The sequence below is a fragment of the Coptis chinensis genome, chromosome 3 (genome assembly GCF_015680905.1).
Source record: "Coptis chinensis isolate HL-2020 chromosome 3, ASM1568090v1, whole genome shotgun sequence".
NCBI lineage: Eukaryota > Viridiplantae > Streptophyta > Magnoliopsida > Ranunculales > Ranunculaceae > Coptis > Coptis chinensis.
The window spans coordinates 83,379,824-83,451,912 of record NC_141458.1 but is presented as its reverse complement, the minus strand read 5'-3'; the positions used below and the strand labels follow the sequence as shown (position 1 = coordinate 83,451,912).

At 34.6% G+C, this 72,089-nt stretch overlaps 3 protein-coding genes and 2 long non-coding RNA genes across 15 annotated transcripts; 4 read left to right on the top strand and 1 right to left on the bottom strand.

The window, feature by feature from the left end:
- Positions 1–2,645: 2,645 nt before the first annotated feature.
- Positions 2,646–10,270, bottom strand: LOC147511165 (ATP binding microtubule motor family protein). 4 transcript variants are annotated; one of them, XM_086602939.1, is made up of 12 exons: positions 9,932–10,270; positions 9,646–9,843; positions 9,199–9,393; positions 8,643–8,750; positions 6,509–6,586; positions 6,339–6,420; positions 5,217–5,376; positions 4,830–5,132; positions 3,992–4,210; positions 3,432–3,849; positions 3,295–3,360; positions 2,646–3,209 (listed from the first exon to the last, which is right to left on the bottom strand). In XM_086602939.1, the coding sequence occupies exons 1-12, from the start codon at positions 10,073–10,075 to the stop codon at positions 3,033–3,035; spliced, it is 2,148 nt and encodes a 715-aa protein (XP_086459065.1). In that variant the 5' UTR covers positions 10,076–10,270; the 3' UTR covers positions 2,646–3,032. The 4 variants fall into 4 exon arrangements, with proteins under 4 accessions (XP_086459065.1, XP_086459062.1, XP_086459063.1 ...); XM_086602936.1 differs by having other exon boundaries at positions 5,217–5,372; positions 6,335–6,420; positions 9,628–9,843; positions 9,932–10,226; XM_086602937.1 differs by having other exon boundaries at positions 9,628–9,843; positions 9,932–10,226.
- An 11,731-nt stretch (positions 10,271–22,001) lies between these two features.
- LOC147511164 (pyridoxal 5'-phosphate synthase-like subunit PDX1.2) lies at positions 22,002–24,048 on the top strand. The gene is made up of 2 exons (XM_086602930.1): positions 22,002–23,083; positions 23,774–24,048. Exon 1 carries the CDS (start codon positions 22,109–22,111, stop codon positions 23,036–23,038), a length of 930 nt encoding a protein of 309 aa, XP_086459056.1. The 5' UTR covers positions 22,002–22,108; the 3' UTR covers positions 23,039–23,083; positions 23,774–24,048.
- A 185-nt stretch (positions 24,049–24,233) lies between these two features.
- Positions 24,234–33,146, top strand: LOC147511163 (phosphoacetylglucosamine mutase-like). 8 transcript variants are annotated; one of them, XR_015219220.1, is made up of 10 exons: positions 24,234–25,064; positions 25,179–25,812; positions 26,928–27,055; positions 27,160–27,279; positions 27,388–30,630; positions 30,789–30,849; positions 31,897–31,974; positions 32,626–32,673; positions 32,753–32,815; positions 32,955–33,146. XR_015219220.1 is itself a non-coding variant. In XM_086602934.1 (9 exons), exons 1-3 carry the CDS (start codon positions 26,918–26,920, stop codon positions 30,330–30,332), a joined length of 273 nt encoding a protein of 90 aa, XP_086459060.1. In that variant the 3' UTR covers positions 30,333–30,377; positions 30,486–30,630; positions 30,789–30,849; positions 31,897–31,974; positions 32,626–32,673; positions 32,753–32,815; positions 32,955–33,146. The 8 variants fall into 8 exon arrangements, 4 of the variants coding, with proteins under 4 accessions (XP_086459060.1, XP_086459057.1, XP_086459059.1 ...); XR_015219222.1 differs by having other exon boundaries at positions 24,235–24,929; positions 25,179–25,271; XR_015219223.1 differs by having other exon boundaries at positions 24,235–25,064; positions 25,186–25,271.
- A 323-nt stretch (positions 33,147–33,469) lies between these two features.
- Positions 33,470–35,102, top strand: LOC147511162 (uncharacterized). The gene is made up of 3 exons (XR_015216950.1): positions 33,470–34,230; positions 34,357–34,423; positions 34,493–35,102. It is a non-coding gene; the product is annotated as an uncharacterized LOC147511162 (long non-coding RNA).
- A 3,128-nt stretch (positions 35,103–38,230) lies between these two features.
- LOC147511161 (uncharacterized) lies at positions 38,231–39,180 on the top strand. Its single transcript, XR_015216949.1, has 3 exons — positions 38,231–38,683; positions 38,913–38,991; positions 39,083–39,180. It is a non-coding gene; the product is annotated as an uncharacterized LOC147511161 (long non-coding RNA).
- Positions 39,181–72,089: the final 32,909 nt, after the last annotated feature.

The following is a 72,089-nucleotide window of genomic DNA, read 5'->3' as shown; positions in this document are numbered from 1 at the left end:
AGCATGATTCATGTCGAAGTTATTTGCAATGGTTAGATGAAGTTGTTTCTTATCAACTTTCTAGATCAAGCTCATCAACAAACGAATGCTTTAAGTGTGGCCAGCCAGGCCATTGGATGAACAAGTGCCCTTGGGTAAACTGTGAATGCAATGCAAAAGACTATAAGGGGAGGAGGACTGTTAAGACTACCAAGTATGGATTAAATATTGGAGAAAGGTATTTGAAATGCAAGAGCTGCCAGGGATTTCAATGGCTTCGTGATGCAGTGAAGATGGCATCAAGAAAGAAAACAACCACTTTGACTGCGGAACCCATTGTTATTCTGAAAATGACTCTGTCTGAATTCTCAAACCTAAAAATAAATTGAAAAATGTAATGTGTAATGCAAAGTTCAACTTTGAACTTCTGCACAGTTATAGCATCGTAAGATGGCTCCTTGTAAGATGTATTCTAAATTTTTCTCTCTTTTTCTGATTGCAAGTTTTAACTTGGTAAGATGTAACCTGACATTTTTATGATTGCAACTCTATAATGCTCACGATGTATGTATCAGAAGCACTCGAAAAGCGCTTGACAACTATTTTAAACTGAAGCACTTATCTGTGTCTTTTTGCTCATTTTGCTGTAACGTTTTCGGTAATAGCCCATTTTGTTATGTATGTTCAGCCATGCTAGCAGTTAAGATACAATCTGATGTAACACGTTTGCACTATAAACACATAACAAGTATGAAAATAACCTGTCAGAACTCCATAACTCTCTTTTTAACATAAATCTTCTTTACTATTTGGAATCCATAATGTAATGGCATACAAAACAAAGTTGCACTAACTAGACGCAATCTCAGGTAGTATGCCGACTTTTTAGGAAAAATAGTTTGAGATACAATGGTTTTATCATATGATTAAACACAAACTTTTATCATATGATTAAACGCAATCTCAACACTAGTTTTGTAGCACTTAAATGTATATCAAACTCAGAGTATCATACTATTGAATTATATGTAACTTGTAGTATCATATTATGGAAAATGTGACTAAGTGTAGCATATTATTGAAGTATTATGCGATTGATAGCATCATATTTCTAAAATATATGAAACTACTAGTATCATAGTATTGAATATGGGATTAATAGTATCATACTATTGAAGTATATGTAACTTAAAGTATCATATTATTGAATTTGTGACTAAGAGTATCATATTATTGAAGTATTATGGGCTTTATAGTATCATATTCCTAAAATATATGTAATGAATAATATCATATTATGGAATATGTGATTTAGAGTATCATACTATTGAAGTATATGTAACTTTGAGTACCATATTATTGATTATGTGAATAAAAGTATAATATTACTAAAGTACCTAATCTTGGGTTTATATAGGACATGGTTTGAGTGCCACAAGCAAGTAACGGGGTTTCCTAATACTTTGTACGAAAGTTTTGTTTCTATAGAGGAAGGACAACGAGCATGGACTCTCTACAATAGTCAACACAGTGCTTCATGTTAAAGTTATCCCTCACATGAGGAGAGGAGAGAAATTCATTTTCAGCTTGTGTGGAGAAGACAGAGTGCGCCCCGCACCCTCCACAAGTCATTCTGAAGCGCACCCTGCGCTCAAGAGCCTGGACATCGTCCAAGGCATGACCCCACGCCCTGCATAGGCAAATCTGGAGTGCACCCAGCACTCAAGCGCCTGGACATCGTCCAAGGCAAGAGCGCACCCTACACCGTTGTAGTACAATTCTGAGCGCGCCACGTGCCCATGCCTATTTTGGCAAGATTCTATTTTTGCAGAACGGCGAGTTTTGCATCATAAGTTTGGGTTTTTGGCAAAACCAAACACAAGAGAGACAGCACAAAAGTCAGAGAAAACCCAATCTTGAAAGCTATCAAGATTGAGAGATAACTTTTATAGAGAGATAACCCGATAAAAAGATAAGAGTGATCTAGTAAGGTGAGAGACTGAAATGAGAGATTGTAATATTTCTTCCCACTTTATAAAAGGACTAGCTCTTATGGAAGCAGACATCATTGGCCGAACCACGGTATATCTTTGTGTTGTGGTATGCATTTAATTTTGTTTGACATTATTATATGTTGTTAATAGTTGTTTAGTGAGCTGGGCATGTTAGCGTAGGTTATAGTTGATATTTAGATATTTGTCTGGAGTTGAATTGTATTCAAATACATGTGTAGTAGGGAAATCGATTGGTATTGGTATAAACCCCAACACTTCACCGCACCCTTCAAAAAACCACATGCAACTATGTCTTGAGCTAATAGGTCACAGGTGCTTCCTGAAGCTCCAATTGTCCCACCGAATTTTCCATCAACACTATCTCTTCTTCCAGCTGTGCCTAATCTCGTTCACTATATTCAATATGTCATTTATTATTCGATACTAACGTATATACTATATGTAGTAGTTTAACTAAATTGAAATTTCTTCACCCGGTTATTCCGATTTTACCCTTCAAAATATGTTGCTGAAAATCCTGCGCATGCGAAATTTGGGTGCACCCGACGCACCCTAGACGTCCTCTTGAAGTAAATAACGAATTGTGGCACAATTATTACAAATCATGGAAGATTAGTAAGATGGCCAAACATAACACACGAGCTTAGCGTATTTGAGGAATAAATATGCTTCTAGCAATCTATTACACTACATCTGAGCTTCATAAAATCAACGCATTTGAGCATGTACATATTACACTTTCTGTAACTCACAATATAATAGGGTTGAAAACATGAATGGTGACAAAGAGGAACATGGTTCCATTACAGAAACCCCTTGAAACCACAGAAACTACTCTTCCTTCAGTAAAGGAATGCTCAGTAAGAACCATCACGCCAACTGCACAACGGATACTGCATTTCACAGCTAATGAATGCTATGACTGCCACTGTGAACAGCATGAACTGCATGCGTAATGCGTAATTCTGGCACGAATCGTGAGCTACAACATATCAACTTCGCATCCACACTGCCTTTAAGAATTATTCTTACATTACATCAATGACCAGAAGATACTAAAACATTATGCTCATTCAAGCGCCTCTGGAAATGAGCCAGGCGGTTTTGCAGTTGCAAGATTCCTGCAGCTTTCTGCGATAGAAGGGTACTCAGTCTAGAGAGATAGTCATCCAGCTGATTCCCTGGTTGATCTGCTTCAACTAATAGCTTCATTTCCTGCAAAAACAAGTGCATACATCAAGCATGATATGATAGCCAACCCCGAAGCACTGGACGAAACTAATAAAGAACGCTCACTGACCTCCCTAACAATATCTATTGTCTCTTCCACTTCTTTCCGATGGGCATTAACAAGATCATCCTCTTCCTGACATCACAGAACCAATTTAACAAGACAGAGTAATATAATTAAAAATCCAACGCTGTCAATTCTCTCACCTTCAATAGTTCATTCAAATCATCATCGGCACTCGAGTTGTTATCATAGTCCTGGAGGTCCTTCCAATTCGTTTGAGAATCCGATTTCCTTCTCTTTTCCTCCAATGGGGGAATGCGGAAAGTGTCTTGCTTACTGTTCTTCCCTGATGGTTTCTCTGGCTCAAACTCTTCGGAAAAGTCAAAGTCCTCCTCCCTTCCACTGGAGACACGATCCACATGATTTGAAATGCCATCTCTTTCAACTTGCTTGGACCACCCAAATCTGTTCTGTTCATTCTGAACATCATTAAAGTTACTGTCAAAGGTGGATCCCGTTGGTAAGACAGAGAACAAAGGCAAAGTAGTTGACTCTCTTATGTTCAAAGTTGATAATAGAGGATCCTTCTTGGAAGTGTTTCCCTTTGAGAGGCTCTTCACCCTGCAAAAAACCTATATATTAGTGACACCAAAACAGTTACAAAAACTGATTAAGGAAAACAAAATTTAGTAAGATTGGAATAAATAAAGTAGAAGGCATATATCAACATCCATGATTGTAACAAGTACAAAACTTGCATCACCTGTCAGCATATCGCAACGTGTTGAGAGTATGTTCGCATGATCCTGAGTTCGGCGAAATGCATGATATCATGACAGTGCGCGAATCTCCAACAAATGAATCCCTAAGCACTTCAGTCAATTTACTCCCCCGGAAAGGAATGTGCCCTTGGTCGCTGTCAAGTGCCCTAATGCATTCCTTCAATGCGAGCAAGCTTTTATTAATCTCAGCGCCTTCCATTCTGCATTATTGTTTCAGAAGTAGCTAAATGAAGGAACAATGATGTCAAAAGTACATGATGTACAGATTGCATGAATATCCTAAAATCAAAAGTGGAGTTCTCTAAAATTGGGGGGTTCAGAGGCACTGAGCAGACATTCAGTAGACTCACTAACGTTAACTCTCTGTCACACTGACAAACATTTCAGTGAATTTTTTCCATACTTGTCAAACAGTCCAGGATACGCTAGAATAGAACACCCTGTCAGGTCAACTTCTGGACAAGGAGATAAATATCACTTTTGACTCCATGAGAATTAGAGTGGAATCGAGAGTCAGGTACCATGTTCTAGAGACATGCTTGAAGTGCTGACACCAATTTTAGAACAGATGTTAATATGTTATGTTTTGACAATGACTGCCATGTAAATGAATGTGCCACAAAAGAATGTGGTAGCATGCTATATGAGAGATGGGTGCTACAAGTGTATCCATGTGTGTTTCTGAATCATACCAACACATGTTTGTCTATGTTAATTAAATGGATGCTATGCCTGTAGTGTATATCAATAATACTACGTAATCCATCTGTACTTTATGGACAAGTAGAGATTTCTAAGAGTAACACACCTCAATCTTACCGTGTTTGTTTATCATTATCAGTAGTATCTGCACCACGTTCACTCCCAGCAAGATCTATGAAAGACAGCTTTCCAACAACTCGAGGGGGCTTTGATTCATTGCCATCAACTGACTTCTTGATTACAAGCTGTAGAATAGCATGCGAGCGGGAGGATTCCTCATTTGCACCGGTTGTGCCTGTACTTCTAGTAGCATTTCCCTTTTCAATTAGCTCCCTGATTGTATCCACATTTGATACTTTATATTCTTGCAATCCCACGATGCAGACTTGCTGTTTACCATCCTCTCTCATGCAAAGCTTTCTGTAAAGAGGGAGTTGTAAGTTTAATGAAATGAATTTTCTAGATGTTACAAAAGTTGCAAGCTCAAAGTAATTTAAAACTGACCTCCGCTCGTTAAGGAGATCATAAAGTTTCCCTCCGTATATTTCAAAGAAACTGACATACAAATGAAAACCTTGATTCCGATATGTGTGGTGCATTAATTTAAGTATGTCATGTGATGCTTTAATGGGCAGTGGCTGCATGGTATAAGTTTTTCCACTTCCTGAATAAGCCAAAACAAGAACCCATCACGAAACTATTCATGAAAAAAGTTTAAAATTACATCAAGATATTTAGTAAACATCAAACTATATTGGTTGATTAACTTGATTTTATGACTTTTAGGCTACCATAGTACCATCTATAGTAAGAACAAAGCAATGGTTCCCAAGTTCGTTAGAGCAGACAAAAGTTGGACCCCAAATACTTGTAAATGGTCATGAAGAATCCCAATGACAGATACTAATACCAACACGTGGAATTTATTTATCTAGCAAACTGACAATGGAAACAACAAACAATATCATGAATTTTAATTATAGATGTTTGAGAAAAGGGTTCAATTACAAAGTCCTACAAAATTGGTTGATGTTACTAATCTTTTTACCATTTTCTTACAACCTCGGGTCTCCTAAAAATAAAAGTTAAAATTGAACTCTTATACGTGAGTACAACCCTTTATTTATTAGAGAAACAAATAAAAGAAATGCAAGAAACTTTCTATAGCACTAGTAATGGTGTAGTACTTCACAAAATGTAAAGGTCTGATTCTAATCATAACCGTTCTCTATATATTGAGTGTTACAGGGTATCGGAATTAATCAAAGAACACAGCCACACAGGCCCGTTACAATTTTGTGTCTGACAATGACTTTAACCAGGAATTAAGGGGGCAGTGGTGGAAGTAACAATACTTACCGAGTACATTAGAAAATAAGGTGAATTTTAACATAGTTCCAAACGAAAGAAAGAAAACAAATCTCCTCAAATAGAGATGAAAACATATCCAAGTACGTAAACAACAAAACATTCGTTTACAACTCTCCCAATGTTAATGTAAATGGCATATCAAGACATACGTGGTTAGGACAAAAATATTTCTGACAAAATGGTTCTGTTAAGTGTTTAATGTTCAAGTTAGTCAAGTGTCAAACATCATGTTTGATTAGGCACTCCAGCACTTGCCTGTCTGCCCATATGCAAAGCAAGTCGCTTTAGTTCGTTGAAAAATTGTTGGAACAATTGGCTCCACAGTTTCACGGTACACCTACAATAAATATACAAACCACAATTAGCACAAAGGTAACAGTATGACCAGTAGATACAAGTATATTAGTACAGTACTCCATACTCACTTCATCATTTGAAACACCCTCACTCAGCACTGCATCGAAAACAAATTCGTGTTTTTCCACATACTCTGTCAAGTCCACCTGCAAGCAAGAAAACATAAGACTGGAAAGAGTAAAATACGATTTGTGTCAATCTATTCCATGTACTACGAATCCATACAAGGACTTCTGAACCATGGAAATCATTATAATTTAAGTACAAAAGAATTCAGAAGCTGATAAATCAACCAATGAGTTGAATTCGGTAAAATAATGAATCCCAAGTACAAAGAGTGGCGCCTGCTGATAATGAAGATTCCTGTAGTAATTTATGAAGTGGGTTTACTATTTCAGGAAGGAGGCGTGGAGAGAGAGAGGGAAGTGTCTAGGGAGGTCTTTTATATAAAAGATTGTCCGCCCTCAATCCACTAATACAGTTAAATACTTCTGGCAACCCGAATTTTTCTTTGTTTCACGTGTTTATTCTTTAAAGTCTGGAGGCCTATTCTGACACAGTATAACCTCAGACTATTACAGGCAGGAATGCAGGATGATAAACAAAATAGATGGGAAGAGGTTAGGCTGCTTCCTTTTGAGATTGCTAATCATGTTCCTTTTGAGACTATTACAATCTCATGTTCCTTTTGAGATTGTAAACCAGTGCTTCATAAAACTGAGAAAGGTAAAGGTTCATTGCTTTTTGATTCATTAAAACCTGAAGTGTTTCTCCATCTTGCCACTTTTACATTTGATGACAATTGTCCTTGAACTCTTAAACTCAACTGTACATTGACATGAATCGATGATACACTCCTCCTGCATACATGGAGGACTCCTTTCATTTTCTTATGCATCGACAAAGTATAATTTTATATATTTGTCTAGAGAGTGAGGAAAAGGTGTTGGGGCATCTTGACAAATCCAAATGGAGAAGACCCGCTTCTAATAGAAACTAGTGTATGACTTCGATTCTTTTATTGGTAAATAATCAAGAATGCATATTGACAGATACTAAGCTATGGGGTCGTAGGGAAGACAACACTAAAGAACTCACTGTAGAAGGCTACGAAACCTGGACCGTTCAACACCCATCTTATTCATATCCACAAGAAACGATAACAACAGCACATACTCACTAATTTCCTAATTTCTTAACAATACTTAATTTCTCATATAGTGACAAAAAAAAAAAAAAAAGAAAAGGACACCGCAACAAACTTTATTGCACTACTGAATGTTACATGACATGAATGTGATTTTTGCCACATAGGACATTAATACTTGGATAAAGAAAACTGAAAACTGAATTCCTAAGATCAATGTAGAAATGATACTAGTATACACTTCTAAACTATAATGAATGAAGAGATGTACGCCTGTTTCAGATGCAATCACAACTGCATAAAGCGAAAATTCCACAAATGTTCCTATAAATTTGACCCTCAATTTGATAAAACTCTCCTGAATTTTTATTACAAATGGGTCTATTTATGGAACTACATAAAGAGACTCGATATGGGGAATTAAGCAAACTAATCCAACTTAAATTTATACTTCCTAGTTCTAATAAAATACTTTATAATTAAGGAAACAAGATCCAAGAAAATCCTAAATGAAATTTTATTAATTGTTGCATCCAAGCGCCTGTATCAATCTCCAATACCAATATCAATACCCCCGAATGTATCTCTGGTTATTTCTGCTCAAGAATATTTTCTCCTAATAACTACGTCATAATTTGTTCTCCATGTCAACAACAGTAACTAACAAAACAAGGATCCCGACTCCAGGAATGCAGTTACCTCATGGTCAGACCTATGTTGATAAGCCGAGCATTATGAATTTTCTATCGCAGAAACAGTTAATTCTGGTTATAGACAGTGTCCATCCGATTTTGGGGATGCACTTCCATTTTCATTCAATGTAATTCCCACCAAGTTTATGAGGTTTCTTGAACAAAATTATTTTATACTGAGTGCATAGAGTTCAACAGAAAACTTCAGCAAAAATCCACAAATTATGCAAATAAAGTCTATCATGAGAAAGTATAAATAGAAAGTATGAAATAAACTATGGGAGACCATATAAATAGCATCACAAATATAGATGATAATTTTAAGCATAAAACAGAAAGCAATTTCATATTCACGACACTAACCTTGAGTTTAGTCTCATGCACTGTTAGGTAGTTCGAGTTTGATTCTATTGTTACGATGTCCTCCTCTTTCCTTGAAATTTCCTTTTTATTAAGTGGTCGCTTGCGCACCTACAATTAAATCGATATACACAGTCACAGAAAAGAGAAACGAAGATATTTCCTCAGTGCTCCCTATGCACCAAGAAGGCAGATCACATGATGAATTCATACACAAACTGAGAGCAGGCACTTGATGGCGTCCTTTGTAACAAGGACACACCACTCTCTAGAAAAACTTCATGACATAGTATACCCGTGATAAACAAAAACCACATACTTAAGTGGGACATGTCTATATATATGTCAACCAGATACTTAATCACCCATTTTGGTACAAATATACCGTGTGTGTTCTATTGTTTCATACTTGCATACTCTCAAACTACAAGCAAGGTCAAGCAACTGAAGTGATGAGCGAGTCAACCACGTTCAACTTATGTAACACATACATTTTAAAACCCACTCACTAAATATTCTAAAAAGGGTCAAATACGACAATATAGAAGCCGGAACATACCACAACTTTGATTTTAGCAACAGAACCCGACTTCTCTTTATCCGCAACAAAGCTCTTCATAAGATTATTGTCTGGCAAGCCACGAGCTCTGCTTGTCTGTTTATTACCAGCAATGTATGGCTCAGAGTCATCAAAACTTCTTCCTCGCATGGAATGGTAATGTGACGTACCATCATACAGCCCAGGTACTGGCATCTACACCATAATACAAAAAAAAAAAAAAAACATCAGCATTTTCAGTAAAACCAGAATCCAATTTTTCCAAACTGCATAGCTATATGCAGCAAATTCTCAAACAAAATACATCACAGACAGCAACACACTAACACACACATATACCATAGATCAAATCCAACATTGTCGAAATCCAATAAATCTGAAAGCCTAAACTGGATTCCAATAACCAGATCAAGCCAGTTACAAACTTACACCAAAGCAATAACTCACATCAGGTATTAACTCAGTATCAAGAGAATGCAGATCCAAAATCCCAGGACTGAGTTGAGTTGGAGACACTAGTTCATCTCCATTTCTCCTCTGAGGAGTTATTGGTTCCATAAAAAAATCATTTCCAACATTATTCCTTTGCATATTCCTATACATTTTCGACCCTGCAATTCCTCCTCCACCATAATAACCATAGTCCTGCATAAAAAAACATAAAGTATTAACTTTAAACTAATCGATTCCATACAAATATTAAAAAAGAAATGATATCAATCAAGAAACTCACTTGTAGAGAAGGAAGAGTCGGGTTTGAGGATTGAGAAAGCCACTTAGAAGAAGAAGAAGAAGAAGAAGATGTGTCTAACAAGAAATTATCTGATGAGTATTGCCGCTGGTGATTACCAGATCTCTGTCTTCCAACTGCATTCATTTTTGCCGGCCAAACAGTGAAGATTTGAACGGATCCAAAGAATGAAATGACTACTTTTTTTTTTCTTCTCTCTTTTGTGAACGTGAAGAAGAAATGGATTTAGAGGAGAGAGAAAAATTAATAGAGTAATAAGATTGCTTTGTTTAAGACTTGGAGTGTTGAGTTTTGGACTTCCAAGTTTGAAACAGCAATACGTTGTAAAAAATAACATAGTACAAAATATCAGGATATAACTATTTATCGATATTTAATTTCTAAATATGTATCGTGAATATATTTTTTTTTAGAATTATTTGATATTGTTTTACATGCAAATATTATAGATATATCTAAAATATTGACAAATATCGTGTATATTGTGGATATTTTTTGATATATTATGATATATTATTTATATTTATTTGAAATATAATGATAAATATTAAATAAAATAGTTATATACATAAAATATCGCTAAATATCTCTAAATATCCCAAAATATCTTCAAATATCACAAATATCATTGAAATATCACCAATATTTGCAGTCGTATATATTTCTGGACATATCGTGATATTTATATATATTTCTTTAAAAACTGGATAGATATCCCCAAATATCACGATATATCGAAATATTTTGTACTATAATACAAACTACAAATACGTGTCCAACATAAATACATACGTGTCTATCTATGTATTTATATTTTGGCGACATCTTATATGCCTGGAATTTATGTGACCGACATTCAAAATTGCTAGAGAAATGTTGGTGTCACCCAAGTACCAACACTATTAGCGTTTCTTAAGCTAATAGTAGGGGATTACAATTTAATCCCTGATGTGGGTTCCGCTGGTTTTTAATAGAAATATTTTGTATTCTCACTTGGTGGGGACAAAAGTTAAATTTAAAATGGGTGGATAGACTACATGATGACTCGCACACTCGCTCGCCCCGCCCTTGGCCTATTTGGTTCATTCAAATTTTGGTGGTGCAGTTGAATAGTTGACGACGACACGTTGCCTGTTGTTGTTGACTCTTGTGACGTGAGCCCATATCAATGTTCCCTATACTGCTGTACTTCAAATTAAATCTCGTGTTGGGCCGGACCTTCATGAGATTAGTACAATGACGTTTTGGGTTGGCACTGGCAAACACTACCAACAGAGAACGGGCCCATACCAATACGCAAATTTTTTTGATTCTTCTTACTTCTTACTGTATGTATGTATACATCGAATCGATTTATCTACTAAAATTTCATTAGCATCAATTTGTTCCTTGCAAAATTTCTAGCTGGCGTTTTGAATGATATCAAAGACTCCGTGCACTGACCAATGATGTAGTTGAAGTGGTTCTGCATCCAAAGTCCAAACTACTCGGAGAACTATCCAAACTATTGCGGTTGGGCCAATATTGTACATGCCCACATTTATAGCCTTTTCAGAGGGAATAAAAATGAAGGGTCCTGTATTTGGCGCCACCAAAATTGGATTGGGCAGCCTCCAACCCAAGCCTAAGCCCAAATCGCGAAGCCCAACAAAAAGCCTAATACACCCCAAAACCTCTATTGCGAAACTGGAGAAACCTACTCTAACCGGTCATCTCTCTCACGCACTACCCTTCGAACCCTAATGAAAAAAACTCATATCCAAACCTTTAAAAATCGTTTTAATTCGAGTTTTTCTTTCCTTAATTGATTCAAATCCGACCTTTTGTGAAGAGAGTCATCGAGTTTTTCTTCCTGAATCAAGTTTCATATCCAATTTGAAGGTAAGAATCATGTTGGCTTGGTTCTATTTCATATCTCTCACTTTTAATGGTTCTATTTCTTGTTGGCTTGGTTTAACTACTTGTTTAACTAATTCTACTTGAAAAGTTGTATTTAGTTTTATGTAAAGTGCATCTTCATAGGTTTCCTAATAGTTTGAAATCTTTAGTACAAATTGTTTCCAAGATTCCAGTATCTGCATTGGAGTTTTATGATAATTTAGGGAGTTATACTCATTTAACAAATTTATGCTATAAGATATTGAGTGGAGTGTTCAACACCTGAACATGGTAATGAGACTGATATAGCTGTTCAAGTGTTGAAGGCGTTAACGTATTCCATTCATTTGTTGAAATCACAATCTAGGACGTGTGCGTTAAGGTTTGTAAGGGAATAGATGATTGTTATATAGATGTGCCTAAGGGCATATCGGTTGAAGTAGATTCTTTTTGATCAATCAAAACCGCGTCCCCATCTCCCTGGAACTCACAAACAAAAAAGAAAAAGAAAGACTTTCTTCTGTGAAAAAAAATTCCGTTCTTTTTCTGGTCTTTCTACTCATGAGCAGAGAGAACTCTTGTGTAGCCTTCGCTACTCATGGCCTCATCTTTCCCACTTAGTTATGACTTATAGTCCGTAGGTTTGTCTATAGCTTGTGGCTTATAAACTAACACAAGTTTGTAATTGCCATATCTATTTATTTTGTTTATTAGTTTATGTAGATGTATTTTCTATACAGATTTACTTTATGAACTTACTCATTGCCATATATGGCAAATTCTTCAGACAAAAAATACAGTATAAGCATAGTTGTTGACAAGGGACTAAAGAAACCGCTTTACACTTCTGCACGATTGAAGAAAGGAGAGGTTCTATACCTAGAAACACATTCAAACAGGTTATTATTTCCTTAGATGAATGTCAACTCCATGATACATATATGTTTGTTATTGAGTTATTTACCAGTTGTTTACTACTCTGCTATAGTTATTGGAGATGTTTAAAACATTGAATTTGTGGACATACACAAGCTGATTGGTCCACCTATTCCACCTATAATACTTTGTGTGAACCACAAAGTCGACTTGATAAGTAATCTTGATGTGGTCGAATCAGCTTGTTCTGTTTACTTTGTCCACAAGGTGCATGTCTGCAAATTTAGTCTCAATATTTAAGATGTGTTCACTCAAAGGTGATAATAATAGTATGATAGGATAGTATGATAGGATGGTTATTTCTCAACAGCTTTGTCTTTCTAGCTCCTTTTGGATTGTTTTTTTGGTCATTCTATTATGTGTTTAGACTAGTTATGATATTGCATATTGAGGTTTTCATATCCTTGTAACAACAACACTCTCGATGTAACATTCTTTTTTATTTATAATATATCCTTGTGTGCAAAAAAAGAGGTTTTCATATAGGATTCTTCACTATTGGTATATTGCAATTTATGGACAAGGCATCTTACATAAGCTTGTTTGCTAATCTCATGACTCATACTTCTCTCTTAGTTTAGGATAGACCATTATGTTACGAATGGAATTATTATTCCATTTGAATCTACTTTTAATTTACAGTTTGATTATCTAAATAATCTCAGATACTATCATATTCTTTGGCTTTTCCCTCCTTCCAGTGAAATGGGTATAAATACTAAGAAATGGATCTGAAAGTTGAATTGGAGTGAAAAGGAAATTCAACTTAATAAATGAGAACTAAAGTATTCATCTTATTAGTAGTTTTTTTTTTCGCCATTTGTTGCGATAATTTTGAGAATCCTAGGGTCTTTCAACATTTTATTATGAAAAAATGCTATGAACTCGTTAGTCATTACAGAATGAAAATACAGAGAACACATAACTGCTTTTCTTCCTTGATAGATACAAGTATACAACATACAGAAACGCAATTCATGGCCATGAATTAAATGTAACAGACTGCTACATGATACTAGTGCTTAGAAGAAGCAATGTATCTTGCTGAAAATTAGGAGCTTTATTTATTGCTGTTTATTTAATTCTAGATGTATCAGTTTACTTCTATGTATTATAAATAGTAAATTAGTATTGTTTTTAACAAACTTTTTCTTGAATTCTTTGAGGTTGTTAGACTGTGTTCTTAGCAAATCTCGAGTACGTTACTAGTGTTAAAGATACATGTTAGAAGGCATTAGTTGGGGTTATCAAAGACCACCGTAAATAAATCTAAGTGTACCTTAAACTGAACCAAAGTGTAAATTAAACTTATTATAGTTACTAATACTTTTTTTTTTCTTTATAGCAATGCTTGATCAAAGAATGTCAAGAATGTAGTGAAAACTACATTCAATGGTGTAAAGAAGTTGTTTAGTGGTAGCGGTTCCTCTTCGGGTCGCGGTGACGCACCTGAGCCTGAGAAGAAGAGATAAAAGGGGTTGAAAACAATGGCTCCAGTCCGTAGAGGTGATAGAAAAGTAGATGATGATCCTACGAATGTAGGTGATGTAGAAAGAGAGAAGAAGAGAAAAAAGAGTGCGGGCACCTCGACCTCAGTGCATAGAGGGGACCACAATGAGGTTGTTCCGAGTAATGTAGAGAGTGAGACTGAGACTGAGAGTGAAACTGAGAATATAGATAAAGATTTAGATGTAGATGTAAATGTAGCAATGGATCATGGGAAGAGTATAGTTAATGATGATGGGGATGATGATGGTGAGGATGGAGATGATGATGGTGATAAAGAGGGTGATGAAGAGGAGGAGGAGGATGATTTGGAAGAAGAAGAATTGATGGAAGTTGAAGCACCAGTTGAAGTCCAAGCACCTCCAGTGGTAGACTATGTGAGAAAATCCAAGGATGATTTAAAGTACACACGAGGTGTATATGGTGGTGGTCCTACTGAGTCTCAGCTTCTGTATGACTATTCGGTGCATGTGGCTCTTGATGTTTTGGAACATAAGGTATTATCATAGACTTAGTATCTTGATTTTCTTTTGTCTTTACAAAACTTTTTGCTTCTCCTCATTGAGTCTTTATTGTTTCAGGCAGAGCGCGGAGTGTTGAAGTGTATTCCGCATCTAGCCAAGTTAAGCCAGTGGGATCTCAAGAAGGAGTTCAAAAGATCTCTTAAATTTGAAAATCAGCTTAGGAGGGCTGGGTTTTATGGTCTGGTATTTGGGTGTTACAAACATTAAGATCCGGTGTTGATCTCTGTGTTTGTGGAGAGGTGGCATCCAGAGACCAACACCTTCCATATGCCATTTGGGGAGATGACTGTGACTTTGGATGATGTCTCCCAAATCCTAGGCGTCGCAATTAGAGGCAGAGCAGTGAGAGGGAACACGGACTTGACCCGTGAACAATCGGAGAGTCTTCTACAGTGTGCTCTGGGTGTCTCGGAGCCTGTGATTAAAAAAAAGATGAACGCGGCCCAGTTCATTTCAAAGGTAAGGCTGGAATTCCTGCGGAGCTAGTTTGTTGGGATGGTCTGTGATAAAGGGCAAGGTGTAACGGGGAAGTTGTCAACTTTGACGGAGGTACAGAGGGATGTAAGAGCTTATCTACTATTTTTCTTTGGATGTAACGTCTTCCCCAACAAGTCTGGGACCGGAGTGCCTGTTTATTATTTGACCAAGTTGCTGAAATTCAAAGAGATCGGCGAGTATGCTTGGGGTGCAGCAATTTTGGCCTTTTTGTATAAAACACTTGGGACTGACAAGTATTCTTGATGGAATCCAAAATTTGTTTAGGCTTTATTCCACACTTACTCATCTCTGACAAGTACTCGAACTCTGGAACGATCAGACGAGTAGCAAATGCATGTCCTTCAAGGGTCTTCGCCAATACATGGTTGTGAATACCATTTCTAACTTCTATTTTCCAATTATCGACAGTGCCGTGTTGGAAAACACCTTTTAACTTAAATGGACATCCTGATTTCTTGGTTCGCGACCTTCTCTTATTAACCCTCCCTTCGCCTTTCTTCTTGTGTGACCGATACACACCCGAGCACTCGCAAACCAAATTCAATCTTGCTACTCGGTTTCCCTTGGCACACTTCAACTTTTCAATGACCACAACAACATTAACTTGTTTTCCTCTAGCAGTTTCCCAACCGATTGCCTCGCTACGTGTATAAAAGACATAAACACATAAAAAACAACTATTATTAATACACTAATAAAATTACATCTAGAAAATTTTAAAAAAAAAAAAAAATCAATGCCTACTCAATCATACCTCTTCCGTAGTAAAAATTTATGTTGTATCACTTAAAATCGGTTGACAATCATCTACGTCATTTGAGTTTGCAGAGGATCGGTTCCCGGATAGCGGTAAAGAATCCTACATATAGAAGAATAAAATAAGAGTCTCAAATAATTTGCATTTAGGTAATGAGGGATTTCAAAGTCACAAAAAAAATGAGCTTCTAACTAAATTTAGTCCAAACAACCCAGCCATGTAGTTCCATATAGGGTCCAAACGACCCAGCCATGTCATTCTAATGTGTCTCCAAATGACCCAGCCATGTCGTTCCATAGTGTCCCCAAACGACCCAGCCATGTCGTTTGGCCTAGGGTTTTGCATTCATTCAAGTATTTTGCATCCATTCATTCATTCATTCAATCAAGTGTTTTGTATTTATTCTAATCAAGTGTTACCTCATTATTTAGGTTTGCACTTTGTCGTCGACGATTTCTCGGCATCTCATTTGCTCGACTAGTCGCATCTTCAAATTCTTCACCTTCACTGTAACGCCCGTATTTAAAATACGTATTTATTTATTTATTTATTAATTAATTTAATTATTTATTTAAAAATCAGCTGGATTGGATTTGGGATACGCGGGCCTGATTTTTGGGCCCGAGTCTGTGTTGGGCTTGGGTTTCAGACCCAAGTATATAATCACATTGTTCTAGAGAATATGGTTCTTGGAGAATAAAAAAATAATAAAAATGGAGGCAGAGCTAGAAGCTTGTTTGCTCGAGCGTTGGAGCGCGACGACTCGGATTAGGAAAGATTCGTCAAGTTGTTACGTAAGGTGAGTATATTAGTTTTCTATTTCACGAAATATGTTAATTATTCTGGCATTAATATTCGTCCTGTCATTGGTAAAACTTTCGTTATTAAAACTGATTAAAATCTGTTGAAACTCCGAAAATTGAGATTGAACTGTCCAAGCTTTATGGGCGTTAAGGGCAGTTAAAGCCCAATCTATAGAAATCGTCATTTTTTCCTTGTTTTCTCTGTTTGCACTCTTTTTGACTTAATGTGGTTTGGAATTTTGTTGATGGATGTCGGGGGTGTGGTATTTGAAGTAGGTTGTTGAGTGGATTGGGTGCTGTCGAGATTGACATTGGTGGTGTGGTGTTGGGGTTGTCGAAGCTTTGCATCCAACACTAAGGGCGTCGCCTGTTGTTTGGTTTTTTTGATTTGTCGACTTGAATTGGGTTGTTGTTGAAGTGGGATAGTGTAGAGTGTATGAGGCTGTAAATGGGTGCTGGCTAAGCTTGAAGAAGATGCGTTAATGGCGGCCCAAATAAAAATCGCCAGTCTATGATTTGGAAAGGTATTAGTTGGATCTTGATGTTGTATGTTGGGTTTTTGTTTTTTTGATTTGGTTAGTGGTGTTTTTCGATGGGTGGTAAGGTGCTGCAAAAAGCTTGGAGGCGTTAATGGCGCCGGTGGTTGGGCTGATTTTGGGTTTAATTAGAGATTGGGGATGATGTTTGGTGGTTGAGGTTTGATTGAAGGGATGAGGGCTGTGGGGCTCGAACAGTTGGCAATGGCGGTCGAGATCTGTTGGAGAGTGATCTCGACCATTGCCAAAATCGGTGTTGGTAGGAGTTAAAGTCGTGGGGGGTTTTCCAAGGATCAAAATCGATGGGGAATGAGTGGAGGAGGAGGAGAACCCGGTGGTGGCTGCTGGTGGAGGCTGCTGGTGCTGGAGCAGTTGAGGAAGATGACTGTTGGTCGGTTTGGGCTTGGGCCTGGGTCGGTTTCGGTTTTGGGCCTTAGCTTTAAATTGTTGGGCCGACCATGTTTAAGTTTTGTTTGGGCCCGATTTAATTTAGTTTTGGGACCAGTTTAATTAGTTTTCTTTGGGCCAGTTTCATTTGTTGTTGGGCCCGATTCTATTTTGTTTTGATTGGGTCGGTTTCAGTTTAATTCGTTGGGCCGAACCCATTTGTATTTTGGACCAGTTTAATTAGTTTTCTTTGGGCCGGTTACTAATTTTATGTGGGTTGGTCCTTATGACCCCAATTGGGTCAGGTTGAATAATAAGTTGGTTTTAGACTTTCGGGTTCTAAGGCTTGGGCTTGGCCAGTTGGGTCCAAACCATTACTTTAGTCATGAGCCCATGAGCCATGCACATTGACCTTAGCCATGAACCATGGCTATGACCCTGAACCTGTTGAACATGGACAATGACGTGTTGACTTTGACTGTTGACCCTTGACCGTTGATTGACCGTTGACTTTGACCATTGATTGTTGACTTTTTGACTTTGACCTTTGACCATTGACTGTTGACTTTTTTTTTCTAGTTTTTCATATATTTAAGACTATGGACAAATATAGTAATAAAATATTGTCGAAAATTATATAACGTTGTTTGTCATTATCTAATTAAGATTTGACGTGAGTAGTGTGTAAAGCATATATATATTGGGCTTTGATTGTGGATTGTGGACTATTTAATTGTGCTGCATTTTATGTTGTAAATTGTATGGACAAATCAAATGCTAAAATGTTGTGGAAGCTTGTATAAATTTGGTGGTCATTATCTAATTAAGATTTGGCGTTGATATTGTGACATTATATAATATGTTGGGATATATATATAATGCAATATGTTTGGGAGAAATAAATGTATAAACACTCCATTATTATATATGTGAGATACTACTATGAGGTAGTATAGGATTGGTGAATATTTGCCCACGGGATGGTGGCTTAGTGCAATAATATATTGGCACGTGAAAGAATGAAAATGGTTATGAGATATATTCGAGATATTTCTAAATATTGTGGCTTAGTGCAATAAGGTAATTGACCTGCACGTGATATAGTGAAATGTTTATGAGTCATAAATGTATGACACCTGAATAAATTATGTAACGAAAATCCTAGAACCTGACTACCACAACTCATGTGATTGGCCCTTCTGGCGTTTCAGTGAATCTGAATGGCCTTCGGGCGTAAGTAATGTGATTGGCCCTTCTGGCGTTTCAGTGAATCTGAATGGCCTTCGGGAGTAAATAATGTGATTGGCCCTTCTGGCGTTTCAGTGAATCTGAATGACCCTTCTGGCATAGCCGAATAGTGGCTTGATTATTCCGTTCGCAAAATAGAACGAGACGCGCGATATTTTATGCCGAATAGTGGCAATACTTACATAATGGCTTCCATGTGAGGGTTACCTGGTGTGCGGCATCCCGCTCAGGGTAGTTACGCACGGAGTGGTACATTATGTAAGGGGAGGCATGTGGATGTACATGTTCGGCGTTGGGTAGCGATTGTAGTAGCCAGGGAAACTAGGTAAAACATAGATATGACGTGATTTTAGGGACACGCAAAGAAAGTCTTAATTAATATAATTATGGTAATATGTTGGTTAATGCTATATATTTAGATAGATGATCGTATATGTTTGGCTGGTTAGTAGTTTAGTTATAATCTAAGGCGCCTCGTGGAGGAACTAAATGCCTTTTTATTATGCGTATGGTATATTGTATTAGTTGTTAGAAGTTAAGGCGCCTCAGTGGAGGAACTACCTGCCTTACCTATTGTAGTTAAGAATGTCGTATTAGTCGTTGAAAGTTAAGGCGCCTCGGTGGAGGAACTACCTTATAGATTGTGTAAATATATGTATAAATATATGTTGTATTTTAGAGCTACTCACACCAGCATTTTTATAATGCTGACCCGATTTGCATGTTCGTTTATTGGGAATGTTCATTAAATGAACACAGTTGATAAGTCTTGACAGGTTTAGTGTTGAAGAAGATTGGTTGCTGCTTGTGGTTTGCGTTAGCGTCGCATTTTAAGATAGGCTTTGTTTTCCTTTGAGGTGATATAGATTTTCAGTTAAGATAAGGTTATTTGCATTTTCATTTGTTAATTTTTGTAATGGAAATGACTTTTGTTTAAGTTGAAATTTTTATTGGTTTTTAATTATCCGCATTATTTAAACTGTTTATGGGTTTTTGGGAGTTGAGAGTGCGTCACACCTCGGAGATCGAAGAGTCGGGAACAAATAATATTTTTCCAAATTCTGTCGAAATTCGGGGTGTGACATTCACCTTCAACATTTTGTTCCACTTCTTCACTTTCAACATATCTTCTATTTTCTCTTTCTCTAATTTGTTATTGCACCTCAAACATTACCTCAAATGCTTCTTCTTCATCTTTATGTTCCATTTAGAGAAACTTGAGTATTCTAATATATAGAGAAACTTAAGTATGTAAAGAAACTTGAGTATTCTATGTAAAGGGTAAGGATTTTGATGAAAAAAAGGAGTAAGGATGAGTAAATGAGAAACTTGAGTATTCTATGTAGAGGAATTTGAAATTTTGATATATTTCGAATTATTGAGTGAAATATGTTTGTAAACCCTAAACCCTAAACCCCAAATCCCAAACTATTTTATTATTCACAATTGAATTTTTTTTTTTTTTTTAGAAAATAACAAGTTTAGATATAAAACAAATTATTATTTTAGATTTAGATAATTTAGTGAAATATGTTTGAAATTAAAATTTTTTTATGTCGGTATATAAATTTGTAAACCCTAAACCCCAAACCCCCAAACTAGTTTATGACTCACAATTTGAAAAAGAAAATAAAAAATAACAAGGTTAGATATAAAACAAATAATTATTTCGAATAATTAAGTGAAATATGTTGGTACTACGAAATTTGTAAATCCTAAACCCCAAACTAGTTTATGATTCACAATTGAAAAATAAATAAATAAATAACAAGTTTAGATATAAAACAAATTATTATTTTAGATTTTGGCATGTTTGATTACATGTTTTAACTTGGTTATATAGATACTATGTCATAACAGATAAATAGTGCAGAGTGCATGTAATTGTGTTGGAGTAACTAATTGTGTTGTTCCTAACCCAATTTTTTAAATCGGATTTCAATTTTTCTAATTCAATTGGGATGTGTTGATAATTGATCATTACTAATTCAATTTTGCAGATAATTATTTAAATAAATTATTGTACAATTACGATCGATTAATGATTTGTATTATAAGAAAAGTGTTCGGTGTTTATGTATGTATAAGAAAAGTGTAATTGGTGTTTATGTAATCAATTTTTATTGGTTAATCGGGATAATCACTGGTTAATCATGAATTCCCTTGGTTTTTATAACTTCTCAATTATTTTAGTTCAAACGATTTCACCACATCGGTCCATAAATGTCCCAAACGATATGTACAAGCCGTTTAAATGCATACTCAAACGATGTGACCAAGCTGTTTGAGTACACACTCAAACGATGTGGTGAAGCCGTTTAAGTGTACACTCAAACGGCATGCGCATACCGTTCCATGGAATTCCAGAGACCCAAGTTTTAAATGATAGGCTCAGACCGAGTGCGTGTACTCTGAAACGATGCGGTGGAGTCGTTTTCATGCACACTTAAACGATGTGGGGAAGTCATTTGAGTGTACACTCAAACGACATGTTCAGACCGTTCCATGGAATTCCAGAGACCCAAGTTTTAAACGACAGGCTCAGACCGAGTGCGTGTACTTTGAAACGATGTGGTGGAGTAATTTTCATGCACACTTAAACGATGTGGTCAAACTGTTTAAGTGTATACTCAAACGACATGGTGGAATTGTTTGAGTGTACACTCAAACGATATGACGGGATCATTTGAGTGCACACCCAAACGGCCAGAGGGGTTCGTTTTGGCGAGACCGATTGAATTAGTTACTGGGATTAGACTTTGATGGCAAACTTGTAATATAACAAATTTGTAAAATTTCTTTTTTATGAGGGGTTGCCCAATCCAATTTGATGAGTGCCCAATGGAATCACCAAAATGAAATTTGGTCCCAGCTCAAGTGGTCAACAGACAGGAATATAGAACAATCACATTCCAAATCGAAAGTTCCACAAGCTGCCGACCCAACCACTTTTCAATCACTAGAAACTTCTGGAACCTGTGAAGAAACCAGCTCATATTTTTTCTTAACTCAGTTCACCTCCGCAACTATAAGTTTTCTAAACCATTTCACTGAAGACAGAAACACAAAGACTTACATTAACAACAATGGCAGAAGATTCTGTAGTTGCAGTTTACAACACCAAGTCCATTACAGCAGACACTAAGAAGAAGAACAACACATTCTCTATCAAGGTTCAACTAGCTCAAATGCTAAGAGGGGGAGCGATAGTAGAAGTAGGAAACTCCCAACAAGCCAAAATAGCAGAAGAAGCTGGTGCTTGTGCTGTAGTCGTCTCATCAGAATATACTCAATCTGGTATTTCTCGCATGCCTGACCCTTTACTTATTAAGGAAATAAAGAGGGTAGTTTCAGTTCCTGTAATGGCGAAAGCCCGAGTTGGGCATTTCGTTGAAGCTCAGATTCTTGAAGTAATTGGTGTTGAGTATATTGATGAGAGTGAAGTTCTTGCATGTTCAGATGAAGAGAATTATATTAACAAGCACAAGTTTAGAGTACCCTTTGTTAGTGGGTGTCGCGGGCTTGGAGAAGCGTTGAGTAGAGTGAGAGAAGGGGCTGCCTTGATTAGAATTCAGGGGGAGCTTTCTAGGATGGGCAACATTGTCGAGACGGTTCGGAATGTGAGGTCAGTGATGGGGGACATAAGGGTTCTTAATTACATGGATGATGATGAACTTTTTGCGTTTGCTAAGAGGATTTCTGCACCTTATGATCTAGTTGCGCAGACGAAGCAAATGGGGAGACTTCCTGTTGTGCTATTTGCAGCTGGGGGGATAGCTACCCCTGCCGATGTGGCATTGATGATGCAATTGGGTTGTGATGGAGTGTTCTTAGGTTCTGAAGTATTTGAGGGGTCTGATCCTTGTAAACGTGTTCGAGCTATAGTTCGTGCTGTGATGCATTACAATGATGCACATGTCTTGGCTGAGACTAGTTGTGGGCTGGTTGATTCAATGGAGAGGTTGAACTTGAATGAAGACAGAGGTCAACAATCTGGAAGTGAAGGTGTTGACTGATCAGAGCAATTGAGTGTGCTTGTATTTTGTTGATTAAGAGAAGAGGTATTATGTCTACTTCGTTGTTATGTCATTTGTGACAGTAAACTTGTTTTGTCATCTTCGTTCTGATTATTATATCAAATACAACAGTACCCAGTATTCCTATTTATTTGTTTTGTTTTATCAATAAAAGCTATATTTCATTCCATCAAACAAGCAATATATGTTACAATTTTACAAATTAACTACTACTTAGTAGAATACTACGACTAGTTGGATCGATCCCTCAACTAGTCAACTCCTACAAACAACTTAAACAATAAATAATATCCTCCCGGTTCCCACATACACGTAAAATCTTGAAACCAAAATTCGATAAGCAATGAGACTCCCCTAGACCAATCATACAACACTTCCTTAATTTCCTGCAAAATATTATGTGTAGCCTTCTCTTTGTAATTTGGGAAGATTTCTAATGTCGGTAATCTGATTGTTATGTTTTAGTCTAGTTTAGTTGCATTATTTCATTGTTGAATTCCTGTTGTGATTAAAGCTTTTTTCAATCTTTTGAACGTCAGAGTGACAATTCATTTTTCTCACTTACAGTTTGAATAAGAATTTCAAATTCAGACACTGTTTATGTTTTCCATATTCTTAAATGTGTAGTGATCTATTCTTGCAATATATAGGTATTTTTTGGAAATGGTAAATGTAATGCATATGTGTGCATGTTTTCGTCTTGATGCACAACAGATGAAGACGCTGTGAACACCAAAACAGAACACATTTTTGTTCTTCAGAATATCTAGGCTGAACAGAACATGGTGCCAAAGAGTACACATTTTGATTGAAAGCATTTTACAGTTTTATGAAATTTGAATCTACGTTTGGTTGGTATCGGATTCCTCTGACTGGTTTTGGAATTGGGAAGAAACTGTATGTGGATAGGCAAGATTCTAATGTATACACGAACAATGGGGAATGTAGTCAGTAGTCCTTCTCATAGCACCCTGCATTGCTGATTTTGCTGTATTTCTGAAAGCTTGTTCAGGTTGAAGGAGAAACAATATCTAGTTTACTAATATGAGTCAATGGTTCTGCACTTGTTTTGTCATCTTTGAATTGGTATGATTACAATGTTCTGTACTTCAAGATGCTATGTTTTATGATCTCATAATGTTGCTATTTGTTGATTGAAATATATCTGTAAGCTCCGACTTAAGTTGGAGACATGATAGATCAATTTTGAAAATGTTAGTTTGGTTAGATTTGTGTTAATTGGTGTTTATAGAATCAAAGTTGAGAAAATTCTAATGTAAAGACTAGATTGCTTTGAGAAGTAGATGGTAATGCAGAGAACTGAGAGAACTTTTCCTTTAGTGTTGTGCTGCTCTGCTTCAATATTTACTGTGGTTTGTTGCCGTATACCTGTATGGAAATTGAGTTGTTTATTCATCTTGCTTTGATTTGGAGTTCATTGCTTACTATTAATAGGCTAGTAGCCGTAAGTGTTATAGTTTTGTCTCCATTTGGTTGGAAACTGAAACAATTACGTAAATGTTGCATCGGTGCTCAAGGTGATATGATTGAACTAGAGAATCCCCAACATGTAATGATTGTATTGTTTTTTGAGAGAGCCATGAGAATTTTGTTATATACAGTAATCCTACATGACGTGTAAAGTTGATACAGTCAAACAACGCGATTTAGACAGTCTCGCAGAACATTTTTTCTAAGACGCTTTCTTTGTTGTTTTGAAGCTTACTTTTGAAGGGTGGGGATTTTTTGAAGAGTGTCTTCCGAACCCTATTTTACTTTCCTCCAACAAAACAGTTCTTGACCTTGATTATTGGAGCAGAGTTTTAACTGCCCCAAAACTTGGCCTTGATGCGTGCTTCTTCCTGGACTGGTAAGTAGCTATAAAGTGGAAGATAAATTGGCCGGGATAATTTCAGATCAAGTGTTTCACAAATATGCAGAAAAGTTTTATTGCTTATGAACTGATATTAACGCCGTTCACAATTTCCCAGTCCTTTTAGAGAAGGTGACAGTTAGTTATGCCGTTAATTGGCGTAAGAGTTTATTTTAAATATATTAGGCAGTTTGTTTGTGATTTTAAGTATATATTAGGTAGTTGATATAATTACAACCTATGCAGGATGCAGTGTTTTTGTCTTCATCGGCTTTCTGATATTGATCCTGTGAGGATCAAATTGCAAAAGGATATTGTGCACGTGATTGTTCTTTAATGGTGATTATACTACCACAGACACAATTAAATTGAAAAGAATAATTTATGTTAGCATGGCATGTTTATGGAATCTGCTTCACTGCTTGAAGGCAAACGAAATGTAACTTGGTTTTAGGTATGTGATCATCTTTATATATATATAATAGCAGTCCCTTTTGCTGCGCTATGAGGGTGTCCACGTAGGCTAATTTTAAGTACCCTATTTACTCACGACAATTTAGGCGAATCCTTTTGTTGACGTGAAGAAAACAAAACAAAACCAAAACCCTTTCTTTTCAATCACAGTCTCCATACCAAAAAAATAATTGCATCTGCTCATTCTCGATGATTGCCCGGAGAGTTTCTTTCATCCAATTCGATGATATAAAAATTCCAAGTTTTGTTTATATCAGAGGCACTACTATCACCCAGAATTTGAAAGGAGTTGGTTTAGAGACGGAGTTGATTTTGCCAACAAGTATTATGCAGTGTCACATTTATCAGAATTTAGCAGTAAAAGCAAGGCAAACCTGAAAGCGTCAGAGTCACCATGGTCACCACAGTAAGTTTCTGCACCAAATAATGACCTTTTGGAAAAGTAAATGAGTAATTGACATCATATTATCGTTACATATGGAATCACATAGCTATTTCTGAGAACATCTTCATATTGTGTAGTCAGTTATTTTTATGTTTAAGGAGGAAAACCTCTTTTGGGGCGATGTTAACCTTCTGTTTCATTCAATTGACAAATACTGGAAACAAATACCTCTTCATAGGGTTACAGTACTCCAGTGGTCCATCCTGTTGGGCCCAAATGGCTAATTTTAAAGGTTGGATATTCACAGCCTTAGAACGTATTGGAACTTTGGAAGTTTGAGTTTTTCCATCTAGGGGTATTTCTTCCCAGTATTTGTCAATTGAATGAAACAGAAGGTTGATATCAAAATTAAAAAAAAAGTAAACATATCCACCAATCTATACCACTCTTTTATCCATTTTTGGAAAAAAAAACTCTTTTTTCCATTTTCGCCTTGAGAATTGAGATATAGCAGTCTACTATGTATAAAAGTTGAGATATAGCTAATGGTGTTTAGAATCATGACTTCATTACTACATTAGCTCATGTAATCAAAAGTTTACCTTGAATTTTTGGTATCTCTTAGTTTTGAGATGGCATATGCACCCCCATTTTTTTTTTTTTCAGATTCTTGCAATGGTTTTCATATCCTTTTACTAAGTTTTGTACTTCAATTGTTGCTTTTGTGTGTATATTGCAATTTCCATATCTATTCGAGTGGTGAGTTTGCGAATAATGCGTTGTATATATTGAGATTAAGAGGATATGTTACAGGTATATCTCCTGATTCATGAATACTTTCTGAAAACATACACATGTTAGTAAACTTCTACTTAGTATCATTTTCAAGCTTCTACCTGGTAATTAATTGCTACTATGTATGTAGTGAAATAACTTCTCCATTCCCAATTTCTCTTTAGCTCAGCTATGGGCACCTCTATACCAACTCTTTTTTGAGTTTGTACATCGGTACAATTACCCCCCACCACTATTTAGGGTAGATACTTCAATTTTATCATTGACGGTCTTCCGAGTTGGGATTTTGGCAGCTCTGAGATCAATTAAAACCAAATCAGTTATTGGATTGATGATTACAGCTTCACACAATCAAGTTTCAGACAATGGGATCAAAATTGCTGACCCTACTGGTAGTATGTTGAGTCAAGACTGGGAACCCTTTGCCGATGCCATTGCAAATGCCATTGAACCCAATGATCTTATTCAGGTGAATATTGAGTTTGTATTGTGCTCTCTCTTTTTCTTGCTATGTTCAGTAAATGGACTTTATTACTCATTAGTATTTTTAATGATTATTCCACTCTTTTATAGTTGATAACTGAGTTTGTAAAGAAAGAAGATATTCCAATTGGAAAAATCCAATCTGCGAAGATATATTTGGGAAGAGACACAAGGCCAAGTGGAGAGGTTCTTCTTAAAGCTGCCAAACAGGTATGCTTATGTAATCTCATATCTGCTTCAAAAAATCTATCATCTTATTGACTTGATTGTACGAAATTATTTTATCTTTGTATCTTGGGCTGACAATTAGTTTTGTAGTCGGTGTTGTCGTGATTGACATGGGAATCCTCACAACACCGCAACTGCATTGGATGCTCCGTAGAAAGAATATGGGCATGAAGGTGTCTGAATCCAGTTACTTTGAGCAGCTGTATCTACTTCTCAAATGTAAAAAGGGTGCACGGCTATATAATTTATTTGGAACCACTAGGTTCCTTTTAAATAAGTAGAATGTGATATAATGAGCTCATCAAAACCTTCATGAAGATTATTAATTATCTTCTCTCAAGTATGTTCTCTGTCGTTAGTTTGTTTGTGAATTTGGTACCTGTTTCCCATGAATATCAACAATCAATCGCACAAATATTTAGAAGTTTTGGTTTTTTGCAAGTTCCCAATTGAAAACATGAGGTTTAAGAAGTTGGAGTTCTAATTCAAGCGAGGGTGTTCTTCATGAATTTCTCAAGGAATGAAGTCATCCATGCATGAGAGTTTTGGTTTATCGAATATCCAATTGTTTATATCTTAAGCCTTTTGCAAATTTTAGAGTTCGAAATTCTTCTTTCAAGGTAATATAGATTTCATATCTGTATTGCTCTATTGATTTAAAACCCTATTATATGAATGGCTACAAGCTGATAAGTGCTGAAAAAAATCCATTATTTTCGGTGATAGTTAAGATGTGTCGTGACACTTTGAAAACAGTAAATGCATGTATGGACATCTTTGTGTATATCTCTGTTTGTAAAACGCATTGTTATGTGTGAATCTCAGTTTCTAATACATGTTCTGTGTACTTGGTGTCGACTGTAGATTAGCATATCGAGTTGGGATTAAGATATCTATCACTATACTGTCTCTTTTTTCTACTACACAACAATAAATGTACTCCTTCAAAAATTTGAACTATCAATACTCTTCTTGGAACCCAGGGGTTACTCACGGGAAATCAAGATGACAAAAAAGGAAACTTCTCTCTGACAATCAGGAGAGAAAAAAAATTGATAACAGTCCCTATACGAGCTCTTTAAAGGTGTCCACGTCAGTTTCTTTACTCACGACAATATAAGGAAAAAAGCACCTAATTTTGACAATAGTTGACGATAATTTAGGAATCTCATTTAAGAACTTATTATTATAAAAAATTTACTGCATGCTTTCGCTATTGCTCTTCTCCAACTTTCTTTGGTTGTTTCTAGGGTTTTCCTTATTGTTCATTGCGGCTCAACATCCCCCTTCCTACCGGTAAACTATCTTCAATTTTGGACATCTCATGTTTTCAAGTTTGTTTTTTAAAATATTTTGCTATGAAAACATTATTGTTGGTTTGACTAATAACTGATAAATTCTCTGCACCATTGTTGCTTTCACTCTTATTGATGGATGGAAAAATTGTTGCCATGGTGTTCTGATAAATGGAGATTACTAAACCTCTATGGTTTTATTTATCTGCCTATTAAGACTTTGAAGTTTTTTTTTTTTTTTTTTAGTGAGTTTAATTGAAATGTTTTTATTGCACAATTGAAATATAGTGGTTTCCATCTTTCGATGGTTTTCATTGTCGTTTAGAGCCTACATATCGAGCTCTTTAAATGCATGTTTCATTACTGAAATAAAATATATATCCATTCAATTTATAGGGAATTTTGTTTTATAATTTGTTCTCTGTTTCTTTTCCGACGTTTTTTTTATTGTACTAAATGAAATCCTTAACAATTCACCATAAAGTAGCTTCTGTTGTTAATTTGGTGTCCAATGTGAATTCTTGGAGACTTGACATGCAATGGTTTTCGAGGTTGTCTGCATCACTTGCTATATGATGTTAGTTTTAGTGTTCGCTAATTCTAATTTGATCTCTATGAAGTACTACCGTGATAGACATGTGAGCCATTGATTCCACCGAAACTAAAATTTGTTACAAGTTCAACTGTTTTTATTTCTTAGTGTTTCAAGGAAAATCTCATGTTTTAACCAATAGAAATTATGCTTGGGTTTCAGTGTTCAAATGTTTCGACACACACTCATGAACTGAGATTGTGTGTGTGAGTACGAATGGAAGGCTTATGTAATTCAATTACCTTTTCTTGGCTTTTTATATCCATAAAATTTCCATGCTTTACGTTGGAGTCTGCATACGAAAATTAAACATCCAAGTAGTTACATGCTCATGACCAAGACTAGGGAGGCATCATACGACTAAATATATAACACAATCCAAGAATGACGACAGGCCAAAAAGGTAAACAAACAAATAAAAGAAACTTAAGTGATCAAACTTGCTTTTGGTTCATTAGGTAATGAGATTATGTGTTGCCTGGAGGTCGTGGGATTTTGTTACAATATTGCTACTTAGTTCATTATGTACTACACACTAAGAGTGAAAATGGGTATATGGTTCAGCTCTCAAGTTATTAAAGGAACTGGAACTTGACACCCCTCTTTGATTTTGTGCGTTTTTTTGTTTCCCAATTCCTACTATAAGTATAATGTAATTTTTTGCTATTATTAGATTAATGCTTATACTAAATTTAGTCTGTCTACACATTGGGCTATCGTACAATTCTGTTTCTATGGAAATATTGAGTGACGAGTATTAGGAATTTCATTGAAGTGTATGATTGGTACAAGTGCAATATATAACAACAATCTCTTCCATGCTAAATTCAAGGTATCCCAAGTCTTTTTGATGTGTCTATCTCGCTAGCTAGCTAGCTCTATGTCCTTATGTACACAAATGTGGCATGGAATTAATCACAAGCACAACACATGCATCTGACTTTTTTTTTTTAACTAAATATGTACCTTACACAAGACTTGACATGCAATGATTCTCCAGGTTGTCCACATCACTCGCTATGTGCAGTTTCCTTTAGAGTTGGCTAATTCTAATTCTCTATTGATAACCACTGTGATAGTGTTTCAGGGAAAATATGCTATTTTAACCAACAAAAATTCTGCTTGGCTTTCAGTGTTTAAATGATTAGGATACCAATAAGATGTAGGGTATTATTGCGGGGTTTGATCCCAAGGTTTGGTCATCTATTCATTTTCAATCTATTTGATCATAGGCTTATATGTGATAGAATCTATTTACTTACTTCACAATTTGGTTTTATGAGATGTCTTTTGAATTATAGGACCCGTGTTTAGTCATGACCAGTTATACGTTGCCCTTTCTAGATGTACTTCTTCAAACAGAATCAGTGTCATCCTTCCACCAGATTCTATGGACAAAACAACTAATGTTGTCTATCCGGAAGTGCTACTTTAGTTTCTCTAAAGGTAATGTTATCAAAAAAAAATCACGTCTTCCTCAATTAACCTTTCCTTAGGAACAAATTGAGATAAGGTGTTGCTTTTCTTGCATTTATTTTTCTATGTTGTTATTAATCGGTTGTTGTTATTTGATCGAAAGGGATTTCTATAATTGTGTATTTTAGGATTTCGCCCTTCTTGCAAGCGAAATCAATTGGACCCTGTAGCTAAAACTTGCAGATAGAGGTATAGTTTTCCCCTACTCTTCTCTCGCACTCTTCATTATTTTTCAAATAATTGTTTTTTCATTTTGGCCTTAATACAAAGAAATACCAGGTGTACGTGGCATATTATTTAGTGTTTGTAGAATCTTTCTTGCGTGGTCATGTAGTATTGCTTTTTCAGTTGATTCTTTTTCCTTGCATAGTTCTTCAAGCAATACCGTCTCTGCAAATAGTTGTTGTTGATGTTAGGTTTAGTCACTTTTTGGCCTGGCGTTGACATGTATCAGGTCATAAAAAAAAAGTTATAGGCATAATACGCAAGGTCACTGCTTCTGCCCTACTCAAGTTATCTGTTCTAAGTGTTGTGCACGAATGAAATCTTTAGGCTTAACTTATCTGTTCCAAGTGAGTTTTTGGTTCTACAACGTAACTGTTGTGCACTTGGTTGAATCATTTTCTTATTATGTCTTTAAAAAAAGTGATTGAGCACTAAGCACTTGATTGTATATGATAAAGTAGTAACAGGTCTAGGTGTATATGATACATTGTATATGATTTCTCGGAAGGGTTTCTGCTTCATCTTGCCAATTCACTGCACAATCATCTTTTACAACTGCGATTATTTTTTTCTCCTGTCGGTCATGTTAAGGGTTTTTTATTTTTTTTAAAGTCATGTAAAGCTATAAATTCTGGTGTTGGGTTTTTTTCATCATGCCAACATTTTCAAGATATTAAGGGGTACCTTCCAGCACAAACTTGGTTGTACACTATGAAATGTCAACCATCCATCACCCTCGAGAAGCAAGGTTCATGACTCCAATTATTCTTCAATGTCCCTTTCTCTAGCCCTTGCTCTGAATTGTATCTCTTCTGCTGAGATAAGATTAAGATGATCCTCTTATACTGTTTTGGTCATCCGGTACACAACGTTTAGGAATTTCAATGATATAGATGCATTATAACAGGTGTGAGGTTGTGTTTAATACAATTATTTGGTTGCAATGATGAAATTACAACTATATAGGAAGAACACGACGATGTTAAAAAATGGTTTTTGTTGTTGGTGAAGGAAGGGATTAGCTTTGGATAGTGTTATGTATATTAAAAAAATACTTGGAGATGCAGCGGAACATGCATACTCATTAAGGTACGCCTACACCTTTTCTTTATTTCGGTATAGTTAATAGCTTATTTTTGTTTCATCCATGTTCGAGGTTTTTAACAATTCACTGTGAATTTAATTTTACTCACTGGATTATAATTGAGATACTGAAAACGTTGAAACAAGTTGTTCTGTGAATAAAGAATTTAAGGTAAGTAATAATGAAATCAGGCTTTTATGTTGTGGATACTTAGTGAGTTGGTGGTTGAATTTAAGTATCTCTTTATGTATACACATCCTTGAAATGGAGAATGCAGAGTCATCTCCTTACTGTCATTAACTCATAGTAGTATTGGTTTAATTTTCTATACAAAGATATTAGATATTAACCAACGAGACATGTCAGAATGTAAGACAGGACATAGATTGGAAAATTGTTATCCAATAAATCCTAATAGTGCAACATTGCCATTTGTGGATTTTGGGGTACAACGTGTTCCCTAGCACTGCATATTACAGAAAATAGCAGGATTGTGTTATGTATGCATGTCACTCCAGTATTCCATGGAAAATAATGTTTTGGACTCATTTAAAGAAGTGAACTGATTCTTATCTTTCTATATGTTATACACAAATCCTTTGATGGTAACAACCCTTGAATTGGAATAGTATATGAAGCCCTTTTCTGTCTTCCAGGTAAGCATTATCAAGAGTTGCACGTTTCAAGGATATTGACAGGAAATGGTTAGTTCTTTCACTAAACTTGGTTCAATGTGCTATTAACAAGGTCATGTTGGCATCGTGTGTATTATTATTTTTGCAGGTAGCGTTGAAAGTTATTCAATCCAAGATGTCATTGTAGGAATATGTCTACTTTTTTGTCGTGGTAAATAACCAGTGTGTGAAATTTATGATAAGTTAATTAAGAAGGATTTAAGAAACAACAATTAAATTCTTTCTAAATTTTGTTGTTTATTGTATAGTCTCTTAGTGATAATAATGTTCATATTTTCTTTGTTTTTCAGTGAGCGAGAGGTGAGCTTCTCAACAATTGTCAAGCATGCTCTGTCATAGCCTTGCTGCTAGATAACAAGAATTTGATGTCAAACTTTGTCAAATACCTAGATGATAATTTAAAGATTTGTTTTTCCCACTGAAGATGTGTTTAATCGGATGAACAATCGGTGGCCTGCAATAATAAGTATTTGTGTTCTCTCGATCTGATCCTATTTTCCAGTGCACTGAGTTGCTTTGTAATGCCTTAATTGTTGCAATTGAGTCTGACTCCACCCAACCATTTGTGCACCCCATCTCAACTGCCTTAGTTATACTTTCAACTATTGCTCGACTCAGCCACATAGTTTGTGTCTATACCCAGGCCCCCTATGTAAACTCCTATAACTTCTCCTCAGTATGCTTCACGAAGATACTGGGACACTACTTGACCAAATCGAATGTACAATTAGGTGAAACTATTGGAGTAGGTTCAATGGTTTCGCTCCTCTATACTAAATATAAACTTTTTTGCTTGTGAGTCGGTTAGTCCCTATATTCTTCATGTAAGTTCAGTAGGGTCTGGTCATAAGCTCCCAGAGGAAAGTCTTTTTAAATCCTATATTTCTTTCTCTCAAGCAGGCTTACATGGACATTATGTATAACAATGGGCATGAATCCTTTCCATGATGATCTGATTTTCAAGATTAAGTTAGTTTGAACCTCAGTGACCTCACCAACCACTGGAAAGACATTGGACTCTGCACATTTGCGGGTTTATATAAACTTTGCATGATGTTAGGAGTTGGGACTGTTAAAGTAAACTATGTCTTTTGGTTATGGTCATTGAGGTGAAACAACTTGCTGAGTTGCTCTGCACTTGGATTTTCGAACACGACTTCCATATAGGCGTCAAATAGAATACACCCTGGGAGTTGGGAGCATTAGCCAATTTCAAGTCATATATCTATAGAACAGAAAATTAATTTTGAACGATCTCATTTGGCAAGTTAGTATAGCAGGAGTACCGGCTGGTATCAAAAAGAAGAAAACTAAGATCTTGGAGGACAATTGGACGCCAGTTTGGGATGAAGAGTTTCTATTTCCATTAACTGTTCCAGAACTGGCTCTGCTTCGAATCGAAGTACATGAATATGACAAATCCGAGAAGGATGATTTTGGTAATGATCAAATGGGTTGATCTCTAGAGGATTTCCTGAACAAAAAATGACTTAGATCATAGCACTGGTAAAACTGCCATTGTATCACTTTGGATTTTGGACGCTCTTATTAGGTTGAACCTCCCATGTAAGAAACTTTTTTTTCTCTCTTTTTTGTATATAGCTGTGTCCAATATGTACATGGTACATATTAAGTAAGTTTTTCTTGATGTGCATGGTACATATTAAGTAAATTTTTCTTGGTCTTTTGCAGAGACCATAGGAAGAACAAGGCATCAAATGTAATGAATTGTGATGCTGAGCAGTGAGATGGTTTCAAGGTAAGGATTTTTTGTTATATTAAAGAGTATTGGATCAAGAATTTATAAATTTTATTATGTATATTGCAGATAATGGCGTATGAAAATTATAGCCTATGTAAAAAAAAATTGCTAAAGGAAATTGTAGAAGCAGGACTTAACGTTCAACAAGATCCAGTCTACAACACAGAATTAGAGAACGGACGATTCAAAAGCACTGTAACATTAAAGGTACCAAAAGACTTATTCTTTAACAATGAAGACGTCGTAGTTGAAGAAATTGATGGAAGCACTACATATTATGTTGAAAAAGCAAAGGATTCAACAGCTTTTCACGCAATACAGTATATAAAGGATGAACATGATATGGAAATTGAAGACTTCAATTTCAAAGAACTTATGAAGAAAAGAAAAAAGGTTGAAGAGAAACATAATCAACTCGACATCCTTAGAAATATTATGCTAGATTGTTTGGTTGATGATAAACATAACAAAGATAAGATATATTGTCTCGAAGAAAAAATTAAAGGAATGAAGGACATGGAGAGTTTCATAATAAAGAAAAGAAAACCATGAGGATTAGTAATTGAATACCAAAATTTTATTATGTTGAATTTCATTTATTTATTTTATTTGTAGCAAAATAATGTTGTTTTGAAAGAAGAATGTAGTATGAAGTTTTGAAAGAAGAATGTATAGATATAGACTTGCATTTATGTCCTATTCGTAGTTAATGTGCTGTTCGAACTGTAGTATTTTTAATTTGGAGAAGTAACTGTACAAATAATGTCCATTTCTCCATGCAGCCAAATATAAAATACAAATATCTTACAAGAGAAGTCTTCTAATGTCACTGAAGTTCATGCCTGAAACAAATGAACTTGAAAATAGACGGACATTAACCCAAATTTATTGGCGGAAGCAATGAAAAATTAACTCTTATAACAAGTAGTTAAGTGGGTCAATCCAACGGCGCGTACTTGAGGATTTGGAACATCATCTGCCAATAACTAAAAAAAAACAATATTTAGAAATATATATGTGGGCCTAAAGGAATGCCTAAAGATCAAGAATAATGTTTCTTTCTCTATTCTGTCTTTAGAGATCTTGAGCAAACCATTTTCCGTATACTTTACCAGTAGCCAAGCTATATCCAATAATATAAGCATATGCCATAGTATAAGCTTTTTTCAACTTAAAAGAAGGAAAAAAAACTTCGGTGCAGACTTCACGTTTTAGCAACTACACATATCCAGACACAACGTTGCCTTCCCTGCAAGGACCAACAGATGACATTCCACCGGAATGCGGAATAGGATCAACATCATATGTGTTGTCATCGAGTTCAACTGATGAGGTATGCAATTGGGAATCAACAAGTAATTTGGACGTACCTCATGAAGAAGGGACCTACTACAATTATCAGGCTCAAAACGAACCAACACTCCAACAAAACTGGCAGGCGGGGCTGCGTCAACACCCAGGCTCATTACCTTACAATCAAATATGATATATTGTACTAGCTAGCTAGAGCTAATGTATTTGAATATGGTAATGCAGTAGTGGTTAATCAGGAAACATATAGACAATTCTTTGTTCAACTGACAAAATAAAACATGCAATCCTAAGAACTTGCAACAAAAGTTTCTAAAGTGATATTACATTTTCAACATAAAAAAAACTGCTCCTGACATATTCCTGATTACTGCTAAGAGAGAAAAAGGACAAGAAACATTACACAGTGATCACCATCAGCTAGAAAATAATTTAACTGACTGAAACACACAAACACACAAAGTATCAAGACATATCACAATTCAAAACATAAAAAAACGCCCTCCAAAAACAAAAAAACTAACACTAACTTTTTAAAACTAACAAAACAGCAGTTGGTATTTCTTAACAATATCAACAGCTAGCTCAACAGCCAACATATGTGCTTCAGCCTTGGACTTTGCTATCCATTTCTGTGTTTGCAAAACCACACATTTGTCTTCCCAATCCATACCTTGACATATTACTCCTGATGCAGGTTTACTACTAAACCTGTCAAATCAAACATAAAATATTCAATTAAGCCAAAACAGAAATTAGGAGAAGGAGAACACCCAAGTCCCCAACACATGCACATGTACAACTCAACCTATTTTGTCTCTTAGGTATCTTAAGCAATTGGACTAAAACAATATTTGACTAACACAACTTACCCATCCATGGCATCTACGGTAGTAGATAAGTAAAACTACAATGAATATGAAACCAAGAGAGCAGAGAATGAGGACTATGAGTTTAGGGGAATGGGTTTGTAGCTGGATGTGTAAAGAACGATGAGGGAAGAACTTCTACACTTCCACCGAAACAAACTTCAGACGTCAGAACTTCCTCTTTTTTTGTGTTTCAACAATTAAAACTCAGTTCACGTGGTCTTCCAATGACAAATGAAAGAAACGAAATAAACCGAAAAAATGAAATTGAAAATAAGCAGAGACCAAACCAAAATAGCATAGCCCATTTCAAAGCTCATAGACAAGTGTTTACAATTTGTCTTATTTTCAAAGTAGTAATGTTACACCGACCCACTTATTTAACATTTTAACCTACTATTTAAATCTACTGATGTGTCAAAAGTCCTAATAAGTTCAAGTTTATACATCAACAAAAAGTTCTTAATAAATAATACTCTGACCAAGGACACATTTTCATTAAAAAATTTAACTCAACCACAATTAAATGGGTTAACAGACTTTATAATTATGGGTTATGTCTAAGATGCATTATAGCCCTAAGAAGTGCACTATGGGCCTAAGCGATAAAATTGGACTGTATGCATCAATTTAGTTCGTATTACAGATTATCAAATGAGCTTATGACTTAAGTCCACATTTGTATACGACCCACATTTAAAAAAAAAATGATATAAATGCATCTATCAAAAAGTGGATAAAAAAACCACTCAATTCTTTGTGAAATTAAGGAGAGCACTATCTAATTATACTCATTATTAGCAGGTAGGTGAAACTTTTTCTTGAAGTATGGATGAGATTAGAGATGAAAAAGACACTAGGATTAGTAAAAGATCGTTGATCACACTTTCTTTCCTTAGCCACTATTGAGTAAGAGGAATTTCTACATACCTTAGATCACTATTGAGCAAGAGAAACTCATAGCACATGCAATCCTTACATGTGAAGATAGTTTACTTGCTTACTTTAACAAGTAAATTTATATGAGTGATAAATATAATATTAATATCTCATAGCTTTACATAGTTACTAATATTTTTTATAATAATTCAATATAAAGCAAGATCAGCAAAGTTAACATAGTTGTTAATCCTAATAAGTCAAACAACCCACCATTCGTTAGACTTGAAACCAAATTCATGCTAAGTATTCCCCGGTATAACAATGAGAATTTAATTTGGCCTTGCAAAACACTATTTATGTTTCACAAACGGGGCAATTATATAATAAAGCAGAACATGTGAATAACAGTTACACAACCGAACTGGAGAAGACAAAGAACCGTCCACATAATTTTTTTTGTGAAAGCAATATAATATTCATATCTCATATCTCTACATAGTTACTAATAATTTTCATAATAAAACTCTCTATTTTTCTATAATTTTTTGTCATAAATCAAATTAATTATGTTTGTTGAGATATTTTTTCTTTTAATAATACTAGGTTATAGTATTAGTGTTGCATCAAAATTTGAAGCACTACAATATTCTATAGTTAAATTTTTTTTAGCACGTAATAGTTCCTAAAAACGGATCCCCGTTCGTTGAACGGGCTAAAAAACTAGTAATATATATATATAGAGATATCCTAAGAAAACACATCAATATTCACGAAGCACACACCATCATCCTTCTACTACAGTTTTTTTCCTGGACTGAAGGTTTTTCCCTGGTACACCATCTTTGAAAGGACTCCAAATTCTTTCCACTGAAGGTTAGCTCGATTTAGTTGCATTCAGTTTTGGCACAAGAATAATGATTGGTTGTTACATTTACAAAACCTTAATAACCAAAAAAACAAGGAAAACCCTTCGTAAAAACCCACCAAAAACTCTATTTTCAATTAATCTACAAGAACAGCAACAAAATCAATAACAATTATGTGTTTACCCTTCTCAATTCATTACCTTCAATTCCTCAATTCATCTATCTTCTCAAATCATTTGTTTTCATCAGATTATACAATGGCCATGTCTATCGAACTCACTTTCTCTTGAACTTCATTAAACTCTAGGGGCTTGGCGAGGAGTTTTCAGGTGACATTTTTTGCTCTTTGACAATTATTATTGATTGCTAATTTTGTGGTTTTTTAATTATTTTTTTTCTATGTGATTTTCAAGTAAAAAAAAAAAATCCAATTTTATTATTCTTTTCAAATGTTTTTTATTTTTCAAATTAGTAATAGTTATTGTTTGTGTTAAGTAGAATTGGGGTCTAAGTGTTTGTGATAATGTCTCACTTAGTCTGTTTTCTTTGTGGTGATAGTCATCTTTCACGACTTTTGCAACAGCTTCACATTCGTAGCACAATTGTTTTGGATTGCCCACTAAGACCATCGATATAAGTAATGCATCTTAGTTGTAGTTGCTTGCTTGCATCATAGAAACCATTGTTTCTATTGAACTTGAGAATTTGCAGTTTATATGGTATCTCAGGTCTCCTTTTGCACTTTGAAGGAGATTAAGAAATCCGATATCCGATATGAAGATTGAACTTATAAGCTGAACTTAATATGAACAAATTTCGACCTTTGAGTACATCACTTCCCTCAGAGTTTTTCTGGTGTTGATTTCATTCAGGTGAAGTGAAGCATTCTTTGTCTATTAAATAAGTATTATTTTCGTCCGCTTAACTGAACTATCTTTTCAAGATTTGTAATTTGAATTTTTTTGTCGTAATGTAGAACAAATATTCTTTTATTTCGATGCTATGTTAATTAGGAGGTACCATAAAAATGGTTAGAGTTAAAACAAATGGTGGTTTGCAACACATCTGAATACACTATAGTTTCGAGAAGCTTGAATCACTCAAAATTTTGCAAACAATATGTTTGAGTTAGAGCCTTAGATGGTAATAAAATACTTAAGGGACTTTGGTTGTCAAGTTCCATCTTTATGCGCCAGCATAGTTGACATGATTGATTTTCATTATAAACAATTCAAAAACTTTCAGTAGTTCTTTTTGAATTAAAAGCTTCCAGTAGTTTTTTTTTTTCAATCTATGCTTATATATGAATTGGGATTCTACTTGGCGCCTAAATAAAGTTTTATTTATCTGTGAATGTTTTTTGACCTAAGATGAGATTCCATTGGAAATTTATAAGCGATTGATCGTTGCATACAATCTTAATATCAAATAATTATATTTTTCCAGGGCTATGGCATGTCTAACTCCACTGCAGTATTGACACATTGCTTCAATAAAGGAAAATTCAGTAAGTATGCGTCAGTGGGACTTAATTAAGGTGCCAAACATGCAAGCTAAAATTGTGAATTGGAACTCTGGTTCCTGTATGCCTCTAGGCAATAGTGGTTGGTTTTGTGGTTAAGAGGACCTGATGTTATGAAAGGTAAGCAGAAAAAAGTTGGGAATCTAAGATACTAAACTGGATAGGCAGTGAAACATGACAATGCATTTACCTATTTACCTACGATCAATCTCAAAAGTTTTTTTTGTTATAATTCTTATATGCATTGAGTTAGTTTTAGCTTATACTGTAAATTTGAAGTTTTGAAGTTTTGATTGAGTGATAAATCTAAGTTTGATTGAGCTTATATATATAATCTGGTATGCAACCCTACAAAGAAAAGGCTATGGTGTTGTATAACCTGTATCAATACACTATTTTAGCAACCTCTTAGAACAACATAGAACCTGTATCACATAAAAGGCTTTACAAAATGTCACATACAAATTTTCGAATCAGAATATATTTTTATTGAAAATAAACCAAAATACGTTAATGAGCAGCGATTATGGTGCATAAGTACATAGGAACTAAGGGATCAAATTGAGATAGTCTCTTCACTTTGTGGTTTAGGATATTAATCCATAATTTTCAAATATAATTATCTCAAACTTGATCTAGCTTGTATAATAGTTTTCTTAGATTTATGGTAATTTAGTGGCAAATTTTTGAATCAGAATAGATTTTTATTAAAAATAAACGAAATACGTTAATGAGCAGCGATTATGGTGCATAAGTACTTGGAAACTAAGGGATTGAATTGAGATAGTCTTTTCACTTTGTGGCTTAGGATATTAATCTGTAATTTTCAAATAGAATTATCTTAAACTCGATCTAACTTGTATAATAGTTTTCTTAGATTTATGGTGAGTTAGCGGCAAATTTTCGAATCAGGATATATTTTTATTGAAAATAAGCCGAAATACGTAAATGAGCAGCGATTATGGTGTATAAGTACTTGGAAACTAAGGGATCAAATTGAGATAGCCTCTTCACTTTGTGGTTTAAGATATTAATCCGTAATTTTCAGATGAAATTATCTTAAACTCGATTTAGCTTGTATAATAATTTTATTAGATTTATGGTGATTTAGCGGTAAATCATCACCGCTCGGCTTACGTACTAATGTGTACAAATCTCTAAAATAGATTGATTGTTTCCATATCCTCAAAGAATACACTACTCCCACTTGAAAAGATTTATCACATGAACGTGTCATACGAACGGGTGTCGTTATATTAAATTATTCTAAAAATTATATTAATTACTCATTTAAATTTCTTACACCACTTTCTATAAAAATGAAGCATCAAACCTTGATAAAATTCATCGAATTTTTTTTATTGCTAGGTTTAACAATAGAAGTTCTGTGAGAATATCCATTGTAGCGAAGATAATATTGAAACTACTTGAATAGCAAGACATTCCCAATCACAATAAAAGAATTAAGATAAATACTACTAAAAATGCAAAACTATATTTGTCGAGACATTTATTTCCCCTACATATAATATAAATATGTTTTAGGGTTTATTAGTTTAATGAATTTGCATCAAGTTTTTTATTTTCCATTAATTATTCTTTGAGGTTAGTTTAATGTAATACGTTGCATCCAGTTTTCAATTTCTCATTAATTATTCTTAAAGGTTAATTCAATGCAGTTGCATCAAGTTTTCGATTTCCCGTTAATTATTATTTGAGGTTAGTTTAGTGCAATTGCATCCACTTTATGATTTTTTGTTAGTTATTCATTAAAGTTAATTCAGTACAGTTGCATCCAGTTTTCAATGTTTCGTTAATTAGTATTTGAGATTAGTTCATTGCATTTGCATCCTGGTTCCAATCTCCCGTTAATTACTCTTTAATGTTAGTTCAATACATCTGCATCCAGTTTCTAATTTCCTGTCAATTATTTTTCTAGGTTAGTTCGATAGTTTACAATTTCTATACAGTTTGCATACATGTAAGAGTGTTTTTATAAACTCACATTCATTTTGGGTTCCTAATTACTCGTATTTATGTTTTGAGGTCAGTGCGATGCAGTTACATTCGACTTCCGATTTCCAGTTAACTATTTTTTTAGGTTATTTCAATGCATTTGCATCCAATTTCTGATTTCCCATTAGTTAATCTCTGATTTTAGTTTAATGCAGTTGCATTCAGTTTTTGGTTTTCCGTTAATTATTTTTTGAGGTTAGTTCAATGCAATTTCATCCAATTTTTGATTTTATGTTAATTGTTCTTTGAGGTTAGTTCAATGTATTTACATCAAGTTTTCGATTTCCCGTTAATTATTTTTTGAGGTTAGTTCAATGTAGTTACATCAAATTTATAATTTCTCGTTAATTATTCATTTAGGTTAGTTCAATGCAGTTTCATCCATTTTTCAATGTTTCGTTAATTAGTCTTTGAGATTAATTAGTTCATTGCATTTGGGTTTCCCATTAATAACCGATTTCCCATTAATAACTCTTTAAGGTTAGTTTAATACATCTGCATCTAGTTTCTGATTATTTATGCTTTGAGGTTAGTTTGATGCAATTATATTTGGTTTCTGATTTTCCGCTAATTATTCTTTGAGATTATTTCAATGCATTTGCATTTAGTTTCCGATTTCCCACCAATTATTCTATGAGGTTAGTTCAATGTAATTGCATTTGGTTTTTGATGTTATGTTAATTATTTTTTGAGTTTAGTTCAATGCATTTTCATCCAGCTTTCGATTTCTCATTAATTATTATATGAGATTTGTTTGATGTATTTGCATACCGTTTCCAATTTCCCGTTAGTTATCTGACGTTAGTTTAATACAATTGCATCAAGTTTCCGATTTTTAGTTAATTACTTTTTGAGTTTAGTTTATTGCATTTGCATAAAGTTTTTGATTTTCCGTTAATTACTCTTTGAGCTCAGTTATGTATTTGAATCTAGATTCCAATTTCATTTTAATTATTCAATGTGGTGTGTAATACCAACTTCTACTGATCTATCTATAGTGCACAAACATGATATAAAAAGTAAATTATGCTTGATTTACTATGTGAGATCATCGAAGATTATCCAGTTCCCGATTTCCCATTAATTATTCTTTAAATTATACATGACTCACTATGTGGAATCTTCAAAGATTATCTACGAACGGGTGTTGTTATATTAATTATCTAAGAACTATTGGAGTTATGGCTTGTGCTAGAACCGTCAAAATAATCCTTGATGGCTTTCTTACTCTCGTCAAAAATAGAACTATATCAGCTGATAGTTTTTTAGTAGTGACAATTAATTAAACACCGGTTTTGCTAGAAGGAAAAAGTTAGACAATTTGTGACTTGATGTTTGTGAGAAAGAACTCATAAATTAGACACCAAACTTGATACATTGATAAAAAAACATCATAGATATTTATGACGGCTAGCTTATAACCGTCAACATTAACATCATGCGTCATAAAGTGAACGGTAAGTATACAATTGTTAGTCACAAACTTGACACATTGATAAAAAACGTCAAAGATATTTATGACGGCTAGCCTATAACCGTCAGCATTTGACATCAAGCGTCATAAAAGTAATGGTGAGATAGAAATAATGACAGGTTATACGAAGCCGTCAAGGTAGAAAAAAAATAGCCGTCATAAAAAGCCCATTTTTTTAGTAGTGTTACATCCACTTTATAATTTCCCGTTAGTTATTCATTAAAAAGTTAATTCAGTATAGTTGCATCTAGTTTTCGATGTTTTGTTAATTAGTGTTTGAGATTAGTTCATTGCATTTGTATCCAGGTTCCAATCTCCCGTTAATTACTCTTTGATGTTATTTCAATATATCTGTATCCAGTTTCTGATTTCTCGTTAATTGTTTTTCTAGGTTAGTTCGATAGTTTACAATTTCTATACAGTTTGCATACATGTAAGAGTCTGTTTTTATAAACTCACTTTTGTTTTGGGTTCCTAATTACTTGTAATTACTCATGTGAGAAGGCTAAAAAAGTGGACATTTATGCTTTGAGGTCAATGCGATGTAGTTACATCCGACTTCCGATTTCTAGTTAACTATTTTTTGAGGTTATTTCAATGCATTTGCATCCAATTTTGGATTTCCCGTTAGTTAATCTCTGATTTTAATTTAATGCAGTTGTATCTAATTGTTGGTTTTCCGTTAATTATTCTTTGAGGTTAGTTCAATTTAGTTACATCCAATTTCTGATTTTATGTTAATAGTTCTTTGAGGTTAGTTCAATGCATTTGCATCAAGTTTCCGATTTCCCGTTAATTATTTTTTGAGGTTAGTTTAATGCAATTACATCAAATTTATAATTTCCCGTTAATTATTCATTTAGGTTAGTTCAGTGGAGTTTCATCCATTTTTTAATGTTTCGTTAATTAATCTTTGAGATTAGTTTATTGTATTTGGATTCAGTTTCCGATTTCCCATTAATAACTCTTTAAGGTTAGTGCAATACATCTGCATCTAGTTTTTTATTATTTATGTTTTTAGGTTAGTTCGATACAATTATATCCAGTTTCTGATTTCCCGTTAACTATTTTTTGAGATTATTTCAATGCATTTGCATTTAGTTTTCGATTTCCCACAAATTATTTTATGAGGTTAGTTCAATGTAGTTGCATTCGGTTTTTGATTTTCTGTTAATTATTTTTTGAGTTAAGTTAAATGCATTTGCATCCAGTTTCTGGTTTCCCATTAATTATTATTTGAGGTTTCTTTGATGTATTTACATATCATTTCAGATTTTCCATTAAATATTTTTAAAAGATTTGCATCCAATTTCTAATTTCCCGTTAGTTACTCTCTGTCGTTAGTTTAATGCAATTTGTATAAAGTTTCCGATTTCCCGTTAATTACTCTTTGAACTCAGTTATGTATTTGAATCCAGTTTTCGATTTCCTTATAATTATCCAATGAGGTGTATAATACTAACTTCTAGTGATTCATTTGTAGTGTCCTTGCAAACATGACATAAAAAGTAAATTATGCTTAATTTACTATGTGCATGGGATCATCAAAGATTATCCAGTTCCTGATTTTCCATTAATTATTATTTAAATTATGCATGACTCACTATGTGGAATCTTCAAAGATTATCTATGAACGGGTGTTGTTATATATATTAATTACTCTTAAAAATATTTGCAAATATGCATAACTATTATATTTTAATATTATATTGATCACTCAACCAAATTTCTTATAACGTGAAAACCTTACTCTCCATTAAAAAAAAAGAACTCAGCTTTGATAAAACCCTTCAACTTCATTTTGTTGTTTAATAATAGAAGTTTGATCGAAGTTTTATGAGATTGCTTAATAAGGCGAAGTTCATATATATTGAAGCTACTTGAATAGCAAGGAGTTTCCAATCATACGGAAAGAGATAAGATAAATACCATTTTAAATGCAAAACTATACTTATCGAGACATTCCCATAACATACAACCCAACTATATTTTGAGGTTAGTTCAATGCATTTGCATTTAGTTTCTGATTTTCCGTTATTTATATTTTGAGCTTTGTTCAATGCAGTTGCATCCAATTTCCAATTCCCGTTATTTATTTTTTGAGATCAGTTCAATGCAGTTGCATCCAGTTTCTTATTTCTCGTTAATTATTCTTTTTGGTTAGTTTAATACATTTGCATCCAATTTCCAATTTCTTGTTGTTAATTGTTATATTATTTGAGGTCGGTTCAATGCATTTGCATCCAGTTTCTGATTTTCTGTTAATTATTCTGTGAGATTAGTTTAATGCATTTGTATCAAGTTTCCATTTTTCCATTTATTATTTGATAAAGTTGCATTTTCATCTAGTTTCCGATTTCCCGTTAATTATTGTTTGAGGTTAGTTCAATGAGTTTGCATTCAGTTTTCGATTTCCTGTTAATTATTTCTTGAGGTTTTGCATCAAGTTTATTTTTTGAGATTAGTTCAGTGCAGTTGCATGCGGTTTTCGATTTCCCATTAATTACTTTTTAAGATTAGCTCCACGCATTTGCATTATGTTTCTAATTTATAATTAATTTTTCTTTGAAGTTAGTTCAATACAGCTGCATCCAGTTTCTGATTTTCCTTTAATTTAATCTTTGAGGGTTAGCTCAATGCATTTGCATCCAGTTTTTGATTTTTCGACAATTATTTTTTGATGTTAGTTTGATATATTTGCATCCAAGTTTTAATTTTTCGTTAATTATTCTTTGAGATTAGTTTAATGCGGTTCTATCCATATTCCAATTTTATATTAATTACTTTTTAAGATTAGTTTAATGCTTGCATTTACATCCAGTTTCCGATTTTCCGTTAAATATTATTTGAGGTTAGCTTTTACAAATCACCTATTTTTTTTAGTATTTTTTTTTTTTATTTGATCAAATATATAAGAATTGGAAATACACTCAAACTCTCCAAATATAAGAATTAGAAATACACTCAAACTCTCCAAAGAGGTTCCATGTATGTGGGATTGTAGGCTATTAGAAAATACTATCTTTCATATTAAAGTGCCACATATAATAGAAAAAATGCTAACTCTCATATTAGGGTACCACATAGGAGAGAGAGCTACTCTATGTAGACATGTAGTGGCCGGTTATCCCCGGTAGTAGTTTATCCAGTAGTATTAGTACAACCTATTAAGTTTTTCACTTCAACCCATTGTTTTAAAAGGCATTTATGCACGGGAAGCGTACGCCTTTCCAGACAATTTATCAACAAAGATAATGACTCTAGAAGCCAAAGCCAGTTAAACGTCTTTCCAGACAATTTATCCAAACTCATGTTTTACGACGTTGTTGCATGGGAATCAAATATTAACTTTGTTGGAGGTTGTATCAAGTAAGGTGCCCATACTCACTTTGCTCAATTGTCCATCTTTGATACCTACCCGAGCCTATTCCAACACCCCTATCCCCTCCCACACTTTTTACTATTACAATAATAAAATTTATGCCTTGGGATTGTTTGGGATGAGTCCATCTCGACTAGGAAGATCTAGCGACCTTTGTATCTACTATCACCTCTCTTTATATTAAAGCATAGTACATCTTATGTGGACAATCTCTTTTCTAGGTGGCGCATTCTTGAGACATAGGTATGCCACGTAGACACTCTTAATTAATCATAAGAAGTTTCCTAATACAACATGAACTCTTAATCTTAAAAAGTTTTCTAATACAACACAACTCTAATTAGGAGTGCCAATGGGTACCGATTACCTAGAACTGAAACCGAATATTCGGGTTCTGGGTCTTAAAAAATTAGACTCGTTTAAAATGAGTCATTAACAACCGAACCGATAAAGAATTGAATTAGTAAAAAACCTGTGAGTACCCGAACCGAAACCGAAACCGATTAGTATGATTTCGATATCTAAAATTTAGTATTATATTACATTTAAGATAATCAAACTAATACATTATAATATAAAATATGTTTTTTAAGTGTAAAAATTTATTAAATATATATAGCATAATATATAGTGAATGTGTACGTGTTATTAAATGTATATTTTATAACAATACGTTAAACAAGTGTATCATAGATGTTAATAATAATGTCAACGTGTATATTCTGAACCAACTAATACATTTTATATTTATTAACTCATGCACGTGTATATTTAAATAGGATACACATGCTTGATATATTGTGGTACACACACTTATTATAAACCAATATGTAGTGTTCATGTTAAAAATTAGTGAGGAGATGTAATTATAAGACTCATGTACTCGCATGTTCGATTTAAAATATAATGCGAGTTAATACGCGTGTACAAATATACGTGTATGTACGTAAAATATATCAAGGTAACAAATATATATGATTGCACGTGTACACAATCGAAGTTAATACAAGGAAACAAATATATGTGTATGCACGCCAAAAATATCGATTATTTTAATTTCTATAACAAAACTTGAAATTAATTTTTAGGGTTAGATATTTGATTATTTTAATTTCTATATCAAAGCTTGAAATAATCACATGCATGAATGATAAATGTTTTAATGTGTATTGTCACACCCCGAATTTCGATAAATCAGATAATATAAATTATATCCGACTCCTCAATATCTGAGATGTGACAACAACCTCAAAACCCAATCTATTTCGTAACCCTAATGAATAATAACACATGCGGAAAAACTAAGCAATAAAATACTCAAAACAATCAACTCATCATTATGAAAACTTGTGATCAAAATTAAGTTACAAACTTCTTCACTTAAGAATTCGGAAAAATAAATTAAAACATATGTTCCCAACAAATTCCACTACATCTCTGAGGAAAATGAAACGACATCTTATTAAAAATAAATGCTAACATCAATCACGAGCAGCACACTACCTTCTCGAACATCAGCTAACCCTATCCAGGCTGATCGACTATGTTCATATAAGAACACACCCGATTAGCAAACATGCAAATCGGGTCAGCATTATTTATAATGCTGGTATGAGTAGCCTTAGAAAAACCATTTAGATATACATAAAATTTCGTTCTTTAATGGCAGGTAGTTCCTCCACAGAGGCGCCTTAGCTTAAGGTAGTCAGTTCCTTCATAAAGGCACCTTAGCTTCTAACTAAGAGTAAATCAAACGTATGGTATCCTAGTACTTACCTTTATGCATACTCGATTTATCGCAGAGTGGGTCCTCTCTGCAAGAATAATTAGTTTAACCCACTCTCCTGCAAAGCAATTTGTAATAATCATAGCATAAATTGAAACTTAACTTGAAAGTCTTAAATCAATAACCACACCGAAAGAAAATATCATATCAGTAATATTTATCAAGTGTCCCTAATAACACGTCGTCTCTAGGTTTTACCTAGTTTCTCTGACTACCATAATCGATACCCAATGCCGAACATGTACATCCACATGCCTCCCCTCACATACTGAACCACTCCGTGCGTAACTACCCTAAGCGGGATATCGCATACTGGGTAACCCTCATACGGAAGCCATTATGTGAGTAATGCCACTATTCGGCATAAAAAATAATGCGCGTCTCATTCTAAAGTTTGCGAATGAGACAGTCAAGCCACTATTCGGCTACGCCAGAAGGGCCATTCAGATTCACTAAAATGCCAGAAGGGCCAATCAAATTGCACACCCCTACACAGGGCAAATCACATGAGTTGTGGTAGCTAGGTTCTAGGATTTTCGTTACGTGATTTATTCAAATGTATACATCTATGCATCTTAAAATTTCCCTCTTTTCACGTGTCAATATTCACACAAGATCAACGTCAAATCTATAATAGATACCGACAAACAAGTTTATACAAGTGTCACCAACATCCTATCGTCGGATTGGTCCATAAAAATACAATCTATAACATTTTGGAAAAAAGTCAACAGTCAACGGGTCAACAATCAACCCAACAGTCAATGGTCCTAATCGGTGGTCATCCCAACCGGTCCTCACCCAAACCCATATTTAAAAAGAGTTCAAACCCTGGTCCTAATCGTCTGGGCTAAACTGGCCTGGTTCAATAACTTAAGGCTTAACCCGGCCCGTAAACTAATCTGGCCCAACTTGAAATTATCTAAACTCAACAGATGTAAGAATAGTAAAAATACTATCCGATCCACTTAACCTTCTAAGGACCAGCCCACACAAACCTTTTAAACCAGCCCAAAACCAAAAACTGATATGGTCTGCCCAACTAATAAGTCACAAGTCTAAAAAGTTACACACCGACCGAGAGCACTAGATCACTCTCACGGTCATCCCTTCAAAGAAAGTAACGCTAGCTTCCAGCCACCCCCAAAAATCCTTCACACACCACCCACAAATAACTCAAATAAATTTGTGTGGGTGAAAAACCCACAACTTTACTTCACCAAGCAACCCCGAATTTTCAGTTTTCGAAATCCCTATCAAATCACAGATCCGACCGCCATTAAAGTTCTTGAAGCTTTCCCCCACAAACTCCCCACTACCACCATTCATTAAACCAACAACCTGCAACACAACCAAAACATAGTTCATAAAAACGAAATCACATATAAAAATCCAACCCCTCAATATCGCAGTAATGAAAAGTTGTTGGGGAGGAGGTTTGGGGGATTGCGCCTCCCTTTACAACCACCTAAGGATTTCGACCGTCCTAACAAATAACCAATCTAATAAGTTTAAACCTTAAGGGGAAGAACCATTGTTGAACATAAATGAGCAGACATGAAAAATGAACGAAACGTATAGTCCTACAGTAAAGTCATCTCTGTGTATAGACGAGAAAAAAATGAAACTAAACTACTCACCTTCTGTGTTATCGGGAAAAAGAAATATCGAATACGACGACGCGAGAACCAATCCCAGCTAGCTCGCAAAATCCACCGTTCTTCTTCGTTTTTGCTTGAGTGTGCTGTTTGTGTTTTTGAGAAAACTCCTTTCTCCGTACCCTACATTAAGCTCTCCTTCCTATTTTACTAAATATTCTTATATCATAACTATGGAATATTATTACTATTAAAAGTATTATATATATTATGTTCCTTAGGTTAATATCTTGTTTCCTTTTTATTTAAAACTTTTCCGAAAATTAAAGATAATCAAATCCCACATACTAGCACATTGACGAGAAAAATAAAATCAAATATAGAAATATTAAATATAGTTACGCAAATAAAGCAGAAATAAAATAGGGGTCTTACATGTATGATTGATATATGTTCATAGATTGATGTAAATATGGTTGTTGATATATCACTAATTATACATAAAATATTATCATGTAGGAAAAGAAAAAAATAAAAATAAAAATAAAAATAAGTTTTAGTGTTTAAATGATTGAAATTGTTTAATAATCATAATAAATAATAAAGACCCCAATTAGAATTGAAACCGATAAAAAACCGTGGGTTTTGATGGTTTTGGGTTGGGTTCTATAATTCTCATACTAAAACCGCGTTGAGAACTAAAACCGATAGAACTGCATTTTATATTTATTAATTTATGCACATGTATATTTAAATAGGATACACATGCTTGATATATTGTGGTACACACATTTATTATAAACCAATATGTAGTGTTCATGTTAAAAATTAGTGGTGGGATATAATTGTAAGACGCATGTACTCGTATGTTCGATTTAAAATATAATGCGAGTTAATACGCGTGTACAAATATATGTGTATGCACGTAAAATATATCAAGGTAACAAATATATGTGATTGCACGTGTACACGATCAAGAGGAAACAAATATATGTGTATACACGTAAAAAAAATCAAATTTTTGGGGTTGGATATTTGATTATTTTAATTTATATATCAAAGCTTGAAATTGTCACATGCATGAATGGTAAATGTTTTAACGTGTATGATTGATATATGTTCATAGATTGATATAAATATGATTGTTGATACATCACTAATTATACATAAAATATTATCATGTAGGAAAAGAAAAAAATAAAAATAAAAATAAAAACAAGTTTTAGTGTTTAAATGATTGAAATTGTTTACTAATCATAATAAATAATAAAGACCCGAATTAAAATCGAAACCAATTAAAAAACCGTGGGTTTGATGGTTTTGGCTTGGGTTCTATAATTCTCGTACGAAAACCGTTGAAAACCGAACCCGATAGAACCGCAAATAGTAAAACCTAAATCGAAACCGTTAAAACCCGACCCAAAAACGACCCGTTGGCACTCCTAACTCTAATAAGTCAATCAACATCTGACAAGGAAATTTTATACGACTTCAATAAGAAAGCATTATTAAATCAACTCCAAAAACTTATGTTAATAATTATCAATTATTGAATTCCTCACAAAAATTTAAGGGATGTGAATTTTAGAAATGATTCCGGCCATATGGCCAGGTCTAAAACCTTGTCTATAAACCAAAGCAGATACCTCTAATGAAGAATTTTCTCTCTCCTATGTGGCACTCTAATATGAGAGTTAGTTTTTTTTCTCTTCTATGTGGCACTTTAATATGAAAGATAGTCTTTTCTAATAGCCTACAATCCTTCGTAAATGGAACCTCTTTGGAGAGTTTGAGTGTATTTCTAATTCTTATATTTGGAGAGTTTGAGTGTATTTCCAATTCTTATATATTTGATCAAATAAAAAAAATTGCTAAAAAATAGGTGATTTATAAAAGGTAATTTCTTATTACGAATAAAACACTTTTAGTGTTCAAATTCTTATATATTTGATCAAATAAAAAAAAATTGCTAAAAATAGGTGATTTGTATAAACTAATTCCCTATTACAAATCATACAATTTTAGTGTCTATGATAAAGCACCGACTTATTTCGAATATATCCTTCACACGGCCTCAAAACATAGTTAAAAACAATTATACAAAAAATAACATCACAAAATATATAATAGAAAATGAAAAAAAAAATAACGGCAAAGCAATAATGACAAATATTTTTAAAAATATATAATACTGAATGAAACTAACGTCAAAAAATAATTAATGGAGAACCGAAAACTGGATGCAAATGCATCGAACTAACCTCAAATAATATTTAATGAGAAATCGAAAACTGGATGCAAATACAAGCATTAAACCTTAAAAAGTAATTAATAGAAAATTAGAATATAGATACAACTGCATTAAACTAACCTCAAAGAATAATTAACAAAAAATTAAAACTTGGATGCAAATACATCAAACTAACATAAAAAAAAAAAAATTGTCGGAAAATCGGAAACTGGATGCAAATGCATTGAGCTAACCCTCAAAGATTAAATTAACGGGAAATCAGAAACTGGATGCAACTGCATTGAACTAACCTCAAAGAAAAATTAATTATAAATTGGGAACATGATGCAAATAAGTGGAACTAATCTTAAAAAATAATTAACGGAAAATCGGAAATCGGATGCAACTGCACTGAACTAATCTCAAAAAATAAACTGGATGCAATTACATTGAACTAACCTCAAGAAATAATTAACGGAAAATCGGAAACTAGATGCAAATTCATTGAACTAACCTCAAACAATAATTAACGGAAAATCGGAAACTAGATGAAAATGCAACTTTATCAAATAATAAACGAGAAATCGGAAACTGGATGCAAATGCATTAAACTAATCTCATAGAATAATTAACGGGAAATCAGAAACTGGATGCAGATGTATTGAACTGACATCAAATAACAATTAACAGGAAATTGGATATTGGATGCAAATATATTGAACTAATCGAAAAGAATAATTAATGAGAAATCAGAAAATGGATGCAACTACATTAAACTGATCTCAAAAAATAAATAACGGGAATTGGAAATTGGATGCAACTATATTAAACTAAACTCAAAATATAAATAACGAAAAATCAGAAACTGGATACAAATGCATTAAATTAACCTCAAAACATAGTTGGGTTATACGTTGTGACAATGTCTCGATAAGTATAGTTTTGCATTTAAAATGGTATTTATCTTATCTCTTTCCGTATGATTGAGAACTCCTTGCTATTCAAGTAGCTTCAATATATATGAACTTCACCTTATTAGGCAATCTCACAAAACTTCAATCAAACTTCTATTATTAAACAACAAAATGAAATTGAAAGGTTTTATCAAATGTGAGTTTTTTTTTTTTTTTAATGGAGAGTAAGGTTTTCACGTTATAAGAAATTTGGTTGAGTGATCAATATAATATTAATGTATAATAGTTATGCATATTTGTAAATATTTTTCAAAATAATTAATATAACAACACCCGTTCGTAGATAATCTTTGAAGATTCCACATAGTGAGTCATACATAATTTAAAAAATAATTAATGAAAAATCGGGAACTAGATAATCTTCGATGATTCCACATAGTAAATCAAGCATAATTTACTTTTTATGTCATATTTGCAAGGACACTATAGATGGATCAATAGAAGTTTGTATTACACACCACATTTGATAATTAAAAGAAAATCGGAAACTGGATTCAAATACATAACTGAGCTCAAAGAGTAATTAACGGGAAATCGGAAACTTTATGCAAATACAATAAACTAAACTCAAAAAGTAATTAATTAGAAATCGGAAACTGGGTGCAATTACATTAAACTAACGTCAGATAATAACTAACGAGAAATTAGAAATTGGATGCAAATCCTTGAAAAATATTTAACGGGAAATCGGAAACGGTATGCAAATATACCAAACAAATCTCAGATAATAATTAATAGGAAACCAGAAATTGGATGCAAATGCATTGAACTAAACTCAAAAAATAATTAACAAAAAATCAAAAACCGAATGCAACTGCATTAAACTAACCTAATAGAATAATTGGTGGAAAATCAGGAACTAAATTCAAATGCATTGAAATAATCTCAAAGAATAATTAACGAGAAATTAGAAACCGGATATAATTGCATCGAACTAACCTCAAAGCATAAATAATCAGAAACTAAATGCAGATGTATTAAACTAACCTTAAAGAGTTATTAATGGAAAATTGGAAACTGGATCCAAATGCAATAAACTAATCTCAAAGACTAATTAACGAAACATTGAAAAATGGATGAAACTGTACTGAACTAACCTAAATGAATAATTAATAGGAAATAATAAATTTGATGTAACTGCATTGAACTAACCTCAAAAAATAATTAATGGAAAATTGGAAACTTGATGCAAATGTATTGAACTAACCTCAAATAACAATTAACATAAAATCGAAAATTGGATGCAACTGCATTGAACTAACCTCAAATAATAATTAACGGAAAACCAAAAACTGGATGCAACTGCATTAAACTAAAATCAGAGATTAACTAACGGGAAATCAGAAATTGGATGCAAATGCATTGAAATAACCTCAAAAAATAGTTAACTAGAAATCGGAAGTCGAATGTAACTGCATCGCACTGACCTCAAAGTATAAATGTCCGCTTTTTTTTAGCCTTCTCACATGAGTAATTATGAGTAATTAGGAATCCAAAACAAAAGTGAGTTTATAAAAACAAACTCTTACATGTATGCAAACTGTATAAAAATTGTAAACTATCGAACTAACCTAGAAAAACAATTAACGGGAAATAAGAAACTGGATGCAGATGTATTGAACTAATCTCAAAGAGTAATTAATGGGAGATTGGAACCTGGATGCAAATGCAATGAACTAATCTTAAATACTAATTAATGAAACATAAAAAACTGGATGCGACTATACTGAATTAACCTTAATGAATAACTAACGGGAAATCATAAAGTGGATGCAATTGCACTGAACTAACATCAAATAATAATTAACGGGAAATCAGAAACTTGATGCAACTGCATTGAACTAACCTCAAAGAATAATTAATGAGAATTTGGAAACTGGATGCAACGTACTACATTAAACTAACCTAAAAGAATAATTAATGGAAAATATAATCAGAAACTAGCTTGATGCAAATGCATTGAACTAATAACCCTAAAATATATTTTTATTATATGTAAGGGAAATAAATGTCTCAACAAATATAGTTTTGCATTTTAAGTAATGTTTATCATAATTTTTTTTTTTGTGATTGGGAATGCCTTGTTATTCAAGTAGCTTCAATATTATATTCGCCATATTGGGCATTCTCACAAAACTTTAATCAAACTTCTATTGTTAAACCTAACAATAAAAAGAAGTCGATAAGTTTTATCAATGTTTGATGCTTCCTTTTTATAGAGAGTGGTGCAAGAAATTTAAATGAGTAATTAATATAATTTTTATATCTCATAGCTATGCATAGTTGCTAATATTTTTTAGAATAATTTAATATAACGACACCCATTCCGTAGGACACGTTCATGTGATAAATCTTTTCAAGTGGGAGTAGTGTATTATTTGAGGATATGGAAACAATCAATCTGTTTTAGTGATTTGTACACATTAGTACGTAAGTTTGAAGCGTGATAATTTACCGCTAAATCACCATAAATCTAATAAAACTATTATACAAGCTAGATCGAGTTTAAAATAATTCCCCTTGAAAATTACAGATTAATATCCTAAACCACAAAGTGAAGATGCCATCTCAATTTGATCCCTTAGTTTCCAAATACTTATGCCCCATAATCGCTACTCATTAACGTTTTTCGGTTTATTTTCAATAAAAATATATTTTGATTCGAAAATTTGTGGGAAACATTTTGTAAAAGTCTTTTCAGCACACAAAATATTTAATAGATCCTGGGTGTATGCCCGGGTCCAAAATCTAGTTGTACTCTATTACGCCTACCCTAATATTACATTGAGCATAACTCTGAAGGCATGCATGATCAAGGCCCAAAATATCACTGAGATATCCGAGATATCTCTGATATATCTCATTTTTTGGGTACATCGAGATTGAAATATCCAATATATTTCAACCGAATATTGAATCTATTTTTTTCTGATATATTTCATAATTTCAGATATAACGATATATATCGATCGGTATATACGATATATCCGATATAAAATGTTGACTTTGACTGATATTGTTGACTTTGACCGATATATTGACCATATTTCTGATATAATCGATGATATTTCTGATATAATTGACTGATATTTCCGATATATCGGATATATCGACATACAAAACAAAATTTTGACTGGTCAACAAAAAAAATAGATATTTTCAATATTTCCGATATATCCGATATATATCGGTTTTTGAGTACATCGAGATATTCACTGAATTCGATATTTTGGTCCTTGTCCACCATAACGGAATGATCTTGTAAAGCTACTATATATTTTTTTTCGATAATTGTACATACAACTACTATACTAGAATGAGCAAAGTAGAGAAACGAATACAAATGAGCGTGCACAACAAACATATTTTACAAGACAATCCTTCACTTTAGCATGCATAAAGAACTTGATTACAACTATCATAAATTTTTCCTAAAGTTTAAGGATGGAAGAAGCATTTCACAGTCATCAAAGGAGCATTCCGTTGAATATCTTTGAAAATCCATCGCTCAAGAATTTTTTTTGTGCCATACCGATGTACTAGTGGACTAAGAAGTTGAGAACCATGCCATTTAGTAGTAAACAAACCTGTGGTAGCCAACCTTAATATGAAGATAGGCAAATGTTTGCCATGCTTGTCCTATCTTTTTACCCAATTCTCTTGTTGGCGATTAGAATCCTACTTGCCAAAAATCGCTGTAAACTAATCAAATGGTTGTGAAATCCCACGCTCTTGCCAAAATCATCACACATATTTACACATAATCTTGTGATACAAACAAGAGACAAAACCACATCATATTAGAATTTGAAGAGAGAGAGAGAGAGTTTGTCTAGGCTATGCGAGAATGGTATAAAAGTAAACTTTTCGTTAAATTGGTCAAAATTAACATTTTTGCCTGAATGAAGAAATGGTATATTGCAGTGTTGTTTAGGATATTACCCAATTCATTTCAATGCAACCTAGGAAGGCATCTATTGTATTAATTCTTTTTTTGGTAACTTCTATTGTATTAATTCTGAAACAGGACAGATTGCCTATTATTTACTTCCACTGAATGCCAATGCCACTTTGCCTTTATTGCACCCCATCAGTCTATAAAATCTCCTTCTCGAACTAATTATAGATGCATCGCATTGAGTATAACATATCCTACTTCTGGTTTCTGCCCCACTGACAAGTCAGTACAGGTTTCATTTATGTGATCATCTCTTTTTAATAGATGTGTCTTCGCTTAGTAGCGAATAAATGTTTCAAAACAAGGTAGTTCCTTTTGAGAAATTAATCTCTCTAATCATGGGAACTCGTTGGATCTGGATGGGTGCATATCAAGAGAGAAGAAATTACTCCTCTGTACTTTGTTCTTGATTGGTTAAGTACGTGTAATGTCAGAAACTTAACTACTATTTCAGGTGGCACAATCTCCTCAGCAAAGATACCTCATATCCGCTTGTGGCGGACATCTCTGGTATGAAGTGCGCGACCCTCACTCTACTTATGCCTAGATAAGGGACGACCCGCGCTCATGGTCCAGTAATTTTCTCACGACCATGGCGCGACCCATGCTCGACTTTGTCAAGAAGACCATGAGCCCCAAATTTTCTTTTCAAGATTTAATTTGACTTATTTCGAAATTTTTCTGAAATAGTATAAATATAAGTTTTTCTATAGAAACCTAACTTTTCCAAAATCAAGAAAAAAAGAGATTATAAGAAAGCAATTCTTTGTGAGTTGAGTGTTCATTCTTTGTGAATGAATTGAGAGACTTGTAATCTGTTACTCTGGATATTAAGGAAAGTTTTGGAACTTGCAGTGTGGACGTAGGCAAATTGCCGAACCACGATATATCTTTGTCTTGTGGTTTGTTCTCTTTTTACATTAATTGTTTTACTTTAGATACTTGTTTATTTGATATTGAGAAGTGTTGGGATATTACTTGGAGGGTGTTGAAGTCTTGTCTATTGAGAATGATCGATCATTGTGTAGGATTGATCTATTTGTTGTTGGTAACCGTTATTTTCGCATTGTTCTATTCATAACAATTGGTATCAGAGCGTAGGTTTACGACCTAGGATTTTGAGTTTTGGTAAAGAACCATAGTGCTCGAAATTTGTATAGACAAGGTGTTCGATTAAATTCCTAAGTGAAATTGTTTTTTGGGTTATTGTGTGTAACTTGAAATATAGCTCTCAAGATGTCAAATGCTAAGTTTGAAGTAGAGAAGTTTAATGAGAAGAATAACTTTGGGATTTGGAGAGTCCAAGTCAGGGACATCCTCATCCAACAAGGTTTGCATAAGGCCTTAAAGGGGAAACAAGCAAAAGCGGCGAGTATGAGTGATGATGATTGGAAAGAGTTCGATCTTCAGGCTTGTTCATCAATCCAGTTGTGTCTTGCTAATGAGGTCATGTATAGTGTGATGGGAGAAGATACCGCTGCCGGTATTTGGTTAAAGCTAGAGTCTATGTATATGACCAAGAGCATGACGAACAAGATGTACCTTAAGAAGCGTCTTTATCGGTACATGATGATGGATGGTTCAACGATGCAAGAGCACGTTAGTGAGTTCCGTCGACGCCTAACGGATTATTTGAATGTTGGTATGCAGATGAATGATGAGGATCAAGTGGCATGTTTAATATTCTCTTTGCCTGAAAGCTATGAGCATCTAATGACCACATTTATGAACAGAGAAGATGTTGATCTTGACGAAGTTCAAAGTGTGTTACTTTCCTATGCTTGATGAAAAAGACAAGAGTTGAGAATAGCATTGATGCAGGTCAGGGGCTAGTGGCAAGAGGAAGGTCGTATGAAAAGGTTTCTACAAGCAATGAGAAGTCTAGGTCCAACTTAAAGAAGCCTTTGACACATGTGAAGTGCTACAATTGCGATGAAAAGGGACATTATGCAAGTAATTGTCCTCACTCGAAGAAAGAGAACAAGAGAGATGATAAGAAGAAAGGTAAGGTTAAAATTGAGGCAAGTTATGCTTTAGGCTCTGAAGGGGACGAGTTAAGTCTCTATGTGTCCACACAAGACTATATGGCCGAAAGGTGGATTCTTGATTCCGGATATTCCTACCATATGTGCCCAAATATAAAGTGGTTTACTTCTTATAAGAGCATTGATGGTGGTTCCGTTTTGATGGGTAATGACGTTGCTTGTAAGACGGTAGGAATTGGAACTATACGGGTCAAGATGCATGATGGTATAGTGAGGACTTTAACTGATATGAAGCATGTTCCTGAGCTAAAGAAAAACCTTATTTCTCTTGGTACCCTGGATTCCAAAGGCCACAAGTTTGTGGGCGAAGGTGGAGTCCTAAAGATTGTCAGTGGCTCTTTAACAGTTATGAAGGGTCAAAGACATGGAATCTTGTATACTTTGATGGGTAGTACGGTGATAGGTGATGTAGTAGTGGGTGCATGTAGTGATAATTCTGAGTTCACTAAGATGTGGCATATGCGACTAGGGCATATGAGTGAAAAGGGTTTGTCTGAGTTATGCAAGCGAGAGTTCTTAAAGACTTGAAGAAGCCAAGTTCTATGAGCATTGCGTCTATGGGAAGCAGTGCAGAGTCAAGTTCAAGTCAAGCAAACACACGACAACAGGCATCCTTGACTATGTGCATACGGATATTTGGGGACCATCCAGAGTGGCTTCAAAGGGAGGTAACTGTTATTATGTCTCATTCATTGATGATCATACCCGCTATGTGTGGGTGTATATGATGAAAATGAAAGATGAAGTGTTTAAGATATTTAAGAAGTGGAAGGCAAGGGTTGAGAATCGCACAGATAGGAAGGTAAAGACACTACGGTCTGACAATGGTACTGAGTATACCTATGGGCCTTTCCAAGAGTTTTGTGCGAACAGAAAAATTGCCGACATTAATCGACGCTTAGGGCACGCCTCGTGAGAATGGAATGACAGAGAGGATGAATAGAACCTTGCTTGAAAGAGCGAGATGTAGTGTCCATGGTATGTTACCTGTATAATAGGTCACCAGTTCCAGCTATAGATGGCAAGACACCTTATGAGGTGTGGTCAGGTAACCCAGCTGATTATAGTATTTTGCGAGTGTTTGGATCGACAGCTTACTACCATGTGAGGGAGAGCAAGCTAGATCCTAGAGCTAAGAAAACCATATTTTTAGGCTTCGCAAATAGGGTAAAGGGATATAGATTGTGGTGTCTAGAAGACCACAAGTTCCTAGTTAGCAGAGATGTTACCTTTGATGAGACTTCCGTGTTATCTTTGATGGCGGTTTCCAAGGAGTCGGGCGTAATGGGTCTTTAGAAGTTCAAGCCACTGAGCTTGAGTTGTCTGATGCAGCAGATGACTGGTTGGTTCAAGATAAGGTACCAAATCATGAAACCACACAGTAACAGGAAGAAGAGAATGAGCATCCACAACTTGTATTGGCTTACCCTAGGCCAAAGAGACAAGTTAAAGAAGTGCACAAGTATAGGCATGAAAAGCCGGTGAAACACTATGGTCAGGTGGATTTAGTGGCATATGCACTGAATATCGAAGATAATGAGCTAGATAGCTTTAAGGAAGTTGTTAGAGATGCTCATTATAGAGATTGGTTGGTAGCTATGCAAGAAGAGATGGAGTCTCTTGATAAAAATCACACATGGGACCTAGTTTTATTGCCAAAGAGCAAAAGGACTATCAGCAGTAAATGGGTGTTCAGAAAGAAAGAGGTCTTTCCTGAGTCCGACAGTACTGGGTACAAGGCAAGAGTAGTAGCAAAAGGGTTCTCACAGAAGGAAGGAGTCGACTATAATGAGGTATTTTCCCCGGTGGTCAAACATACTTCTATTCGTGTGTTATTGAGTTTAGTTGCTCACTTCGACTTGGAGTTAGAGCAACTTGATGTTAAAACTACATGGGGACTTGGAGGAAGAGATCTATATGAGACAACCTGAAGGGTTTGTTGTTGCTGAGAAAGAAGATCATGTATGCAAATTGAATCAGTCACTGTACGGGTTAAAGAAATCGCCCAAGCAATGGTACAAGCGCTTTGACATATTCATGATGCAACATGAATACACCCGAAGTAAGTATGACTGTTGTGTCTACTTTTGTAGGCTTCGTGGTAATGACTTCATCTATCTCCTGCTTCATGTGGATGACATGCTATCCACATGCTTATTGCTTCCAAAAGCATGGTGGAGATAGACAAGTTGAAATTTCAACTTAGCTCTGAGTTTGAGATGAAAGACTTAGGTGGAGCTAAGAAGATACTGGGCATGGAGATTGACAGAGATAGGAAGAAGCGACGGATAGTTGTATCTCAGAAGAAATACCTTCAGAAAGTAAGTTCTCATTTTGGTATGGAGAATGCAAAGTCAGTTTCTACACCTTTAGCTGGGCATTTTAAGTTTTCAGCTAAGTTCTCTCCTAGTTCGGTGGAGGAATAAAAGTATATGGCAAATGTTCTTTATGCAAGTGTCGTGGGCAGTTTGATGTATGCTATGGTGTGCACACTCCCAGACATTTCACATGCAATTAGTGTTGTAAGCAGGTATATGGCAAATCCTGGAAAGCAGCACTGGGAAGCAGTGAAATGGGTATTAAGGTATTTGAAGGTACTTTGGATGTGGAATTAGTTTATGGTGGAGGCACTTGTTATGTCAGTGGGTATGTGGATTTAGATTATGCAGGTAATCTAGATAGACGATGATCGACTACTAGTTATGTGTTTATGATGTATGGTGCACCGGTTAGTTGGAGGTCTATGCTACAGACTACAGTTGCTCTATTTACTACCGAGGCAGAGTATATGGCAGTGGCAGAGGCTGTGAAAGAGGCACTATGGCTTCGAGGTCTTCTGGATGATATGGGTATTGAGCAGAACAGTGTTGCTTTGTATATATTGTGATAGTCAGAGTGCTATTTATTTGGTGAAGAACCAGGTTCATCATGCTCGGACCAAGCATATTGATGTCCATTATCACTTTATACGGGATGTCGTTGTGGATGGTGATGTAGCACTTGAGAAAGTGGACACCCACGACAATCATGCTGATATATTGACAAAGGTTGTCACCGGAGTTAAATTCCAACACTGTTTGGACTTACTCTAAATCCTACATGCTTGAATGAGCCCTTTGTGGGCATGGCCTTTCGGGGCGGTTGACTGCGAGTTCTGGATGGCTTTATTCTTGCTGGATATGTTCGACTCGGTTTTATGTATTAAAACCTCACTGAGGTGGAGAATGTAGAGAAAAAAGGTGTTTTTTTTTCTCTCTGGTGTGAAGGGCGCGACCCGCGCTCTACTTATGCCTAGACAAGGCGCGACCCGCGCTCCACCGTTTTTTCGACACGAATTTGACTTATTTTGGAAGTTTTATGAAATAGTATAAATATAGGTTTTTTCTGTAGAAACCTAACTTTTCCAAAACCAAGAAAGAGAGAGATTATAAGAGAGCAATTCTTTGTAAGTTGAGTGTTCATTCTTTGTGAGTGAATTTAAAGACTTGTAATCTGTTACTCTGGACATCAAGGAAAGCTTTGGAACTCGCAGTGTGGACGTAGGCAAATTGCCGAACTACGATATATCTTTGTCTTGTGATTTGTTTTCCTTTTACATTAATTGTTTTACTTTAGATACTTGTTTATTTGATATTGAGAAGTGTTGGGATATTACTTGGAGGGTGTTGAAGTCTTGTCTATTGAGAAAAATCAATCTTTGTGTAAGATTGATCTATTTGTTGTGGATAACGTTGTTTCCGCATTATTCTATTCACAACAAATATTGTAGAATATTCTGATTATTTTGTGCTGGTGCAACTGCAGTCAAATAGATCTGATGGAGGTCTTTCTGCTGGCTGCTTTCTGCTTGTATTTGCTGATTTATATCTGCCTTATCTTTAGCTGCTGCTACTTGAGTATCACCATCAACTTTCTCCCTAATGCAGGTGGTTTGTCCTGACCCAAATGATGTGTCCTGGGTCTAGATGTCTCCACAGGTAACCAGTCCTGGGCATGTATTTGTATTACCTATGCGATGTGATGGGGAGTTCACTTACCAGGGGAGCAGGAAGCTCATGTATCTGTAACACATTTGAGGTATATGAATAAAGTCACGTTTTCACCAAATCAATAAAAATTAAAGTATGTTTGGTTTGTCCAGTTATATATGTTCATCTTCTTCACCACGACCAAGTAATTAATTTTTCTTTTTGGCTACTGGAGTGGATATTCGGTTTAACAGTGGAGTGCTTGAGAGCGTTAGTGTGTGTCCACTACATCTCAGGAGATGGTGGTTCAAATTTACCAAGATCCAATGGATTATCTTGTCAAATGTTAGGCTCTAATATATGATCATGAAGGTTTCTCGAGTTGGTGTAAAGAGAATATTAGTACAGTTTTAGTAGCTAAATTTATAAACACTATTTTCCTACTTTGTACTCTGTTCGCTACTTCAAAGAATCACCCCTTATACAAAATGCTTGTTCGCTTAAGAAAATGATTCATTGTGGCAAAGTATGTTTTCAAAATGACATAAAAAAGGTTAGAAACTTGGCAGTAAATCAAACTTTCAAAAAATCAGCACAGGAAACTGCTACCTACACAGATGAATTTATTTTGACTTATTACTCAAGAATACTTCCCAAGACCCAGTTACCTCTATGGAGAATCAGTCGAGGAAGCTTTAGAGGCAGTGCCAGCTGTTCAAGTCCACTTATCTCCAACTCAGTCGGCTTGTGAACTGAGCCTATACGAAGGTAAATGATAGCACCTACCTTTTTCAATCAGCATTTAGATCTATGACTTATCATTCATGTCTCATCCACGTCTACTAAATTGCATATCATGCTGACTCCAAAATGGATAATGGTAACCCTACAACATTGTGAAGACAAGAACAATTGTACGAATTACACATGTACCAAAGAGAAATTATATACTACAACTACACACCTGCATTGGAAGAGGAAAGCTGGGACGAACATTTATGGATGGATGGTTGACATGAGGCAAACTTCCTCCGATCCATTTGGTGCCTGATTTGGAAGGAAGTAGCCTGTTCCACAGAAAACACGTGATGAACGTGGGATGAGTGGCATAGGCTGACCAGAAGGAAAGAAATTTCCTCCGTTTGGCACATGCGACCTACTCGTAGAGTCCTACATTTGGCAAAAGTTACATGTATAAATGTTAGTTTAAAAAATAAATGAATATACGATAGAGGCCTTTAACGCAATGCTTACTTGTGTCTCGCGGTCTCGCCATGCTCCATAACTTTTGATCCACCAATTGCGTCCCACGCATGATCATAGATAAATACATACAAAGGAGTACATAACAAAAAAAAAAAAAGGTCAAAACATACTAATTGATAAACGTAAAATGATAGTTTTACCTACGAATAAGTAATGAAAAACTTAAACGCAAGTAAAACTAAAACTAGACTACAGTGTGTTATTTATCAAAGTTTTTCTACTATCGATTCTATCGAAATAGAGTTGGAGTAAAATATTCGTTTCACTCTTAGTTCTTTAAAATTTGCGTTTCTTAAGATTATCAATCTATCCAAAATTAATGAGAGTTTTACGAAATTTATACTACGATGCAAATTATACTAACAAGATATGATAATTCAACTGCGAAATGCTAAGGTTTGAATCTAGATAAATAATTAGGGGGGATTGATTCCGCCTTAACTCGACTTAATTTACTAACGAAAAATCGTCGTAATCCGAATTGAACTGCTTTCGCATAACAATTGGTTCTTTCTAATCACTAGTTGTTCATGGTAATTTCTACCAACTAACATCTAGCATGTGAAATAATCAAATTCATTCTCATGGTGAACTAATCGTTTTCTAGAATGGAATGGAAAATCACGACTATTCTACGCTAACACAAATCAAGTTTCATCAAGGCTTCTTCAACCCCCTCTAATGGAGGTTTTAGCCTTGAATCATCATACTATCATTTCTAAACCAAGAACAGTAAAAACAAGTCATTATTGAATAACTAATTAAACTTTCTTAATCTAAATTAACAATAATCTAAGATTCAAAAATGAATTACAATTGAAATTTAAACTAATTTAGAATTAAGATTATGAATACTAATTATCAATTTAAAACAACTAAATCTATGAATGCAAAAATGGATTACAATTGAAATTTAAACTAATTTAGAATTAAGATTATGAATACTAATTATCAATTTAAAACAACTAAATCTATGAATGCAAGATTGAATTCGAAATTAAAGATTGAAATATAAACTAAGTATTTTATTCTAAGATTCAAAACTTGTTCTAGCAACTAATAAAATTGACAACTAACTAGATTAATCTATATAAACTAATTTAATGAATTAAAACTAATTCTATATTACCAAACTAAATTTTTATGAACTAGAACTAGGTTTAGATCTAGATGGCTTTAGAGCTAAGCTTTTGTCTCTTGATATAGAAGAGCTAGATCTCCAAATTCGTGCATGGGCTGAGGAGCCATATTTTGGGCCAAACAATCGAGCTCAAAACCCAATTTGTTGAATCCAAAACTTTCAATTCTGGTCGTGTTACTGTAGCATAAGGTTTCACCAACTTATACTACTCTGATCGAGTCAAGGTCCAGACCATTGGAAAGAGCTTTCTGAGCTGGTCATTTTGATATAAAATGGGCCCAAATCCGAGGTTTGAGTCCAAAAATATGGCCTTTTGAAGTTCTATTAACTTTTCTTCAGCTTTCTAATCCGGTTTGATTTTCACTTAATAGCTTGACTTGGGCTTTCTTCATAGAACTTTCATAGCAATCACTTTAGCTCCTTTTAGCGCCTAATTAGTAACAAATTTACATTTATTCAACTCCGAAGCCTGAAATACTCAAACGCACGTAATTAGTGATAAACATATATTATTAATCACATAATTGGTTTAACAGCTATATTGTTAAGGGGTTAAAACTACAATTTTTGGCTCTTATCAAACCACCCCCAAACAACATTTTGTTTGTCTTCAAGCAAATATGAGAAATTAGAATAAGTGACCCAAAATGGAGTTCTAATTAGTCTTGTTTCGCCGAGTGCGATTGCATTGACCATATGCAACAAGGCCTTAAACCACTAGGAATTCCCTAGTGGACGAGTTATAGCCTCGTGAGAGTTTTCCAGTGAAGGTACTCACAAACTTCATCTATACTACAACGACTAAGAAATAAAACTATTGTTTTCTTATTTATGTCTCAATTATCTATATATCTCACTAGCAATGAATACAGAATAATCAAGTCGAAACCTAAGCTAATATATGCATAATAATCAATCATCTACGAATAAACATATATACAATGAGTAATACTATGAAATGCACTAACAGGTTCGTTTATGAAACTTTGGAATAGCATCCTTAAGTAGGTCCTCACATAAATATCAAGACAAAAATACTCTGATTTTTCCGCTCAAGTTTCGCTACTCTAGTGTGCAGTGGGCACACTTTACCTTACAAACTCAATGACACACAAGGAAGCCGAAGTCGATCAAACACATCTGCCACTTACTATCACACTAACATATTCTTAATTGAGCTAAAAGTCTTTATTAGGTGTTGCGGGGATTAGGAGATGGTTTTAAGAAGGAAGGAATGGATATTCAAAAAGGACAAGTTTGAGATAATAGGGTCTTCATATTACATAACTAGAGAAACCCTTGTTCTTTTGCTTCTACACTTTGTTTCCATCCTTAGCCATTTTTTTTTTTTTTCTTTGGCTTTTGACTCATTTGATTATGTTTTTGGAGTTCTAACTCTTTATTTTCTTTTATTTATTTATTTTTATTTGGATGGAAACTTTCTTTTCTTATTTGAAGCTACTAACAAATTTTTGTCTACATCGGTTTTTCTGTTCTCTTTTCTTCACTCATCCTATTCTCAGACTCATTCTAAAATGGGTAGGTTGATTTTTTTATTTTGTTTTATTTTTGTAAAAGGGTAAAGAATTTGCGGTTTATGAAAGGCTAAAGAAAGGCTCAGAGGGGCGACTAGTGGAAAATAATTCATAAGTTTGAATTTCTGGCTATATCGATCCAAAGAGGGCCTAAATTCTCGCTTAGGATATGGTATAGTGATCAAGCAAGTGGACGTGTGATTTCTCTATCCGGAATTTACTTCTCCCTTGTGTCATTTCTCAAATATTTCACTCATATAAGGCTTTAGGCTATATTCTCACAGGATTTGTAGAATAAGTACTCTAGCCTAGATTTCAGAAACTTACTGCCAAACAATCATAGATACTCATACAATATATTTATAGACAGATGCAAAGATTATTATCTACATATTAACCTAAGTTTTTAAAAACTATTCTAAAGCAAAAACTAACATGAAACTTCTAGATTATTAAGAGCAAAGAGAAAGAAACCATACCAATATTCCTAAGTGTATAGCATAACTTTTTTATTTATTTTTGAATTTTTGAAATTTTTACTAGAAAACAAGTGCATATTGTACATATCTATATCCTAACAGATGCCTTAATTACACATATTTTTATGCCACCCCCAAACAAGAAGCATGTTTTGTCCTCAAAGTATTGAAATAAAAAGGGTAGAAAAATACCATAGAAACGCGTAAAATTTGGAACATCTGCAAAACAAAGTTAAAACATACTAATATAGAAAAAAAAAAAAAAAAAAAAACATTAATAACTCTATATGAGTTCCACCCGTTATGGGGTTAACAAGAATTAAATTGCTTGGGACATAAGCAGACACTAACTGAAACTAAAAACTGACTTTATCTCTAGCGTTTAAGCGTTGTCAACCTCTTCTATAAAGAAATGAGGTTCCTTCGCATCCTGCCATGCCATGATGACTTGCCAGGCTTCACGCCATTTATCATCTACAATCGCTAACCTGCTTAGTGCCACTTGGTCAGATGAGGTGTAGGGCGCAACCAAATGAGGTTGTAGCCTCCACCCCAGCCAAGTCATTGCACGAAAAAAACGAATAATACAGTTGGTGGGTCGCACAATGTCGACCCCCACCCAATCCATGAAACGGGTACAAAAAACAGGGAAAGAAACATAGCATAATACGACAAACTAAAACATGCATAAGAAGGTACTTATGCCTCATGCTATGGGCTCGTGCTAAACTAGACATTAAGGTCTGGGGAATATCATAGAGCATACGTCCCCCAGCTAAAGCAAGGAAAATATCACAAGTTTCATCATTCGCAGAAGAATAACGCCATTCCCCTCTAATGTTTAGCATTATCCAAAACATAACAGTGCCGACATTCATGGACAGGTTACCAAGGGCAACGTTATAGTCCCCGTGGTCCTCTATCCTAAAGATTCCTGCCCCATAATTCTCATGCAAATCCTCATAGTTATAGAGGTACATATTATCTGCCAAATAGGCCCATGAGTCTTGTATTTCAGCGGGCATAGCAAGTCCAAGAGCAAAGGCTAACAAGAACCTGGTAATTTCCATCGTTTCATCCTCAATGGTGATGGAGAACACTTGTTCACCATCCGGTCTATCAAAGAACTTACAATTATCATAAAAATAAGATGTAAGTGCAGGAGAATAAAGTTCATCAGGTCTTACCATTAGCGATTCCCAGCCTGCTTGTATGATTACCTCGTGAAACCACGTACCATTGGTGTCACTTTAGAACAAGTCTTCAAAAGACTACTCCGATATAAGTGTAGGATAGTTCATTTCAATAAATGCACTCTAGAATTGCTGCAAACTACCCTGGAAAACTTGACAAAAAATCAGAATTTTTCGTGGCTACGAAGGTCAGGGCGCGGGTGGCGCTCAAATTTAGCCTTGGAAGGGCGCGGGTTGCGCTTAGGTGTAAATCGAGTTACAGTGTTTTGGGCGCGGGGAGCGCTCAGAATTGGTCTTGCTAGGGCGTGTGTCGCGCTCCGTGTGTTCTGAGCAAGATGAAGGGAAAAATAAAAGGAAAAATTTGGAGGTTTAAGGTGAGAGATGAAAGTGAGATGTGTGGGTTTTGTGTGGAGGATGAAGGAAGTTTATATAGGGTTTTAGTTTCTAAAATGAATCGACAAGTTGCCAAAAATCTTTAAGGCAATTGCCGGAAACAAAATATTTCCAAAACCTAAAACGGTATCCATATGCATTATTCTAAAACAAACCTAATATCTTTTAGATTGAATTTAGAATAGCAACTTCCTAACTCTTTGAAATTTCATCCTACCACAATATCTAATCATAGCCAGGCCAATATCGGTAATATTCCCAACAATCATCGCAAAATTACTGCTAAAATTGTGGATCATATAAAAATAATGCTAAAAGAAATAATATCACCCCCAAACAATTCGGGAAGGTGGGATTAACGCAAAAATCATCGCTTGCTTAGACAAGAACCACATTAAATTCAAATAGAAATTCAAATAACAAGTAACTACCAAATTCAAATTTAACTACTGAATTTAACAACTTAACATCCAAACTACTAAAAACAATAAAAACGACATCAATACAACAAACAACAAGAAATCTAGCTACGAGATGAGGAAGGGATAAGAATAGGAATTTGAGTGATCAAGAATGGAAAAACCAAACACCCCACCCCCAAACAAATTTTTGAAAATAGGTTTTTGAAAATTTGTTTTAAAATATGGGTCTTTTAAAGTCAGATTCCCGTAGACTTAATGTGGGGTCATTTTATGTCAGATTCCCCTAGACGGTGCACACCCCCAAACAAACAAGAAACTGGGGTGGCACAGAATAGATGATGCGTGGTCAACTATAAACTAGTACTCAAAAGAGTTTGGGGTCTAGCCATAAAAACATTGATATATGCTTGTTACTACTACTTAGAGTTTTGAACTCTCTAAATTGATGCAAAAGCACTCAAGGTTCCTTACTCACGATCTTCGTTTCATAGAGTTTGAATAAGGATTCGAACTAACCTAAAGTTTAGAACAACTACAAATTAGATGTTACAATTAAGGGAACTAAGGAGTAAGGTTATAATATTTAAGCTAGGATTTCCTTCCTACACAAACATTAAGAAAGACATTAAAGTTGAAAACATGCACTTAATACCAAAATAGAGATTTGAAAGAAAAGGTGGAGAGTTAATCCTCCTCATGTGAACTATCATTAGTTGTTGATTTGAAAAAGGTTATTTGATCCTTCCTAGACTCATAGACAAGCCCCTAATGGAAGAAAAGATTTGATCCCTAGCATGTATGGCTCACTTAAGAGCTCACACATGCTAGCAAGCAAGTGGAACTAAACAATGACTTATCTCTAAGCTCATTGTTTTGATTCCTAACTAGACACTACACCAACTATCATTTTGGGATAGGGTGTAGAGCTAGTTGTTCTTCCTAACAACCTATCAAACCAACAAAATTGATTTACCCTCACATGAGTTGGATTAACTCCCCAAAGGGGAAGTTAGCTATGATCCTCAAGGATTTATAAACCACAAAAAGAAAGGGACAAGGATTTATAAACTAAAAAGACAGAGAGAGAGAGAGAGAGAGAGAGAGAGAGAGAGAGAGAGAGCTAAACAATCAAACTCACTTCTATTTAATTTTCTAGAAGAAACAAGTGTTCCTCCATTAAAACTATTACAAGCTTTCTAATAAAAACTAAAAACTCCCTTAACATTTCTTTCACTAAGGAACTAAAATAATGCCATGTGAGAAAAATAAGTCAAGGGAGTAAATGGAGTGTCCCCCACCCTTGTCTAATTTCTTCTCCATTTGAGAGAAATCTCATTTCCTCCCACGTGAATTATCAAACCACATTAATGAATTTTTATCCACCACATTAAAACAAAGTGACACCTTGCCTTTTTTTTTTCACTATTAACACCTAATCTAATTTATTACATGCAAGGTGTCAACTTTGTACCAATAATTTGTTATCTTTGTCTTGACATGCTCCATGATTGATGACTCATCTAATCTTGTGGCCCCGCATAGTGGGTCTATGTGCAGTCCAATGGCGGTCCGGTATTTTTGGGCGGTGTTACAATTTCCGCCTATCGTGTAGAGTTCATCATACGATTGTCCGAGCATCTCTCGTGGTGGTCGCATTAGTCCCGGTTCGAGGGTAGGAGCTTTGGAAGTTTGATGCTTACGTGTGGATTTGGGAGAATTAGGTATATCGCCGTTCCTCGTGCTTTATTTCAGTTTAACCAATATTTCCATGTTTCTTGCAAATACACGCAAAAGTATGAAAACATATTTATTTCATGATTATTAAACACATAATTAACCAAATTTATATGTCTCAATGGGGTTTCATAATACACTTTTGGGTGCTTATCACATTACCCCCAAACAAAGACACTTTGCTTGTCCTCGAAGCAAAGAAGAGACACTAAAATAGATAAGTGGCCAAAAATGTGTAGTCTTAAACTAATTCTCGTTTAGCGAGAAATGCGGTTGCATTGACCATATGCAACAAGGCCTTAAACCACTAGGAATTCCCTAGTAGGCGAGTTATAGCCTCGTGAGAGTTTTCGAGAAAAGATACTCACAAACTTTATTTATACTACAACGACTTCGATGTGAAACTTCGTTTCCTAAATTAATCTCGGATATCCATACATCTCCTTAGCGGGGAGCGAGGATTGATTTCTTTGAAACTCAAGTTAATATGTATTCAATAATTAAAACATCTACATATGATTATTTATGCAGTGAACTTTTCATTGAAATATACTAGGCGGGGTTGTTTTACGGATCCCTTGGAGAGCGTGCCTAAATGAGTTCTCCGCGGTATGTGTCG

What these genes read in the sequence shown, in the direction of transcription:
- LOC147511164 (XM_086602930.1), top strand. Translation starts at nt 22,109, where the DNA reads ATGGCAGAAGATTCTGTAGTTGCAGTTTACAACACCAAGTCCATTACA.
- LOC147511163 (XM_086602931.1), top strand. Translation starts at nt 26,918, where the DNA reads ATGATTACAGCTTCACACAATCAAGTTTCAGACAATGGGATCAAAATT. An exon ending in AACCCAATGATCTTATTCAG is followed by an intron (nt 27,056 to 27,159) that starts GTGAATATTGAG and finishes ACTCTTTTATAG; the next exon opens with TTGATAACTGAGTTTGTAAA. An exon ending in TTCTTAAAGCTGCCAAACAG is followed by an intron (nt 27,280 to 30,528) that starts GTATGCTTATGT and finishes TGCCCTTTCTAG; the next exon opens with ATGTACTTCTTCAAACAGAA.
- LOC147511165 (XM_086602936.1), bottom strand. Translation starts at nt 10,075, where the DNA reads ATGAATGCAGTTGGAAGACAGAGATCTGGTAATCACCAGCGGCAATAC. An exon ending in CGACTCTTCCTTCTCTACAA is followed by an intron (nt 9,844 to 9,931) that starts GTGAGTTTCTTG and finishes TTTTTTATGCAG; the next exon opens with GACTATGGTTATTATGGTGG. An exon ending in CAATAGATATTGTTAGGGAG is followed by an intron (nt 3,210 to 3,294) that starts GTCAGTGAGCGT and finishes TTGTTTTTGCAG; the next exon opens with GAAATGAAGCTATTAGTTGA.